This window comes from Tiliqua scincoides, chromosome 4, assembly GCF_035046505.1.
Source record: "Tiliqua scincoides isolate rTilSci1 chromosome 4, rTilSci1.hap2, whole genome shotgun sequence".
Lineage (NCBI taxonomy): Eukaryota > Metazoa > Chordata > Lepidosauria > Squamata > Scincidae > Tiliqua > Tiliqua scincoides.
This window is the reverse complement of record NC_089824.1, coordinates 175,886,250-175,958,338: the sequence shown is the minus strand read 5'-3', so window position 1 is coordinate 175,958,338 and position 72,089 is coordinate 175,886,250. Positions and strand designations below refer to the sequence as shown.

Sequence of the window (72,089 nt, the reverse complement as noted above, 5' to 3'; positions counted from 1 at the left end):
AGACACCATTTTCCAGTATTTAGAAGACTTTCTGGGGCCAGGGAGGCCATGGGCAGGCTCCCTAGCCCTTAAAAAGCCTTCTGCCTCAAAAATGGGTCTGAAAATGGGCCAAAAACAAAGAAATGGCAGGGCAGCAAGGGAAGGGTCACGGCAGCACCACCTGCAGGGTGCTCTCCAGAGCATTTGTCCCCTGACCCTTCCCAGGTATGCCAGACAAGGTGTGAGCCCCAGAACCTCTCTTTCTATTCAATAGCCCAGCAATTTTCAACCTTTTAAAAATCTCACAGCACACTGCCAAGGTGTTAAAATTGTCAAGGCACACTATCAGTTTTTGGACAATTGACAAGGCACAGCATGCTGCTGGTGGGGGGCTCACATCCCCCAAAGGCATTACTAATAAATGACCCTCCCTCAAAGTCCCATGGCACACCTGTGGATCATTCACAGCACACCACTGTGCCATGGCACACTGGTGGAAAATGGCTGCAATAGCCACTGGCCACTTCTTATTTGCCCCTTTACTTTCTCTCCTCCAGTTACCAGAGACAAAAGAAATTCAGCTTTTATTTTGCAAACACAAAACTCCTTCAATCTCACTTGAGAATCAACCTTTTCAGTGTGGAAAAACAGCTAAAGAAATTCTGCTCAGCATGTAATACATTTCTGTGAACCTCATATATGGGAATACAAAGCACCAATCGTATGAGGCACTGAGCCCCTTTTGCACATTTCCTCAACCCCTGCCAAGGTGCATTGGAGCTGGGAGCTCTTAGTACCTTGCAAACAGATGCTCAGCTCTTTGCCAAATCAGACCCTTATCCCATTCATATCTGAATTATTGCTATGCCCTTTCAATTTGCTGTCTAAGGATTTCGGGGGATAATGACCCTCATTCAAGCACTGACTATATTTTCATTTACAGTGGATGGAGGAGACTAGTGAGCCTAAATGGACTCTTGGCTGTGCACAAGCAGTAGGGCAGCTGCAACACAGGGAACAAGCAGCAATTGCTCTCTGAAGCTTAGTCCTAGCAATAGGATCTCTCCCATCAAAAAAGCAAGCAAACAGAATTCTCAGCTAATAATGCCAAGACATGCGCTTTACTTGGCTTGATCACGGACTATGCTTATCCAGGTCTATATTACAGGATGACTAGACAGATGGCAAATACTGAGCAGATTCAGGTCTTTATTTGGTGTGTATGTTACACAGCATAGTAGAGAATTTGGCTTCCAGAATGTGGTTTATACATGCTCGCTCATCACTTGAGGGGTAACTTATCACGACTTGCATATAAGAAAGAGCCCTTACAGACTGAAAACCATGGGTAGTACTTTCATATTATAACATACTGCCAGGCTCAAATACAGTGCTTTTTCAGGGAAAGGCACTCATACATTCAGCTGGAAGTCATCACTGAGTAAAGTGTTGAATAATCTTTAGGAGCAATAATCGGGACAGCATGTGTGAACCAATCAACCCTCTCTTCCTTTAAAAAAAAAAAAAGAAGTCTAGCGTCCTTTAAAAGACATAAGTAGAAATGAAATAAATCATCAAATTTAGAAGCAAATGATGCAAAACATTTTACAGAAAGATTAGCTACATTGAATCAATCCTATTTTCTCCATTTAAAATATCTGTGCTTGTGAAAGTGAGTGACTACAGGAAACATTGGCATTAACATACGCCTAGATTTTGATTATACCTATTGCTTTTTTTCTAAAAATACTGCACAGATATTTGAGCGTCAAGGTTTGGGGATAAGGAGCTGGGGCTGAGAACGAGGGATTAGGAAGTGAGTCTACATTAGTTTTGACTGTCCTTTTATAAACAGTGTGGAGCTGAACTTGGGCTGGGGAGACCAGGGTTCAAATCCTCATCAGTCATGAGATTTGGTGAATGCATGTAGGACAGACCACTCTCAGCCTAACCTATCTCACAGCGTTATTGCCTGAAGGGAAGTGGATAACGCTTTCCTTCAAGGGAGAGTATAAACGATAATCATACTAAAAAGAATTATTCATATTTTGGAAAAAGTGATATGAAAATGATATTTTCTGAACTTCCAGGATAACACAATGCCACATACTGTCATTGACTATATTAACAAATAAGAATGCCACAAAGAAGACCAGAAGAGGGGATAGTGCCTCTATCTCCTGGCACAGATCACCATTAGGGTGACCAGTGCCATACCTCAAGCCAGGCCAGAAGCAAGACTGGAATAGATCAAAATAATCAGCTTCATCCAAGCATACCTGGAGCTGAGACACTATGCATGCTCCAACACCTTGCCCAGGAACGGCAGATTTAATTCAAGGTGATAGTTGCATTGCCACAGTCCAGGTCAAGGTGGAAGTGAACAGATCCGAAGGTTCTGTTTTAAAATGAGAGTTAATTATAGTTAAACAGAGAGAAACTACGGTTGGCTTCAAGAGAAGGGCTGGGCAGCCCTTGTGAATAGCAGTGAGAGAGAACTCTTTGGAGACATTGCAGGATAGGAGCAGATTATAAGAGCTAGCAGAAAAATGACACAATATCTGCTGAATGATTGTGTGTAGGTAAGCAAGGCTGTTGTCTCCCTTTTAGCTAGAGAACTAGCACTGGGAATAGTGGGTAGCAAGACTCAAAGGGAGGAAGCAGGCGAGCGGCATCAAAGGGGAGGAGTCCCCTCTACAGCCCAGAGAAAGAGAGGAAGGATGAGTGGGCAAGTGACAGCTTTGACTCCTCCCTCTCCTCATCACCACCCACATGCTCCAGGGCTGGTAGTGACAGCGGTGAGGCCAGGCAACAGCACTACTGTGATCAACACACTTGACTACTCTCTCCCTCCAATGCAGAGGTAGAGGGCAAGCAATTGATCATGAGCACTCCTTCCCACCCTCTTCACTCTTTTACTTAGTTTCCCAGGGGCGAGCAAGTGGCAGCAAAGAAATGAGTGAAAAGTGGGAGAAAGACTTTTGCAAAACCAGAGGCCATCTTGCCCAGGGCCTCCAAAACCCTGATACCAGCACAGCTGTAGGGGGTGTACTCAGCTCACATAGAGGAATAGTGAGGCAGAAGACTGATTCCTGGCTTGCGGTCCGTGTAGACTGAGAGGTCACTTTAGAACACTTCTTAGAAACCTCTGCATATCACAAGAGGTCTTCAGCAGGCAAGTCAGCATGGAAGGGCTTTTCTTATATCTAGAACATTTTCAAAACACTGGTTTGAATACATCAACCAGTGTTTGCAATACTTCTGAGACAATACAATGCTACAGAACCTAGTGGAGAAGGATTTTATGGGGGGAAATTGACAAGTCTTATTGATCTCCTGTCTATGAGAATGCCAAATTTTGTCAAGCCAAGATTCAGGCTTTTTGGACTTTTCAATGTACTGCTCAGTCACAATCTTGCAACCTTGCCGAACTGACACAGATTCTGAGATATTTCAACTCTCAGGCTGCCCTTGTTCAGAGGTTCAAAAACAAAGTGGAACTTGCCTTGTTTTTCCAGATCAGCTACTGCGTCTATTTTCTGGGGCACTCCTAGCAGATGTACCCAATGCCAGGAGAACCTCAGGTGGCTGGTTCAATGAAGCTTGATTATCCTCTCCCATTGGAGTGATGTACTGCTCAAACTGACATGCATACAGATGGCCCAACGTCTGTGCAGCCGCCAGTTCTGCTCACTGCATTCGAATTGTTAGTTTGTCGTTACTTAGATAGGATCTCTGGAGACAGGTTCCATGGCCCCAGAGGCACTGAGAAGCAGAGATGTTTGCAAATGTTAAGCTGGGTAGGAGTATAAGGGTGCAATCCTTGAAAACCAATTTTCCAGCACTGACATAGCTGTGCCAACATGGTGTGCACTGCATCCTGCAGTGGGGAGGCAGTCTAGGGGGCCACCTCAAGGTAAGGGCATGTTTGTTACCTTACCTTGGGTCTGCATCGCGGCTATGTCAGTGCTGGAAAATTGGTTAGGATTGCGCCCTAAGGTAAGAATTCATAAGCCTTCGGCTTTTGGGATTCTTTATCCAGCTACAGAAGTGGAAGGATGCTTTCTAAAGATGTGTGGAATGGGGCTTGCATGTCCTCTGCCCCTGTTGGAAAACTGCCTGTAGAGAGCAAAGGGCAAAAGGACTAGCAGGGAACAGACAGAAGCAACATATATATGGTCTGTGATTCAGAATGCAAATACCAAAAGCCCAATCCTATCCAGCTTTCCAGTGCTGCTGCAGCTGTGCCAACGGGACGTGTGCTGCATCCTGTGGAGAGGGGCAGTCATGGAGGCCTCCTCAAAGAAAGGGGCTGTTTGTTCCCTTACTTTGGGGCTGGAAAGTTGGATAAAATTGGACGCTCTGTGTTTGTGAGTGGTGCTACCTGAGTGTACATGCAGCAGTGCCCTGTATTGCCAGCTGGGCAGAGCCATCACTACCCTCAGAGTTCCACTGCAACTCCCCAAATTGGAGGGAAAGGTAATGCCCCAGGTACAGCACTTACCCCACACAGAGTACTACTGCATGTGTAGTCAGGTGGCACCATTCCTACAAACACTTCCATGCCCTGCCTGTGTGAGGGCATTATCAACATGCCACCCTATGATTGGTACATGCTGAAGATGTTGCCTTGGGTGCTGGGAAAGTGGTGGACAGGGTTGTACACCCCTCTGGGGATTTTGAAGGTCTTCCTTGTTCCTCCCCCTTTGTACTGAACTAGTACAGTGTACAGACTGCAGTTAAACCAGCATCGCCAGGCTGGTGCGTATAGCATTGCTATGTTTGTTATGCATCAAGCTAACCCTACAGGTAGGGCACATGACTAAGCAACAACAGAGACAGCGGCCCTGCTAAAAGTATGAATAGCTGTTAGAAGCTGATAGAAGGGGGTCTTTCCTGGATAAAAGGCAGAAAACTAAGTCTCTGTTTTTGTTCTGCCTGCTGGTTACATGACCAGCAAATAATGGTCTCGCTGAGGTTCAGTTTCAGCGCAATCCTCACTTGTCTACTCAGATGTGAATGCCATTGTGTTCTGTTGGGCTTATTCCCAGAAAAGTGTGTACAGGATTAGTCATTGACTATGGTTCAGTTGATTGGCTGATACAATTTCTCATAATGTATACAGTAATTGCAAAGGTATGGTGGTGGATAGGTCCTTATGTAACACATCTTAAAAATCCCAAGGAAAAGGTTATTTCAGGGGCTTATAGCCTGGTATGCATTTATCCAGTGAAGTCAGCCATGCAATTATGAATCTGCACAGGGGATACTTGTAACAGGGCATTCTAAAAAGAATGGGTTTGTAGATTGGTTTTGTATATCTTTTAAGTGGAAGTAAGTTTTTTTTGGGGGGGGTGGGGCACATCACTGACTGCTGATGTAGTTTGTATAATGTAGTGTCTATGGTCTTCATGAGTGGCTTGGAGTTGAAAAGTGTCTAGCACCAATTTATATGTGAACTCTGTCAGCCGTACTCCAGGGAGAATCGGCCGTTTGGATAATGAACAAACTTTATATATTAAAAATATTTAGTTCACAAAAATGGTTTACACAGAAAAATCAATCAATCACTGATTGTACCTAAGGGGTGTCTATTTGGTATGCATCTATGTATGGCATTAGCCTTTAAATGCAACTTGTTTATGACAGTCAAGAGCTGCAATGTTTGTTTTTAACAAATCCTTGATTATCTTTTATACCTGGATCTTGTTTGCTCTTCTCACATTTAGAGAACCTGGAGCTCAAGAGGAAACACAGGGAAGCAGATGTTTCTCTTTTGCAATGCTTCAGATGTGCTACTGGACGCAGTCCTTGGGAAACTTGCACATGCTACGTTTATCTTGTGACAAGGCAGCAGGAAGGCACTAACAGGGCTGCCCGTGCTGCAGTGCCAAAGCAGCCACCCTTGTAGCCTGTGGGGCCAGAGAGGCAGCTGGCGGTCTCCTCAAGGTAATGGTTCCCTTACCCTGCCCATATCGGCAGTCAATATCGGTCTACTCGGATCTGGACCAGCTGAATCTCTGGCACAGATCTGCGTAGACCTGTGTAGGGCTTTCAGGCATGGGAGGGGGAATAGAAACTGGTGACATTCTCCTTCGCCATCCCTGTCCTGCCCTCCCCTCCCGGGCCTGAGCCACTCTTCCCCCACCCGGTTTCACCCCATCCCGCCTTCTTTCCACCCTCCCCCACCCCAGAATGCTTCCCACCCAGTCAGGTGGAAACATACTGCTGAGCATTCCTTGGGCTCCAAAGACTGGCATGGAATTTCAGCCCCCACCTGTGCTGGCCTCCCACCAGTTCCTCTGTTGTTCTGGCCTCCACCAAGTGCCTTACAGTACTTTTGCAATGACTGTCTCCCAGGCAGCACACAGGAGACTGGCACTTACCCAGAGTAGAATTGGGCTCTTAGTGATCTTAGTCAATTCTTTGCCACAGTAATTCATTTTTTTAAAAAAACATCCTGAGGATATTTCCACCCATGCAATATTCATGTGCTGAAATGTATGCTGTATTTCTCCTGATAATAAAAAAAAGTGATCAGAAGCAGCTATACATTTCAGAAGCAGATATGGCTGCTTCTATATCTCTAGGCAGGCCAAAAATGGAAAGTGTGGCCCCACAGTGGTTCAAAATGTACCCACACATGTGGGGCTGCTAGTTACTAACAAGTAGAGGAAAGGCTGGCCAAACCTACTATTCTATATATAGCACAGAAAGAGTCAAAGCAATGGCAATAGTAATTGTAACTGTATAGTACAAATACCTGGAGTCCTGAGAGGTAGGCATCAATAGCCTGGGGCTGATATGAGGTTGAAAAGCAGTTGTTCAATTCATGGTCCAGTGATGACAATTGGAACTTCAACAGCCCTTTTTCAGTTCCAGAGTTCTAACTCTGAATACCGTGACTCCGGCATCAGTGAATTCTCAATATTTCTCACAGATCACAAGGGAATGCGGAGGCAGGAGGGCTGGTAAACCAAGAGTAGTCTGCTTGCTGCTTCAAACAGCTGGAATCAAAATTCAGATGGAGTCCAGTTTGCAACCTGCAGATCACTGCTTAGACAGAGGAAGAGTCCTTCTGTGTTATATACTGTATTCCATCTTATTTTCCCTGGGGTCACCATTCAATCTATCGACTTCAAATAGAACTTCAGTTTTGCCCACAGCAGACAGAGGAAAAATACATGAGGGGATCCAGCAAAGAACCGGGCAAGGAGGCACAGTGGGAATTATTTCCTGCTGCATGTGCATCGGTAAAGGTATGATCTCTGAATGGAAGCTCAGAAATACAATGAAAGCAGGGTTCTGTTGTGGCCAACTGCAACTGACAAACCACTCAGAGTTCTAAAATGCTCTAGGAGAAAAATGCTCAGATACTGATGGGGAGAGACAAGGACTGGCCCAAGACATCCTAACACCTGAGGTTGCATGCCAAATCCTGCCCCTGACATCTGGTGATGTCAGTCTCAGGTCTTCCTGCTGGATTGGAAAAGGAAGAGCCCACCACTCAAAACCACCACTTCACCTCTTCTCCACACACCACCTCTTCTGCTGCATCCCCCCTTTTCCCAATCTAGGGAGCAGAGGAAAGTGAAAGAACTATGGCAATGAGCAGACTGATAGAAGTGGGCATTCCCCCGCCAGTGTGCTGCCTGAGGTGACCACCTAAGTTGGTCTCATGGATAAGCCAGCTCTTGGGGGGAGGGAGAATTGGAAGACCAGAATCCATTCCTGCCACATAACACACTTACAGTTCTCTGGCCCGTATTTCATACAACATCCATTCAGAGTATGTACAGCACCTCTGAGATGAGCAGCATATCAGCTTAGCAGCATCAGAGTACAACATCATGTGAAGTATGCCTTCCAGAGAGAACTGGGTTTGGGCTGAGTGAATCTAGAAATCAGGAGTGATGTGATGGAACCATCAAGGGTAACACCAATTGAATCCTCAGGACCTGCACAAAGAAGCAGAAAAGCTAAGCATCCAAACTACAAAGTAAGCTTCACTGAAAGGATTGAAACTTATTTGCAGATAAACATGATTAGGATTAGGCTTCAGACTATAAAAGAGATGGCCAGAGGAGCCTGAGGTGTGTTTTCCTGAAAAAGAAATAACCTCCCCTAGCCCCAGAACCTGTTGCTTAAGTGCCCAGAATTCCAAATTTCTCAGTGATGCTCAACTGCATCTGCCTAGCCAGTGCTATTGATTCAGCTCAGCAACTCTGGGAGAAGTGTTTTTAGTTACCATGGTAATGGTTCCATGCCAAGTTGAATTTGGAGCACCACTTCCACCTACTGGCTGTCTGTGTCCACTCTCTGTTGCTAGGTCACCATTTCTCAACCAGTTCTCCAGGGTCTGATTCATAGCTTGTCACATTGGCCTCTAGAGTGACATTTGAAAGGTTAAAGCATTTCATTTCCACATGGTGTTAGCTGATACGTAGTAGAAAACAGGATAGAATAGATGAGCAATGTTCATAATGGAGGGGACGATTGGGAAGGATAAGTATTGAGAGGTGTACTGCTATTATCTAAAGGGGGTGAATAGGGTGGCAGAGGGCATACAAACATTCTGCATATTAAAACTCCAAGTAAATTGCGAGGAATTTCAAAGGGCTCTTTCCAAACTTGGTATGGGGCAATGGAACAGTAAAGTAGACTCAGGGCACAATCCTATGCCTGTCTACTCAGAACAGTAGACAGTAAATCCTATTGTGTTCAATTGGGTTTACTTCCAGGAAAGCGCGTATAGGATTGCAGCCTACTTTATGTATACAACCACTTTTTTTAATACACATCCCTTCAGCAAATGTGTTCTTAGAGCATATAACAAAGGCAAAAAAAGTTACACATCAACTCAACACAATGAAATATATAACAGTAATGCAGCAGATATAAAAAAGCAAGCAAATTCAATTATGATCAACAAGAGGCCTCTCTGACCCTCAGAAAGCCTTCTAATGTCTTCAGAAGGCACAAAAAGTTACTTCAAGTTTTTTGGGAAAACCAGAAAGTGAAGTTTTTAGGTCTTTAAAAGGCCAGGAAGGTTGTGCACAACCTCCATCCCCACAGCCGGCCCTCAGATCACCCTCCAGATGCGACTGAAGCAAAGTTCCAGTCATGTTCGGTTGAGTGGGCCAAAGACTCTCAGGGGACCAGAGGCTGGCTGCAGGCCTCATCTGGCCCCCAGGCCATGGTTTGAGAATCCCTAATATAAATCATAGCTCATTCAGACTACGGTTTGTAGTGTTCAGCCTAGAGCAGGGGTGCTCAATACGTCAATCGCGAGCTACCGGTCAATCGCGAGGCAAAATGAGTCGATCGCAGGCTTCTCTCCCATCCACGCATCCCTAGGAGTGAGCCCCTGGCAGGCTTGTGAACCCAAGTGAGCCTAGGAGTGAGCCTAGGGAGTGAGCCCAGGGAGTGAGCACCTGGCAGGCTCCTCCCTGGGAGAGCAGCCACTGGCAGGCTTCTCTCCCATCCACGCATCCCTGGGAGTGAGCCCCATTGACTCTACTGGGGCTGACTTACCTTTCCCCTGTTTTTGCACTAGTATGTATGGAGATCTGCCCCCCCAACTTCCATCTGTTGGTTCTGTGTGCAAGGGGTTTTGCACTGGTCTTGCTGTGATGTCTATATAGAGATCTTCCCTCCCCCACACCTTTCCCCTGTTTTTGCACTGGTATCTATGGAGATCTGCCCCACCCCCCAACTTCCATCTGTTGGTTCTGTGTGCAAGGGGTTTTGCACTGGTCTTGCTGTGATGTCTATATAGAGATCTTCCCTCCCCCACACCTTTCCCCTGTTTCTGCACTGGTCTGTATAGAGATCTGCTCCCCGCCCCACTTGTATTGGAATTGAGGAAGATCTGTTGAGGAGGTAGATGTGGTGTCAGCAGTGGCCCCTTTAAGGGTAAGGCCTGGGCATCCAGCAGAGTGTGCTGCACAGCTGCAGCCACTTGAAGGCAATAGGGCCCTCAGGGATATAAGAGGACCTGAGGCAGGAAGGGCTCCACTTATTTATGTGAGTCAGCTTTTTCCTACATGAAGATCATTAAGTCCAAGTACCGTTCCACCATGACTGATGAACATTTGGAAGTGTGCTTGAGGCTGGCTGTCAGCAGCTACTGTCCGACTAGGCATCCTTGGCTGATTCACTTCAGTGCAAGTCATCAAAGTAAACTCAAGTAATTACAAAAAATGTTTATAGTTAATTATGTTGTGTTGTGCAATATTGGCTCATGCGGTTATGCAAGGTACACCAACATACATTGTACACATAAATGTTATATGTTATGATGGCGCGAACATTGTAAAAAAACTCTGGTAGATCTCCAGGCCTTGCTGGTTTTCAAAGTAGCTCTTGAGCCAAAAAAGTGTGAGCACCTCTGGCCTAGAGGATGAACAGCATAGACCAGATAAGACTGTCAAGGCAGTATTTTTTTAGTGGAGAGTAAGACTTTTTGAAATAAAAGAAGCTTAAAAAATTGGAAATCACAGACGCATATATAGATCACCTGATCTGTATAAGGGAGTCAGTTCCTTTCTCTTATGAGCAGCTTTTACAAAACTTCATGAAATTAGACTTCATTGGTTCCACACTTTTCAGATGCAACATTTTACCTCCAACATAATAGTAAGTATTCAAGCTAATTGACTATGGGGCAGAGTTTGAGGCCACATCTCTCTATATGAGTATGCTCATCTGGTCAGGTCATCACAAATAACTCTGTTTTGGGCATTGTCATCTTTAGTTATACAGTAGGTAGGGGCTCCTGATAGAGTGTTTTTTGTGGTGGCACCCAACTTATGGGATTCACTCTCACTTGAGCTAAACCACTTTCTCTTTCTTCTGGCTGCTTTATTCCATGATGAAAAAAAGGCAGGATATAATTGCAACAAGTAAAGAAAGAGGAAAGTTTTCCCACCCTGCAGATGGGAAGGCACTTTTTTTTAAGCAAAAAGATCTCTCTCTGACCTGCAGCTGTAGGGAGAGGAGTCTTCTGCCTCATTATGCTCCTTCATGTCTTAATGTGTCATTACACCTATTTTAGGACTCTTGTGGCCTAAAGTAGAACTTGTTACATAGTTTATGCAACCACTTAGAAACAGTAGAAGAAGCAAATAGCACTGAGGAGTATATAACATCATCAAAGTCAGGGATTATAAAAGTGATTTTTATTCATCCCCTCTAAGAACAGCTTCCTGGTAGGTTTGAGGTAGGTAAGATACATGGGCGACCATGCATCTTATCACCTTTCCTTACAAAACACAACAGGGCTTCTTCTCTAGCTTAGAACATAAGAACATAAGAACAGCCCCACTGGATCAGGCCATAGGCCCATCTAGTCCAGCTTCCTGTATCTCACAGCGGCCCACCAAATGCCCCAGGGAGCACACCAGATAACAAGAGACCTCATCCTGGTGCTCTCCCCTACATCTGGCATTCTGACTTAACCCATTCCTAAAATCAGGAGGTTGCACATACACATCATGGCTTGTACCCCATAATGGATTTTTCCTCCAGAAACTCATCCAATCCCCTTTTAAAGGCGTCTAGGCTAGACGCCAGCACCACATCCTGTGGCAAGGAATTCCACAGACTGACCACGCGCTGAGTAAAGAAATATTTTCTTTTGTCTGTCCTAACCCGCCCAACACTCAATTTTAGTGGATGTCCCCTGGTTCTGGTATTATGTGAGAGTGTAAAGAGCATCTCCCTATCCACTCTGTCCATCCCCTGCATAATTTTGTATGTCTCAATCATGTCCCCCCTCAAGCGTCTCTTTTCTAGGCTGAAGAGGCCCAAACGCCGTAGCCTTTCCTCATAAGGAAGGTGCCCCAGCCCCTTAATCATCTTAGTCGCTCTCTTTTGCACCTTTTCCATTTCCACTATGTCTTTTTTGAGATGCGGCGACCAGAACTGGACACAATACTCCAGGTGTGGCCTTACCATAGATTTGTACAACGGCATTATAATACTAACCGTTTTGTTCTCAATACCCTTCCTAATGATCCCAAGCATAGAATTGGCCTTCTTCACTGCTGCTGCACATTGGGTGGACACTTTCATCGACCTGTCCACCACCACCCCAAGATCTCTCTCCTGATCTGTCACAGACAGCTCAGAACCCATCAGCCTATATCTAAAGTTTTGATTTTTTGCCCCAATGTGCATGACTTTACACTTACTGACATTGAAGCGCATCTGCCATTTTGCTGCCCATTCTGCCAGTCTGGAGAGATCCTTCTGGAGCTCCTCACAATCACTTCTGGTCTTTACCACTCGGAAAAGTTTGGTGTCGTCTGCAAACTTAGCCACTTCACTGCTCAACCCTGTCTCCAGGTCATTTATGAAGAGGTTGAAAAGCACCGGTCCCAGGACAGATCCTTGGGGCACACCGCTTTTCACCTCTCTCCATTGTGAAAATTGCCCATTGACACCCACTCTCTGCTTCCTGGCCTCCAACCAGTTCTCAATCCACGAGAGGACCTGTCCTCTAATTCCCTGACTGTGGAGTTTTTTCAGTAGCCTTTGGTGAGGGACCATGTCAAACGCCTTCTGAAAGTCCAGATATATAATGTCCACGCGTTCTCCCGCATCCACATGCCTGTTGACCTTTTCAAAGAATTCTATAAGGTTGGTGAGGCAAGACTTACCCTTACAGAAGCCATGCTGACTCTCCCTCAGCAAGGCCTGTTCGTCTATGTGTTTTGAGATCCTATCTTTGATGAGGCATTCCACCATCTTACCCGGTATAGATGTTAGGCTGACCGGCCTATAGTTTCCCGGGTCCCCCCTCTTTCCCTTTTTAAAAATAGGCGTGACATTTGCTATCCTCCAATCTTCTGGTACCGTGGCCGTTTTGAGGGACAAGTTGCATACCTTAGTCAAGAGATCTGCAACTTCATTCTTCAATTCCTTAATAACCCTTGGGTGTATGCCATCAGGGCCCGGTGACTTATTGATCTTTAATTTATCAATGAGGTCTGAAACATCTTCTCTTTTAACCTCTATCTGACTTAACTCCTCGGTCAGGAGGGGCCGTTCGGGCAGCGGTATCTGCCCGAGGTCTTCTGCCGTGAAGACAGATGCAAAGAACTCATTTAATTTCTCTGCCATCTCTAAGTCTCCTTTTATCTCCCCTTTCCCTCCCTCACCATCCAGAGGGCCAACCGCTTCTCTGGCGGGTTTCCTGCTTCTAACATATTTGAAGAAGCTTTTATTATTCCCCTTAATGTTGCCGGCCATGCGTTCCTCATAGTCTCGCTTGGCCTCCCCTATCACCTTCTTACATTTCTTTTGCCACAGTTTATGTTCCTTTTTATTCTCTTCATTAGGGCAAGACTTCCATTTACGGAAGGAAGCTTCCTTGCCCTTCACAGCCTCTCTAACTTGGCTGGTTAGCCATGCGGGCACTCTCCTGGATTTAGTGGAACCCTTCTTTCTTTGCGGTATACACCTCTGCTGGGCCTCTATTACTGTTGTTTTAAGCAGCCTCCATGCACTCTGGAGAGACTGGACTCTTTTTACCCTCCCTTTCAACCTCCTTCTAACCAGCCTCCTCATTTGAGGGAAGTCCGCCCGTCGGAAGTCAAGGGTTTTTGTTAGAGATTTGCCTGGTATTCTTCCCCCAACGTGCACATCAAAACGGATCGCAGCATGATCACTGTTCCCCAATGGCTCAGTAACATTTACATCTCTAACCAGGTCCTGCGTACCGCACTAAGAGCTTAAGCTCTTTCGAGTCCATTGTATACTTCCCTGTGAATATTGAGTTTGGAAACACTTCTTGCCTCTTCCAGGGTAGGTCATATCTTCAGCAAAAAAACCAGCATGCCTACTATAATAGACGTATGGTCTTTTCAATGGCACAGACTGATCAAGAGTCTGTAAACATGCATGTTGCTATTTTTCCTCGTATCTAGCTTCAAGTTCATTCTGCCAAGTCTTTTATCATAACATTACTTTTAGAAATGAAATAAAATAAACATCATATGAAACAGCGCCATACAGAAGCACCAATGCTCACCTGCTAAAACTTTCATTAAAAGATAGGAACCGGCAAGGATGAGAACAAGGGTAAGGCAAGTAAATATTTAATCTGGGCACGGTGATTACACTAACAAGATCAGTGGACGAGAGGGATGAGAAGTGGCACCCGCAGAACAGTAAATCCCAATAAAACCACCAAGGAGATAAATAAAACATCCCACTAAGGCAGGAATAAATTGCTGCAAACACCCCAGCCATTGATCACAGCAATATGGACAACAGTTCACAGGAAAAGAATTAAGGCTTTTCTTAATTCTTGCCTCACGAACCTTATAGAATTCTTTGAAAAGGTCAACAGGCATGTGGAAGTGGGAGAACCCGTGGACATTATATATCTGGACTTTCAGAAGGCGTTCGACACGGTCCCTCACCAAAGGCTACTGAAAAAACTCCACAGTCAGGGAATTAGAGGACAGGTCCTCTCGTGGATTGAGAACTGGTTGGAGGCCAGGAAGCAGAGAGTGGGTGTCAATGGGCAATTTTCACAATGGAGAGAGGTGAAAAGCGGTGTGCCCCAAGGATCTGTCCTGGGACCGGTGCTTTTCAACCTCTTCATAAATGAACTGGAGACAGGGTTGAGCAGTGAAGTGGCTAAGTTTGCAGACGACACCAAACTTTTCCGAGTGGTAAAGACCAGAAGTGATTGTGAGGAGCTCCAGAAGGATCTCTCCAAACTGGCAGAATGGGCAGCAAAATGGCAGATGCACTTCAATGTCAGTAAGTGTAAAGTCATGCACATTGGGGCAAAAAATCAAAACTTCACATATAGGCTGATGGGTTCTGAGCTGTCTGTGACAGATCAGGAGAGAGATCTTGGGGTGGTGGTGGACAGGTCGATGAAAGTGTCGACCCAATGTGCAGCAGCAGTGAAGAAGGCCAATTCTATGCTTGGGATCATTAGGAAAGGTATTGAAAACAAAACAGCTAATATTATAATGCCGTTGTACCAATCTATGGTAAGGCCACACCTGGAGTATTGTGTCCAGTTCTGGTCGCCGCATCTCAAAAAAGACATAGTGGAAATGGAAACGGTGCAAAAGAGAGCGACTAAGATGATTACGGGGCTGGGGCACCTTCATTATGAGGAAAGGCTACGGCGTTTGGGCCTCTTCAGCCTAGAAAAGAGACGCCTGAGGGGGGACATGATTGAGACATACAAAATTATGCAGGGGATGGACAGAGTGGATAGGGAGATGCTCTTTACACTCTCACATAACACCAGAACCAGGGGACATCCACTCAAATTGAATGTTGGGAGAGTTAGAACAGACAAAAGAAAATATTTCTTTACTCAGCGTGTGGTCAGTCTGTGGAACTCCTTGCCACAAGATGTGGTGATGACGTCTAGCCTGGATGCCTTTAAAAGGGGATTGGATAAGTTTCTGGAGGAAAAATCCATTATGTACAAGCCATGATGTGTGTGCGCAACCTCCTGATTTTAGAAATGGGTTATGTCAGAATGCCAGATGCAAGGGAGGGCACCAGGATGAGGTCTCTTGTTATCTGGTGTGCTCCCTGGGGCATTTGGTGGGCCGCTGTGAGATACAGGAAGCTGGGCCTATGGCCTGATCCAGTGGGGCTGTTCTTATGTTCTTATGTTCTAGCCAGTTGTTTACACAGAAAAGTGTTTTTGAGTGAGGAATAGCAGGAAAACAGCATGTATGTGTGCACATGTGCATACATGTATCACACACTATAGAATTCTGCTCCAATTACTGACTCGCTAGTACAGATCAATAGATACCAGTGTCCAGTGTATTCCTCTCAACAACTGTATCAGCTTTAATTGTATGAACAATTCTCCAATCAACCAAGTATTGAAGTTCTGACTACTGGAAAATTAGATGTCCCTGGAACAAAAGCACAATGTGATTGAATTGGCTGTTCTCTAGTGATAGTCATGCCTCTCTTGTTCACCAAATGCATCATTTGGTTTGGATAGGTAACATCCTGGACACCTGTCTTCCAAAGATAGGCAGGTAGAGACTTGCTAGCCAGACACATGCTTTGCAGGTAAAAAAGTTCCAGGTTCAATCCCTGGCGGTGATGGGAAAGAACTTTGCCTGAAATTTGAGGAACCTCTGCCAGCAAAGAGAAGACAGTACTGAACTGACTCAATATAAAGCAGCTTCATGGGTTTAGTTGCGGTACCCCTGCTTTAGAATTCTCTTCCTAGGAAGGCTAACCTGACCCTGAACCTGCCATATTTCCATGCCTGACAAAGACCTTTTTAGTTGTTCAAGTGTTTTCAGTTCAGTGTTTTAACCTCTCCATCTAATCTGGCTCTGACCATCAATCTGCTGCTTTTGTCTGTGTGCTGGCTTTTTAATGTGGTGGTAGTGTTTTAAGTTATGCTATTAGTAGTTCTGAGAGGCTTGCACCTGACCAACTAGGCCAGAATGGTTAAAAATAAAGAAAATGTTGCATTTAAGTACTGTATGCTGTCGCTAAAGGCAGCTCACCCTAGGTAAGCAACTGAGCAGCTGACAGTTCCCCTGTTTTAAAGACATTTGGTCAGTTTTGCAGTGAGGTTCAGAGAAGTCACATTAAGCATGCAAAACAATCAGATAAGTAGAGAATACTTATATGAATAAGCAGAGAATAAGTAGAGAATAATTCCTCATTGCTTTTCAATGTATACTAGCAAAAACCAGAGTTGCCTTATCTTTTGAAACCAATAGGAACTTTCCTTGACTAGAGTGGATATTGTCATGCTGAACAAGATGGACAAAGACAGATCATGGCCCACCAGTCAGTTTCTAATGGACCACGTGATGCACAGTTTCCAGAAACAATTTTAATTTGCTGTTATATACAGCGGTTCAGTATATACAGCAACTCTGTACACATAATATCCACCTTCTCTTCCATGGTGAGCCTCAAGGCATTGTACAAGGAGTTACCATACATCCAGGTATTTGCATAGCTTCAGCAAAGAGGGCACATCAGGTAACCTCAAACCACACCTTGTTATTTACAACAGTTATTTTCTTATCAAACCATAACTTACTTTCTGCACATGACAAGTATCATTAGCACTTAAACACTGTATGGCATGTTTATGAACTTTAAGGTACTGATGCCTTCATTTCTTTCAAACAATTTTTTAAAAATACACCTGGCATTAGGAGGTTATGCTGTAAGCAGCTGAGGATCATTTAGTGTCACCTGGGCAGAAGGCATGGTCTGGAGTTTAAAGCTGTGCCTTGCCCACAGAAGCTAAGCTAAGCAACCCTGGCTGTGATTTGGATGGGAGACCACCGTGGCTGATAAGCTGCTGTGAATGAACAGAGCCATGAGGTGTCGCTGTTGATAACTGGGCCATGAGAGGGCAAGGAGTCAACTGCCATAAGCTGCCACGAGGTGGAGAAGTGTGGCAGTCAGCTGCTAAGAACAAACAGTACCTGGCTGACGTGTGGCTGCTCTTGCCAAAAGCTTGGAAGGCATGTGCCCACAAAAGATGGATGACCACACAGGAAGGAAAACATCTGGAATTGGAGAGTTCTATGAGTTTTTCATAGAGAACATTAATTGTAAAAACTCCATTTGTAGACTGGGGCTTGGTGACAGCCTGCCTACATGAACCACCTTGAGTCTGCAAGACTCTCATTGTGAGAAAGGTAGTATAGAAATACTGTGTAATAATTTATAGGCATAGAAACAGTATAAAGATCTCAGCACTATCACACATCTAGAAGAAGCTCATGTGCTTAGAAAGCAAACTCAGAAAATCATCTTAACGTAATTAAGGAGTGGCAAATTTGAATGTTCAGTTATCCTTTTTAATAGTATAGGGTCAATATATGCAGTATTGCAGCAGTTTAATGCTGTTAATCCAAGGAATTTGTTCCCACAACTCAGGGGGATTTGCTTCTGAGTAAACATGCATAGCAGCCACTATAAATGTCATACCCTGAGCCCCCATATAAACTTTATTTACTTCCTGCTCCATCTCAATAAGTTCCATATTTTTTACAATACTAGAGTTTATTCTCTAATCTGCATCCGAGAGATTCATCACTTCTGATTCAAAGTTCTTTCGAGCTTCATGAGTTTCTGAAAAATGGAAGGCTTATGATTTAAGCAATGTCTCACTCTTCCCAAGGTTAGTTTGTTCCTTGATTGCATGCATATGTATTTTCAAGCATTCATCAGTGTATTTCACCATGCAGGAGAGGGAGGAAGCCAAGGCAGTAGACGTCAGACATTGTATGGGAGAGATACATTGCCCGGAGCATGCTAGCACATTCTTTTTGCCACAGGTTCAGTGGAGGCTTTGGGCTTCCATGTTGCTGGCTCCTTTTCAGCTGCCACCAGCTGAAGCAGAAAGGTTTTATTTTCCTTTCTGTAGGGGTAAGAGTTACTGTTTCCTTTCACTTTTTACAATTCATTCCGCCCCTTTTTTCTAGTTTCATTTCCTTTAATTTTTGTATTCCTCCAGTCATTGTGTGTCCCCTTTATCAGCACTTCACAATTCGATTTTCCTACTAATTTATTTTTGTTCCCCCTTTCACTCTCAAAAGTGACCTGTTTCAGATGATAAATTATATGATCACTTTATTATGGAACTTAAGGCAATGGTTCCTAGGTAGTCAGCCAATCAAGCACTGAATAGGGCTATTTTGCTTCAGTACAGTAACCATATCATGCACCCCCAGACCTATCTATATTCAAGAATTGAACCCTTACTATTGAGTTTAACCATATCTCTGCCTGTATGCAGAAGCCCATCCCATTATGTTACATGGGGCTCACTTCCAGAAAAGTGCATAGAGTTGTAGGCTTGAAGATCTGTTGGCACCTTGCAAGTTGATGGACCTATATAAATACTTAGCTGGGAACCCTAAATACACCTGGAAACCCAATAATCTAATAGATCTGACATGTTACAACTTACCACTAGTGGAACATATGAACAATTCATCATCAGCTTTTAGACCAACCAAATTAGAAATTGAATTATCTTTTCTTCTTTCACAATAATTATGTAAATGTTCAGTGGGGTGAGTATTTTAGAACAAATAGACTTTTGAGAATTTCAACTTCTGAATGGATTCAGGGTTGGAATATCTGAATTTAGTTTAACATGAATTCATTTAATCCAGTGTTTTTCAAACTGTGGGTTGGGACCCATTAGGTGGGTTGTGAGCCAATTTCAGGTGGGTCCCCAATCATTCCAATACTTTATTTTTTATATTTTAGACTTGATGCTACCATGGTATGTGACTGCATTTGGAGAACTGTTACAGACTTGTTCTTTTAACAAGCTACTACGTATATTCTTTTAGCAATGACAGTAAATGGGACTTACTCCTGGGTAGGTGAAGGAAGGATTGCAACCCAGGATTGCTAAAAATTTTCCTGCTTGATGATGTAACTTCTGGTCATGACATCACTTCTAGTGGGTCCTGACAGATTCTCATTCTAAAAAGTGGGTCCTGGTGCTAAACGTGTGAGAACCACTGATTAATCAGATCAGCAATTAATTCAAGCAAGTCAACCTACATTAATTTAATTTGAAAATTAATTGATGTACTAAATGAGAACACCAGCACTAATCTACATTAAAATTAACTAGTAATTAAACTGTATTTAAACACACATTTAAATTACCTGCCCCATACATATGAATGTGAAATGTGTTTGGAAAGGTGTATTGGAAATACAGCAAATGAATGTGGGTTAACAAGGAAAGCTTTCTATCAGAGGTGTGAACAACTGAAAAGAGCCCAAATATTGAAACTGAGAACCCTAAGCATTTTCTTAGAGTTTTTAAGAAACAGAGTGGTAAAGTGGGATTAATAGGGAAGGGGGGTTATGTATTTACTGTAACTTTCAGTGGCAATATTGCACGAATATTGCACTGCCTGAATGTAAGAAACATTCAGTGAGTTTTCCAATTATATTTTCCCCTTAGTGACTAAGGAGAAAAGTGGATTCAAGTTTAGAGAACTGAACAGAAAGAATTGACAATGCAAATTTTAAATGTAAATTAATTCTTTTTTTTCCTGGCCCTCAACATACTGTGAGAGAAATTATGTGGTCCTCCTGTCAAAGTTTGGACACCCCTGGATTAATACAAAACTAAATCTCTTGTCCAACTGGGCCATAATGGGGGGGATGGGACTCCACACCATTCCTCTCCCTGCTCCAGGTGTGATTCTGCTACTCATGTGATTACAATTGTAGATGTAGATCAGGGGTACCCCGGCCCAGGGGCCAGTTGTGGCCCTCAGAGACTCCCAATCCAGCCCACAGGGAGCCCCCAGTCTCCAATGAGCCTCTCACATAAGCTGCCTCTCACATAAGCTGTGGGATGAGAGCTCCCTGCACTGCTTGCTGTTTCATGTCTGTGATGCTGCAGCAACAGCGAAGGAAAGGTCAGTCTTGCTTTGTGCAAGATCTTTTGTAGGCCCTGAGTTATTGCAAGACCTTCATTCATTCACATAAGTTCCATCTCTAATATATTCATTTATGTTAATTTATTCAGATTTGATATGTAAATTAATTCTTTTTTTTACTGGCCCCTGACACAGTGTTAGAGAGATGATGTGGCCCTCCTGCCAAAAAGTTTGGACACCCCTGATGTAGATGAACAAGGCTATAAAGGAGGTGTTTTCAGCAATGCCTATAAGAGATGAAGTGAAAAAATGTGTGTGCACCTTCTATCTACCCTTATTTTCCTAATGCCCCATGCACCAATTTTGTTCTGCTGCACCAGCTCCATCACCGATCCAGATTCTTCTCCCAAAGTAGATGAGGAAAGCAAAAGTTGTGCCATAGTATAATTTATAGCCTTAATCTGTGCTTTTGACTGGGCCCAGTGCCACCGGCACAAACAGCAGGGAATAGAAGATAGGAGTTCAGAAGATGAGGATTCAAAGAGCTGTACAGCAGCACAGAAGAATATACATTTACAAATAAAGTTACCACTTGCTATGCCACCTAGCAAACTACTTTGGGAACCTCCCTCTTTCAAAAGCAATTACTGGATAGCAACCCATGGCAATGTCTAAAGTCAAGGTTGGTCCACAGCCACCCAACATCCCCCCAAATGCTACAGCCACATATCAAATGACTAAGAGTGTTTCTAATACAGGTCCAGCCTTGTTATACATGGATTTTTTATACACGGATTTGACTCAACATGAATGGCCACTGTAAATGAGAAGGAATGTGCTGATCCCTGGAGAAGGGGAAAAATCCATCCCTTTAAAATCACAGTTTAAAAAACAGCTTCTTACTGTTGCAGAGACAGTCACACAAGTGATTACAGGTATAACTTAAGTATCTACAGATTTTTCTGTCTCAAAGCTGATGGGAAGGGCCCTTTAAATTAAAGGAAAGCAGTTGTTTATTCATGCCAGAGGGCAGGCAGCTGACAATCCAACAGTCATTCTCTCTGCAGGCTTCCTTCCCCCTGAACATGTGAAAGAAGGCTAAATAGCAGAGATGATCACCTTCTGCATTCTTTCCCCCTTGCTGGGGCTCCTGGTGAAGGGAGGGATTGCTGCTTCCTAGTGAAGCCTAAGCTCCTGGAGAGAGACTGATTGCCTCTGTGTGCATGATAAAGGTCAGCAAGGCTGTTTTTAAGTCACCAGAACATAGAGGCTTTGTTTTTTAAATTGATTTGCTATAGTTTATTTTTTCCCATCCATGTGAGTTCTTGGAAGGGAACCCTCAGGAACAATGAGTCTCAACCTGTATTTGCAAAATAAAACTAAATAAAACCACTTTTAGTCACAAAACAAAAACTTTTTATATATCATGAAATACCACAAATTTCACCCCACACTATGCTGTCTGGCCATTCCTCAGCCTCTTCCATGTGCCTTCTGTTGACTCAGGCAGCACAAGGCCTGCTGGGGCACAACTCCGCAGGCAAGCACAGGTCACAGGGCAGCTTCTAGCTTCAGTCTGAACTGGAAGGCTTTCCTTGCCCCACCAGCAAGAATAGGCCTTGAAGGGTAGCAGAAGGCACAGTTTCCAGTGCCTGGAAGTAAGTGTAGGCCTGGCTCTGCCAGTGCCATAGGAGCAACATCCGACCTCAGCCATACCCAGAAAGTTGTGGACAGGCCTTCCTCACGCCGTCATCACTGAGGTGATCACATCACCCCAGCAAGATTGACCCAGGGCCAGCAAGCTTAGGTGCAACTCTACAGGAACCATCAGGTAGCTCCAGACCTCATCCCGCTACCATGCCAGCAAGGTATAAAAATTATATTGTGTTTCCCAGTTTTGGAACCAAATTACCAACTCTACTGGTTGTGGACTGCATCTGGTTAAAATATGTTACTTTTCCAGTAATCAGTATTTTTTTTAAAAAAATTTTTAAATTAAAATGTAAGTTGCATTTGAACGCACACACACACACACACACACTTTGTATTTTTATTCTACAAATTTTAAAAAAATCCATTTTAAACAACTGTACCAATGACATACCTGCCACTGTCTTTGCTGCTCCCCCTTCTCCCATGGAGTAAAACAAAGAGCAGAAGAGGAAATATGTTTACACTTTCAGTCCAGTTCTTCTCTTCCTTTTTGAATTCAGGGAATGGGAAGAAGAGCAGAGGCAAGCATACAGTGAGCCTCTCTGGATTCATGTCACTCATTCAAGCATCCTGGCCAGAATCACACCACTAGCTTTCAGCTTTCCCACTAAATGTCTGGGTGTACAAAGCTACAAGGAGAGTTGTACCTGTGTCTCTTGCTGATTATGTTTATTGCTGTACAAATTCAGGATCTCTCCACAAACCGTCATTAGGTGAAGTGACAGCACCCCCCCCTTCTCGTATCTTTTAGGAAGTCTCAGAGCCAGCCAACCCACATGCAATATTCATTGACACACAGCAAGTCACTTCAATTTAGAGAGGAACTCTGGTGACATCAGAAGCCATGGAAACACAGAAGATAGAGCATCAACATCAATCACAAAGCCATCAGTGACAGCTGGAAAGCAGGAAATAAAATGGAACATAGTAAAACTTCAACACACATTGCTCAAATAGACTCATACCTCAAAAGATTTTTATCACCAAACAAGATCCTACTGCCTCATTAGCAGTTTGTTCAAACCTGAGATGTCAAGGAGTCAGGCTCCGTTCTACACAGAGCAACCTGTTCCCTTTGCACACAACTCCCTGCAACATCTAAGTCCTTGGGATGATGGGGAGAATCTTCAACACATGATTCCAGTACAGACCTGTCAGATAGCTCCTGAATTTCCAGCCAACTTCACTTAGAGATTAAATTATTCTGCTTTAAACTGAGCCCATTACAGTAGCTGTATGTGTCTGACTTCAGTGCCATTTCAGTTGAAACTGAAACAATTTGCCCAATGCCAATACTGTAACTTCTAGGGTGAAATTGTCTATTTCTGGAATTTGTTCACAAGTGTCAGGTATACTGGGAAGGAATAAGGTGGGGTGTGTGCTTAATCTAGCCATCACCAGTATGCTAACACTCAATTCTGCCATTTCCATCTTCAGGAAGAAGAGTGGATGTTTTTAATATGTGCCTGGAGTTAGTAACAGGTTGCTCTTCAAGGGCAAACAAACTGAAATTAAATCCAGACAAAAGGGCTATTGGGTCGGAACATCTGCTAACTGAGTGATGGAGTATTGATAATTTCTGGATAGGGCAGCACTCCTTTTGAAGGATTAGACCCACAATTTTTGGGTGTACCTAGATGCCTGGGTAGTAGTCAGGACCAGGGATACCATTTCGGGATCACTAAAATCTGACCACGTTATCTAAGCACTGGCAACATGTTAGAAGATTGGATGACTAACACATTCTTCATGGGGACTGCCCATAAGGACTGCTCAGAAACTTCCATTTACAAATGCAGGAGCCAGATGGCAACTGGTGGTGTCACACCCTTGCTGTGTCATCTATAGTGGTTGTTGGCTTGTTTCTGGGCTGGCTAAAACCTTTAAAGGCTTTTAGGGCTTGGGGCCCAGGTACTTCCCAACATTCAAGGTCTTCTGGGTCTTGGGCTGTCTTGCTATGTTTGTATAGAATTTAAACAGTAGGGTTCTTACCAAAGCACTGACTTACAGGGGATGCTGGGCAGGTGGCCTCATCACACACTAGGTCAACAGCAAAATTAGGTGTAAAGGCCAAGATTTTGGCCTATTAAACTAACACTAAAGGTTTTTGTTCTAAAAAGATACCAGCTCTTAAAAATGTACAACAATAGCAACACAGGAAACCAAATATCATTGGATGTATCTGTGCAGAAAACCCATTCCAAAAAATCCATCCTCTCAATACAAAGTAAATGCACTGAAATTGGAACACATTTATTTGACAAGACCTTATTGCCAGGCAGTCAGATGCAGAGGTGAAAAATTTCATCACACTCTAATAAATTCTTGTCTGTTTTTGAGAGAGGAAAGGCTTGTCGTGCCTACAAGGCAATCTAGAAACAGATGGCTCCCATTCGGCCGGAAACAGGTAAAAGGAAGAGCTCGTACCAGTGGAGCAGTCATGCAAGTTCACAGAAATACATTTCTCCAGCCCAGACGTTTGAAAACCTGCAGAACAGGCCGACAAGTAGGAATAGTGCCATTCCATTAGAAACAATAAAGACAGAGAAATTATAAAAGACACTTTTCAAAAGAAAATAATCAGTAAAGTGGACAGATACCGAATGAAAGGCTGAAATCCTAGGCATAGTAATTTAGGATTAAGTCCAATGGAACTCAGCAGGGCTGGCTTTCATGTAAACAGAGCATTGGACTGCACAGCATCATGGACAATGGAAGAAAGTGAACCTAAATCTAACCTTGATTTAGATAGGCAAAGGTTAATTTTAAGCCTTGGTAAGCAGTTTCAAAGCAATGAGAAGTCAGTGGTTGTCCTTTTGGAATATCATGTCTATTTCACCTATCCCCTCACCCACACCACCTCCCACACACACAAAGCCATAGAAGTCCAGAGAAAGTGAAATGGCTATATTGGTGCTCCTACATTTAAAAAACTACCCTGATGTTATATGCACACACACACACCTAAGTTCACATTTGCCAACCCAGTGTGTGGCAATGAAATAGGTGGGCCCATAAATGTGAAGCATATATACAAATTGCAAGACTGAATTTTCAGTTGGGACTGGATTTTCCAAACTCAGCCATGTCACGCTCAGGAGCAGAGCTTAGATTAACAGTTTAAAACCCAGAGGAGCCCCAGAAAACATTAGCTTGGCAGTTTGCATTGGATGTGTCCCCAGTATTACAGCTACTTTTCAACCAAATTAATCTCCAAAAAGTTACCTTGTATGCCTGCAACGTCCAGGTGTCTGCTGAAAACTACAATTCAGACATCACCTTGGTTACAAGTATTTTATGCAGCAGACTGCCTACCAATATCTTCTAAACCAGGGGTGTCCAAACTTTTTGGCAGGAGGGCCACATCATCTCTCTGTCACTAAGTTAGGGGCCAGAGAAAAAAAGAATTTACATTTCAAATTTGAGTAAATTTACATAAATAAAATATTAGAGATGGAACTTATATGAATGAATGAAGGTCTTGCAATAGCTCAAGGCCTATAAAAGGCCTTGCACAAAGCAAGGCTGGTCTTTCCTTTGTTGCCACTGCTGTATCCCAGATGTGAAACAGCAAGCAGTGGTGGAGCCACAGCTCATGCAAGAGGTTGAACTGTTGGCCATCACTCTGAGAGCAGTTGTATCACACCAGTGCAGGCTCCAGCGAGTCTCTGGAGGGCCAGAGATTCATTGGAGACTGGGGCTCCCAGCGGACCGGACTGGGAGTCCTCGAGGGCTGCAAGTGGCCCCAGGGCCGGTGTTCAGGCACTCCTGTTCTAGACTGATGCAATGAAGTTTCCTAGCAAGCCAAAAACTGGCCACACATTACATTCAGTAGCTGATGCCCTCCTACAAATGAGGAGTGCCATCTAGTTGTGACTAAGCAATATTTCAGCTATTTCTATAAAGCAGAACACTTTTTCCTTCCAAGAATCTGACCCCTTCAGCCTTTCCCTCTCCCCATTTACAGATAGAAGATCCTACAGAATTTTGGGGGAAGGAGAGAAATCCTCTTGCCGAGTGACTTCTCAACAGAATGGTGTGATGAACTGCAAAACTAGAAATGTTTACAATTTAATGGGTGCAACAGTGCCAGCATGTGTTCCCCTGCATTTCGGTTGCTGAAGTCCCTTTGCCCCAGGGTAAGCCCCAGCAGCTGCAATGGTTCAACTTGTACCTGCACCAGCTATATAGGTAGCACAGGTCCAAGTGAATATGTCAGGGGCTCAAGTCCAAGAAGGGGGATACAATACAGCTCATGCCAGCACTTCCGATTCCATTCCCTCCGAAGCCCAATTCACCCTCCCTTGCCCTAACCACCTCCCTGTCCTCCTCCTGCCTTGCTCCACTCCCTGCACTAAGCTCACCTGCTCTAACAGGTGTCACGCTGGCTCTGGACTTCACGCTGGCAATGCCTATAAGCACAGTCAAAGTGCTTTACAGCACTTTCACAACAGCATGCACCAGTGGACTGTGCACTGCACTAGTGAAGAAGGTAAGAATACGGTCAAAAGCTTCCTTCAAAAGGGCTTTGGAGCAAGTTCTAACCCAAGGAAGTATGAATTTATCACTGACAAGTTCATTCACAAACTAAATGAAGTGTCCAGGGTACAGGCAGTAGTTGTCTGAATGCCAGTAGCAGGGAAAGGGGGAACAGATGGAAAGCTAGTGTCTTCATGCCAATTGTGAGCTTCCCAGTAGCATCAATTCTGGCCACTGTTGAAAGCAGGATGCTGAACTAGACAGACAATTGGGTTCGATCCAGCAGGGCTCTTATTTGGTATTCTCAACAATGGTGATGCTTCCATCTCCCTCCCCCATAACAAAACAGGGGGAAGCAAGTATCCAAGTTAACAAACCACTAAAAGATAACTTTATTTGCATGAAAAATATCAAGTACAAAGCCATGTCAATTTAATTGGGTAAATGTATTTTAATGATGCAAATGAACACTAATACACTCTGATTAAGTTTAAGGGCCAACTGGCTGGCAACAAATTTTTACTGTCCTAGAAATGTAGTCTGGGTAAAAAATATACAATGAACTTAAAGATTAACAAGTTACCTTTTCTAGAACAGAATGTGCATAAGTGCAAACCAAAATGCTTCCGCCACTCAGTGCTCATAGCCATCGTCATCAGAGCATGGGCAGGTCTCCAGCCCTGTGCACTGAGGTTTTGGAAAGAGCACACTGGGACACAATGATAATGGACTATAGTAAAGGGTAAAAGTCCATCATTAGAAGTCCGTTAACATGGAGATACTTATGTAACTAAGGCACACAGTTTTCAGACTACGTTTCTTGGTCACATTTGAATTTAGATGCAACAATTCCACTTTTAAAAAAATTAGAAGGCACACTGTAGTACCTGCCACAAAGGATTTCTAGGACCAAGGAAGTCTTATGATGAGCAGCACTGATCCAAAGAGCCTCTGGTGAATGTTGGCATACAATCAATGCAGTGAATCACCTTGACCATCTGGATGGTCAAAATCACACCCATCTGCAGGAGCTATTCTAAGACTGCTCTGCCCCATGTGGTTGTGTGATACACGGGCAAGGATTGCTGAAAGGAAGAGTTTTGAATTTTAAGTTAGTTTATGCTTATGAAGTTCCCAACAGAGAAGCAGCAGGGTGCGTGGGTGGGTGCTGCCTCTGAAAGGAACCTGCCACTGCCTGTGTTAATTTTCTGTGATCCTGCAATACCTATCCAACCTGTAAGTATGTAAACAGATTACAATGTATCTCTAGTAGTCTCTTCTGCCCAATGGAAAGTGATCTTGTAAAATGCTACCCTCAACTTTCCATCACTTGGCTAAATGGGAGGCATTTTAAAAATCTTTCTAGAGCTCAGACTTTGGCTGCAATTTAATTTACATTTTCATTTAATCCATATTTGTGCACATTCAGTCAAGGACTCACACCAGAATAGGAATGCAGATTAGTCTATATGCATAGTATATCATTTTAGCACAACAATTTGTTCAAAAACAGAATCCTGTGGAATCTTAAAAATGTAACAAATGCATCATGTCTACAGTCTATCACAGCATGTAATGAATCGACGTATGTTTACAGCTCCTGCTCGAGTCCAATAAATTTTGCAAGGTTTACATCAATACCCTTAAAGTGTAAACATGAGAGGACAGGTGAAGTGGGCAGCTAGCAGCCATTCTTCCCTTGTCCCCACTGCGAGATCTTTGTGTCTCCGAATCTCAGCTTAATGGACAGTAGAGGATGTCATTAGGCAGCATGCTTATAAAAAATATCCATAGCACATTATCACGCTGTAATTGCACTGTATTCTTCTGACCCTGTAATACTAACATGCAAGCAAGGTCTTAGAGATCATTTCACAATTGACATATTATGAAATGCTTGTCAATGCTTGTTAGTACAGCAAGTATAGCAAAGCACCATTTGTTGAACTCAAGCTCTAAATTTAGTTAGGACTGTTTTAAGGTTAAGACTGCTAACAGGTAATTGGGGTTACTGATAATCAGGTACTAAAGTCAGAGGAATAGAGTAGATTCCCTCTCAAGCTTAGCAGCATTTGCTGAGCTGGCTGTTGTGGGTGCATTTAACAGCAAGCATTTACAGATGGGGCTGGAAAAGATGGCAAACAGCATGCCAATTACTTAAAAATTTACTGCTGCTAGGTAATTAAAATTCAAATCTGTGATAGGGATAACCATTTGAACAGCCTCTCCTGAACTGCCACACAATACAATTCTGATATCCAAACAGGGCAACATTGCATTTAAAAAAATACATTTGCAAACTTTTATTGATTTTAAACAAGTTACAGAACACAAAGTAGTGGATCAACTGGGCCTACCAAATTATCCAAAAGGAAGACCATCTCCAGCTCAACCCAAGCCACCCCCCCTGTTCACAGTACCCACCACTATATTGGATACAATTGTCCAATATACAAGAGAACAAAAGAAATGAGGAATCAGTACATATTTCAGGATGGAACTGGACATTAACTTGACACTGGGCTGCTAACAGCATTGATTTCTCCCTTAAGTCTTGGGGCAATTTTGGTACACTTAACATGCCATTTCCACAACCACCAAAAGTGAAATCTGACAACAACGAGCAAAGGAAGAGAAACTCCAAAATGACAGGAAAAACTCTTTGGGTCTTCCATTTTCAGGGTTAGTCCCATGCATAACAAGCCAGGTCTGCCCCTAGAATCTAGTGCTTAGATATTTACTATCTACATAAGTTTAGTTCAAAGCAATTTTGAGGTTTATGTGCTTTCAGCGATTTGGCTAGTTTAACACTTCCAACTATTTTTGAAGATAGCTTAAAAAATGGCTTCCCTACTTCATCTTCAGGTTTCTGTGCTCATATTTTAGTATTTCTGTAGACTCCTTTTTCAGAAACATCAAGCTGTGAGATTGCGGCAATGTGGTCTTGTGAATAAACCATTTTTGGGAGGTTAAAAAGTCGGTCCATTCAGATACTTACACACGAGAGCTCAGTAACCATATTTCTGAAGGGACCTAATTTTAGGTTCCAATTTTAGCTTCAAAAAGTATAAATTAAATACTTGTTTTCCTTTAAATGTGCAGAAAGAGGAACTGAGCATTTGGGCAAAGATTTGCCAGGCAGGAGCAGTAGTGTTCGGGGGGATGGGGACAGTCTGTCCTGGGTGCCATAAAGGGGGTGCCAGTGTTGTGTGTCCCTAGTTGGCACAGAAAATCATAGCACCTCACTGGTGCTTTGAGGTGCCAGCAATAACGAAGGGGGTGCTCGCATTACTTGCCTGTAAATTGATCCTCCTAGCAGCCTGATAGTGCTGCCCCCATCCCTTCTGGCTACAACATGTTTAGGAAGAGAGGCATCCCAGTTGGAAATAGGTATTCAAATGCTGAGTGGACCTAACCTCCCTAACCTAACCTAAGCAGTGAGGATGTTGGGTGGAGAATGGGTCTAGCTGCCATTTTGAATGCCAGGTAGATCTGGCCTCAACTGGGGTATCTTGAAGTAGAGGCCAGGTCTACCCATGACTTCCAGCAAAGGGTGAGGTAGTGGGAGCCGTCCACCCTGGGTAACAGTGGTATAGGTATGCCACTGGGCTGGAGACATTAAGTAAACTCAGATGTTCTGCTGAATAAATAAGCCTTCATAAAATCCATATATCTTGTAACAGCATCTTATAACAGCAGCTATTCTAAGATTTTAAATAACTGGCTCTCAAAAAAATAATTATTCAACACTCTAATCTAATAATCACTCTAAATTATTACCTGCTCTTTCTGTTCAGAAGTGCATCATTGTCATGGAAATACATTCTAGCTACTCTCTACTAACTTAACACCTAGTTCCATTTAGTAGGTATCCAACAGCTGCATACTGCAAGTATACCTAGCATTTCCCCCACAGAATGGTTGCATTTTCAGATGGTGGTAAGTAGACAATAAGTCCCAATGTATGCCCGTAGTTCATAGAGCTGATATTTAGAATCCTTCTGGGTTAGACATGCAGTTCTCATATTTTGAGTCTCAAAACAGCCCTCAAAATACACCTTAAATCACCTGGAACAGTTTCAAAACAAAATATGCTATGCTAGCAATGCAAGTGTCCAATTTCACCTTGTATTGAGATAAACATAGTTCTCCCAATACACACATACAGTGCTGAGATACCTAAAGAGTAAATAACTGTAAAATGCTCATTCAAAAAAAATGCATTTAGGACCCAGGGACAGTTCTTTCAGGGCTGTAATCCAAGGGTTATTCAGGTTAAGCAAAAGACATAAATCAACAAGCTGCTTCCTTCTTTTGCTGTCAGGAGCTACCCTCAGGACACGTATCATAGCATTAGAGGGAAACAGCAACTTAGTACATATTCAGCTTAGGGTGGTGTCTCCTATAGGGAAACATCAGGAGAGGTGCAAATTGCTCTCTTTATGCTTTGAAGATAACATGCTAAGAAGATGTGCAATTATTCCATAAGGAAATAAAAGGAGATTCCCATATTGTGAGCATACATGACTCTTTATGCTGGTGATGCACAACTGCTCACAACTTTTGCAGGATATCCTGGACACACAACTTGCTCTTCTTTCAGAGCTTTCTCAGAGCCACCTTTATCCTAAAAACATGTAACACCAGAAAACTAAAAGCTATAAATTGAAACATCATGCAATTTCAATAGATCTGTAAGATAAGCACAAGTCACTGTGTATTTCCAAGTGGTATTTGATTCCACTGGAAGACAGCATGATTCCCTCAACTAAAAAACACCTTCCCCCAATAAGGTATGCAGCCACAGATAGCAGGATAGCAATTATACTGACTATTCTTCTCCCTGGCCTTGCTTTGCCAAAGCCTATGTTAAATCTAGGGATCAGCACTGCCCAAGCACAATGCATAGTTGAGGAGTTTCTGCCTATCTAATGTTATGCATCATCTTACACACCATTCTTTCAACAATGAAAGAGCAGTAGCTGCAACAGCCTTACAGTGCAACTGGCTTGTATAGGAAACTGGAGAGTCTGGACAGATACTCAAGATTAAAGAGGAATGTAACAGTTCATTCTTTTTCTGAATAGGACATGTCTCCTCACTTACAGTTCAAGGCCAGTTAGACTGCATGTCCTTGGAAATTTCATTTTGCTTTACTTCAAAAGTAAAGTGTTAGATGAGACAAGGGTGTATCCTGGCAGACAACAAGCCTGATAAAGGACAGGTGATCACCCTAAATTATATCTAAAAGCTGCACTAGCAAGTACTGAAGCAATGGAGGTTTTACTGAAGCAATGGAGGTTTCACTGCTAAAGTTACATTTAAGTTTAGCTGAGAACCTTTAAAGCACACATGATCAGGAACAATCCTGCAAAGTTCCCTAAGAGTGAGTAAATTGTGCCTAAGATATGAATTTGGGTTAAAGTTTAAAGTGCAAGATGCCTCGCTCCCCAGGTCAACTGAACTTGCAACAGGAAAAGTTGCTAAGAATAGAGCGTCATTAAGTTACCAGCACATCCTGAATTACAGCCTGCATCTGGTCAGCACAGCAGTAATCATCGGATTCAGCCAAGCTGAAAATTTATTCTACATCCTGAGGTTCATAACAGAAAGAGACTGGCTTGGCTGAGGCAGAAGCAACAGTAAAGCTTAATACACACGATCAAGTTGATGGCTGAAGACCAGAGTGATAGGAGAAAAAAAATACCATCCAGTCATGCTTTCCTGTGTACTCTTGTTTTAGGCAGCTGCAGTTACAAGAACTTGGACAGGATAACCACTGGAGTAATGTACATATGGAGATAGCCAGTTCAGTCATTTTTCCATGAACTCTTAAGTTTGAGAAATGTGCCTATCCTGGCTGAATGCATGGCTGCCTACAATATGCAAAAGTATATGCCCAGTAAAAATATGGTTTGACTACTGATAAAGCTATGGATAGCTATTCTGGAAAAACAAAGTGGGGTTTTCAAGACAGCAATCAAGTCATTGGAAAAAAAGAGCACAGTCCTTTGAACTTCATGCAATTGGGTTGTTATAGTTCAGTTATTAGGGACAAGCTAACTGAACTAATTTTAGTTTAAAAATTTTTTAGATAAATTAAGTGTAACATATTTGTACTTTTATCAGCATCCCAGCAAACAATAGAGAAGCTTTAACAGTTTAAAGTAACAATTAAGTCTGGCTCAAACAGGCACAAATATAATGAACACTAGCTCAGTGAGAGTTTGGGAACTGGGGTAAGTTGTAGCAAGAGCGGATTGTACCCCTGCTTTTGCCCCAGGATCATACCACTGAGAGGACTGATTGGGAGGGGTCTACCTTATGTAGTGCCAGCCTCTGGGGGTTGAGGGAACCCTCTGCAGGTTTGTGAAAAAAGTAATCGGAAATCACTTCCATTTCCTATCACTTTTTTCCACAAACAAAAGCTTGGGGAGCTCTGTGGGGCTCCCCACACAACCACTCCCCCCCCCCATGGCCAGCGCTGCATAAAATCCAAACACCCCTCCCCAATCAGCCCTGGCAGCTGCACAATCCTGGGAATCGCATTGCTGTCTTCCCGTGCACCTTAAGGGCAATGTCGCAGTTTCAGAACCACAGCTTTAGCTGTTGGCTGTGTCATTTTGTCATACTCAGAAATGGCTCGTACTACACAGAGCACACACAAAATGGTGATTGCCTGTTCCCAGGTAGCACTGGATGCTACTTTGAAAGAGATCCCTACATAGTAAAGCCAAATGCACACAGATCCAAACCATGGACTCATAATCCCCATTTCTGAAGGTTAACAACTGCACAGATATGATCCGCACCTTATCCCAGAAAATCTACTGTGCAGATATCAGGTGGAGGTGGCCTGATCTCTGAATGCAAGTAGGTTCTACACGCAATTAAATGTAACTATGGACTGATATTGCAAAACAGGCTTACCAACAAGTCATACCGAGATACAGCTTACTACCTTGAGGTTAGAGAAGTTAGCAATCATTCATACAAACTCCTACGGAGAATTACACTTACAGAAACTAGGCTAGTAAGTATGGAAACCTGGTTCATCAAAATATTTATGCACAACTAAGAAAATATCCACTTCCCCCCATCATAAAACCTCTGGTTTTTTATGGGTGTGCAAAGTGTGCTGTTTAAAGGAACAGTAGAACAAAACTCCAGCTTAAATTATCAACTTTGAAATCCAATGATTTTCCAAAACCGTTCAGGTTGTGCAACAGACTCTTGGACTTCAATGCTAGCAGTATTCTACACACAATAGTGCATTCCTTAACCCAGGGCTAATACATGGTCACTTGCTGTGACATTGATCAAGAGCTCTTTACCATTCAGGTTGCTTTCATTAAAGTAGTTCACATTTTAACACACCTTTATCAATGACAGCTATTTCAACACTACAATCGCCTGGTAATTAAGTTATCCAAATAGTTGGGAAAATTGGCTCTTGTATATTTTTGCTGTTGAGTCACTCAAAAAAATTATTTCCCCTAGATTGTTTAGAATTCACATTTCACCTCTTCGACCTGTATTTGCCTGACTGAATAAAAAGTAGACTCCTGAAAATATAGCACTGCCCTTAGTAATTGCCCACCGATTAGCTATCATTTCCCTGAAACCCCTGACAGCGACACAGTTATGCTATGAAAGTTCTGATCACCATCTGAATTTGCTTCTTGCATACTGGGCAAGGTGATCGTCCCTTTTTTAACATTTTTGCACATGCAAAACAGGTCACTAGATGAGCTGTCTTCCCATGTACAATGTTCCCATTCCGTGGTCTCTTCTGGCACACAAGGCAGGCCTTCAGCAATTCTTTGCTATTATCAAGTGACAGCGCTTCCTCCTCTTCCTTCTCTTTGGACTTGACAAACTGAGATGAAGACGCTTTGCCTTCACACCTCTGCGCAAGATCCAGGGAATCTGTAGAGCTTTTAGGACCTGGGGTGGGTTTGACTTCTGTTCTGTACAAATCTTTGGGCTGCACAATTGGAGCAGATGCCGTCCTTCGGCAGTCTGGCACATCCATCCCTTCTGCATCCTCGTTACTTTGCATTGTGGCAATATTGGATGTGGATTGAGAATGAGCCAATTTGGGGCAGTCAGAGAACCAATCTTTCCGTAAGGCCCAGCAGCGGAAACAGTACCGTTTGATGGGCGAGTTGAACTTCCTGCATTTGGTGCACTGCCAACATTCCTGATGAATCAAAGAGACAGTCTCAAAGGTTAGTTCATTCTCACATACTGCTCTTCTCCATTTGTAAAACAAGAAAATATTTAGGTGCCCCCTTCAATACTGGGGCACTGTTCACAGTCGAAGTGAAGATATGTGATAGTTCCCAAAACTAAAAAGCTGACAGGAGCTGGGCAACATCCCTAAGGGATGAAAATGTAAGTTTCTATGTTAAAAACCAAGCTTGTATGTCATCCTCACAATGATATCCCACAGCTCACCTGCCTTGGTGGTCCCACACATGGGATATGCAGCATTTCCAAAATGATTTGTCCTTAGGTTCACTACATTGAATTTTCAATGCTTTCTACTAAATCCAAGGGCAAATAGCTCCTTGAATCAGTTAGAAGCATATTTTCTCAGACTATTTATATAAAATACACAGAATCTACACAATTGATGGTGGTTTACTTGATGACCCTGCACACCACAGGCAATGGCTTTTTGAGCTTAGCTATAATTCAGTTGTCCTATGCCAGGGACAGCCAAATTTGTCAAGCTGGCATACATGCTAAACTACACTCAAGAAAAAGCAAACTTTGATTTTGAAAGCTATGAGGAACAGTGTCCGTGTTTCTTCTACTGCAAAGCAAAACAAAAATGGAGCAAAAATAATGAAGTTGTGTACACTGGAACTGTCTGGGACAGGAGAGAGTAAAGATGCAATTTTCTGGAAGAGTAGCTAAAATATTGCCATAACAGATATATCTATCAGGGATGGTGAAACCATGGCTCATGAGCCACATATGACTTTGACATACAATGTGTAGCTCTCAGAAGTATGACAGTTGAGTTCCTTTTGCATCACAACTGGTTATAAAGGTAAATAAAATTTTCAAGCTTTATAATTACCCCTGCTAATTGGGTAAGAGGCACTTTTTCAAGTGGGTGCTCCTTTTTTAGCAGGGGGAGAGTAACTGGCCCACCTCACCCCAGCACTGTCTGTTCTAGTAGCTGTCTGCTTGTATTCATTTGCATCTTTTTAGATTGTAAGCCATTTTGGGACAGGGAGCCATTTAGTTAGATTTTTCTCTGTAAACCGCTTTGTGAACTTTTAGTTGGAAAGCGGTATATAAATACTGTTAATAATAATAATAATAATAATAATAATAATTACCAGGTACAAAGTGAGACTCCACTGGATTAAAAGACAAGCTTAATGTTCATGGTGAGTAAATATAATTAAGAATTTAAATGCTTCTTGTATTGCAGCTCTCAAACATCTGAAGTTTATCATACGGGGCACTGACATGAAGTTTGGTCATCCCTGATATATAGCATATCACATAAGATCCTCCGTAAACTTGAAAGGCCAAAACCCAAGGACAGCCATACAGCTCCACAGGGTTGTGAACACATTCAAGAGTGACCAGCAGAGAACAAATTGTGAGGTTGAGAGCCAAATTGTGAGGTTATGTTCACTAAGATTTCTTACCCAGCTGCAGAAACACAGAAACCAAAATTATGACAGATCTGTTTTTTTCTTTTTATGCATCTGCCCTATTTACACAAAAGTGGGGTGCTGGAGTTTAACAACAAAAGGCACACAGAAAGTATGGGGTGCTGAACTCTCCCCCCTTCCCATGCCTTAGCTCCTCTCAAGGTCCAATTCTATCCAACTTTCCAACACCGATGCAGCCCTGAGGCAAGAGAACAAACATTCTCTTACCCTGAGGAGGTCTCTGGGACTGCCCACCCCCACACTGCAGGATGTGGTGCATGCCACGGCTGCATCAGTGCTGGACAGCTGAATAGGACTGGGCCCTCACTCTGCTACTCTACCCACTTCTCCATTCCTGGATCATTTCCAGTATCAGAGCCAAGAAGAGAGAAAAAGTGCATGAAAAATTAACTGCGAGGAGAGTTCCATACCTTTCATACACATGCACTTTACTGTTAAAGCAAGACAAGCCCCCTCCCAAACACACATTTTTTATGTTAACAGGTGAAAATGTGGATGATCCCATCACTTCATATTTGCCCTTCAGTTAACAGCTCTGATAGTTCCTTCACTGGAAGTGAATATGGCTTAGATATGATTATTCAAGTTGATACTAGAAATGCCACAGCAGTTTGCACATCCCCATACTGCTGAGAACTGGCACATGGATTTTAAGGTATAAGGCCGACAACTTAAGAGAAACTGGCCATTCAAGGTGAAACAGATTCTTGACCGTCAAAAGGTACAGATAGATGAGGTAAACAGAAAGCTGAAATCTACAGTTAAGCACAGACACTGCAATTGCTAAACTGTAGAGACCACTGCAGTCAGTTTCTTTCACTAAAACTGGGATTCACTATTTAGCTGCCAACAAGTAACCACCACCAACAGTTCATATGGTCCAATAAAAACACACTCTGCCCTTCCACATGTATTAAGCAAACAAAAGTGATGGTGCATTTAGTTGTTTTAAAAAAGCATTGAGGAATTTTGACTACCTATACAAAATACATTTCTTCATAAACACATATCCAAAGTAGGGATATTAAAGCCTAAATATGCATACCTCAGAGGGAGCCTCTACATCTGTGTCATCACTTAAGGACTGTGAATCTTCAAAGTCATTAGAAGATGCCACTTCACTTGCCTGCAATAGGTACATCAAATTAAGAAGGTGACACATCCAACTCATATGCATCCCTTAAAAAATTAAAGTTGCAGCATTCCTGGGCAATTAATAATAATGTACCCCCACAACTACTGCTTGATTTTGATTTTTCCTGTTCCCATATTTAACCAATTACAAGTTTCTTTCTGCACTGCTATGCTTCAAAGTCGCTTCATGTGACAATTACAGGTGCATCTTTTTCAATGTGCCTATGAACCAACTATACACACTTGACACAGGAGCACTTTCCATTTAGGAAATTAGTGTCTGAGGACTTCCTCAAAAATCTCAACTCAGAAATACTTGGCCCTGAATCAGTACAGCATCAGAAAGATCAATATCTTCTATCCAAAGTTAGTCAGTCATGGCTAGGCACCATAGGTACCAATGAAACAAATCTGTCATGAAGTCCCAAGAATTTTGTGAGTAACTTCCTTTCTAATCTCAAAGTATTTTGATGCCAACTCCCCTCTATTTGAATCATGGTACAACATTATCAAAGGGAGAATCTGCAAAACATCTAACAATTTTATTCTTGTGTTAAAACCTTACTGAATTCATTGGAAAACTAGGCGTACTTCTGCTGATTATTAGAACATAAAGGATTCTTTGCAACATCTTTACATGAGTTAACGTGAGTCAGAGGAGCTATTACATGACATGAACCCCAGTATGCATACTGTTAATCCATAATATAAAACTATCCAATTACTATAATAAAAGTTTTACTAGTGAACATATATGGATGTTCCTCTTATACTTCAGTCCAACAATGCACCAAGCAAGCGTTTTGACTGGACTTGGACTTACTGTTCCGCTACCCTCTTTTTCTCCTCCACTTGCTTGCTCGCAGTCAACTGTTTTAGTTGCGATTCCAACACCTAACTGATCTGAAACAGATTCACTGAGAAACCAGAGGTCATCTGTAGTATCCGAAACAATGGCAGTATCCACATCCTAGAGAGAAGAGTGAATAAGTAAAGATTAACTATTTGCTGATCTGAAAAAGACTCTTGTTATTCAAATCAAGGGTGCTTACATGTATCTATAACATATGCTCACCAAGACTTAGGGCCCAATCCTATCCAATTTTCCAGCACCAGCATAGCCTCAATGCAATCCCGAGAAAAGGGAAAAAATGTTCCCGAGAAAAGGGAAAAAATACCTTGAGGAGGCCTCTGTGACTGCCTCCCCAACACAGGAAGCAGTGCATACCCCATTGGCACAGCAGCACTGGCACTGGAAAATTGGATAGGATTGGGCGCTTAGTCACCTCTAGCTACAGGACAGAACATGTAAAACTGACTTGACAATTTGGTCTTTACACTTCTCAACTCAATTTGATATCCTTACACTCCTCAACTCAATTTCATATCCTGGCAGGTGTTAACAAGATAGAATGGAATAAAATCACTTTGGCCTAAAGCTTCAATACAAGTCATATAATAACTGCGAGGTAAGACATACAGCTAACCAAATTCAAACATTCCACACATTTATATTTTCCTTGGAGTGAAAGTTCCTGAAAGTTTGAGTTTTACCAAAGAAAATGCAATAACAAGCTATTACTAAAATGTACGAATTGTTAAAATATGAGACAGAAGAGGAACAGATTAAGGAATTTACAATACAATAAGCAAAAGTGTTGTTCATCAAGTATCAGTGGAGCAATGGGAGAGCTTGTGAACCAAAAGATTAAAATTTACATTAAATGTAAATCTAAAATAGAATTTTTATAAAATGATGCATAGATGGTATTTGACACCAGCTAGATTAGCAAAAATGTATGAAAATGTACCTAATAGATGTTGGAAAGGTGAAAAGAGGGATAAACATAAGAACATAAGAACATAAGAACAGCCCCACTGGATCAGGCCATAGGCCCATCTAGTCCAGCTTCCTGTATCTCACAGCGGCCCACCAAATGCCCCAGGGAGCACACCAGATAACAAGAGACCTCATCCTGGTGCTCTCCCCTACATCTGGCATTCTGACTTAACCCATTCCTAAAATCAGGAGGTTGCGCATACACATCATGGCTTGTACCCCATAATGGATTTTTCCTCCAGAAACTCATCCAATCCCCTTTTAAAGGGGTCTAGGCTAGACGCCAGCACCACATCCTGTGGCAAGGAGTTCCACAGACCGACCACGCGCTGAGTAAAGAAATATTTTCTTTTGTCTGTCCTAACCCGCCCAACACTCAATTTTAGTGGATGTCCCCTGGTTCTGGTATTATGTGAGAGTGTAAAGAGCATCTCCCTATCCACTCTGTCCATCCCCTGCATAATTTTGTATGTCTCAATCATGTCCCCCCTCAAGCGTCGCTTTTCTAGGCTGAAGAGGCCCAAACGCCGTAGCCTTTCCTCATAAGGAAGGTGCCCCAGCCCCGTAATCATCTTAGTCGCTCTCTTTTGCACCTTTTCCATTTCCACTATGTCTTTTTTGAGATGCGGCGACCAGAACTGGACACAATACTCCAGGTGTGGCCTTACCATAGATTTGTACAACGGCATTATAATACTAACCGTTTTGTTCTCAATACCCTTCCTAATGATCCCAAGCATAGAATTGGCCTTCTTCACTGCCGCCGCACATTGGGTCGACACTTTCATCGACCTGTCCACCACCACCCCAAGATCTCTCTCCTGATCTGTCACAGACAGCTCAGAACCCATCAGCCTATATCTAAAGTTTTGATTTTTTGCCCCAATGTGCATGACTTTACACTTACTGACATTGAAGCGCATCTGCCATTTTGCTGCCCATTCTGCCAGTCTGGAGAGATCCTTCTGGAGCTCCTCACAAGCACTTCTGGTCTTTACCACTCGGAAAAGTTTGGTGTCATCTGCAAACTTAGCCACTTCACTGCTCAATCCTGTCTCCAGGTCATTTATGAAGAGGTTGAAAAGCACCGGTCCCAGGACAGATCCTTGGGGCACACCGCTTTTCACCTCTCTCCATTGTGAAAATTGCCCATTGACACCCACTCTCTGCTTCCTGGCCTCCAACCAGTTCTCAATCCAGGAGAGGACCTGTCCTCTAATTCCCTGACTGTGGAGTTTTTTCAGTAGCCTTTGGTGAGGGACCGTGTCAAACGCCTTCTGAAAGTCCAGATATATAATGTCCACGGGTTCTCCCGCATCCACATGCCTGTTGACCTTTTCAAAGAATTCTATAAGGTTTGTGAGGCAAGACTTACCCTTACAGAAGCCATGCTGACTCTCCCTCAGCAAGGCCTGTTCATCTATGTGTTTTGAAAGCTATTTCATTTTATCATATGTGGTGGACATGTACCAAAGTGAAAAATATTGGACTTTGACACACTAGCAAATGCAATTGATACTTAAGATAAATCTGCAAATGAAACCAGAAGCTTCTCTTTTCGGAATATTTGATGACTGAATTCAGAAAGACTTTGAAACTATATTTTTATATATGACAACTACGGCAAGAATATTGTATGCTAAGTATTGGAAGGTTCCAGAGATACCTTCAGTTGAAGAATGGTGAGAGAAGACACTGGATTTAGCTAAAATGGACAAACTTACAATTTTTCTTAAAGAGAAGTCAGTAAAGACTTTTTTGGACATTTGGAAACCATTCATGAAGTTCCTGCAACACGTGAAGGGAAAAATGGATTTAATGAATTATTGATTCGATGAGTAGATTATATATAAATAATTTTTTTGTTTGGTTTTTGTTGAAAAAATGTATCTTAGAAATAATCAATAGATTCCTTAAGATATGATATCTAATATGTTATGATTTGGTAAAAGAATAAAGAAATGTAGATTGAGAACTCCACACTTGCCAAACAACTTTCAATATCTGCTTTTACTTTTATTTCTATTAATGTTATTTCTACTTCTAATTTTCTGAGTTAATATTTTTGCTGGTTTTAAAATAGAATTTTAAAAAATGAAAGTTTCAAAATGGAAGTGTAAACAACTACAAGCGAAGAGATGACCAATTCTCTCCCACCCTCCCATCATTATCCAAAATTTGTTTATATGTCTTGATGGGATCAAGAATTGGAAGAGGTCCAACTCTCCCTGTTTTTAGTCTAACATGAGCCACTCTCTAAAATAAATCTTCCTTGCTTCATTGTACTGCACTACAAGTCAGGATAAATCACATTTCTTTGCAGGGTTTCTCTCTTTTTCCTTGATGTCTGTCCATCAGGGACCAAAAAAAAAATGAGATCCTCAGCAAGAGAGCCTGAATTGGGGGGGGGGGGGAAGGACTAAGGGAATAGGGTACATGCACACTTTAAAATGGTAATGTTGCTTAATACTTACCTGATTAGTATGTATATCTGTTGAGCCATTACTTCTGGACTTGTAATTGCTTCTCAGGTTCCCTAAAAACCACCATGGAAGACCAGCAACATCCCACTCTTCAAGCACTAGATCTAGTGTGGGCTGTTTTACTGAAAGGTTAGCCATTAAGATGTCATCTGCAGAAGCCGAGCAAAACCCAGATTAGCAAACGTTTATGGTGTTTGTGGATTAAATGAATGAACAAGGTTGCCAAATCTACTGGCCAATTAAAATCCTTTTGCACAAGTTACAATAATGTTCTTATTACACAGAGAAGACACACAAGAATAGCCCTTTGGCTCCCCAGCTGGAGCCTTACTAGGCCTTAAAATATTCTAAGCAGTTATCTGTATATGCAATGTGCCTAAAAAGTACACTTTTATTCACATGCAATATAAGTCCTAGTAAGCAGGATGCTACATCGTCAGCCTGCATCTTACACAAAGGTTAGCTTCTGAAGTAACCCTATAAAGGGAAACATCATACAGTAGGAACTATTGTACTTGCAACTGAAAAATAAGTACTGTCTCTTTATGAACTAAAACCACGCTACAAGAGACATGCAAAAATTGAGATGACCAAGGGAACAGCAGCTTCATTCTCCCATCTCATGCTACCTCCAGGACAGATACACAGTAAGTGGAACAGCGGGGTGAATCACCAGCACTATTTAAATCTGATGTTTTACTTTTTGTTTGCTGAGCACATATACTTGAATTCACACAGGTCAAGTGTGTATAAGATGCAGACTTACTATTTCAAGACCCATTCAGAAATCCAGACACAGTTAAATTATCACTCTTTCAAGAAATCTTGACTGGCTTTTCAACACTGAGAAAGCCAGGCCACACATTCCATGGAGAACAGATGAAAGCAGCTCTTCTTGTTCCATTTAATTTTTGCCCATTTCACACAAAAAATGGACAGTCAACTTCTGTATCTGGATCTGCAGATACCTAATTTAATCTTTATTTGTATAATAATGAAACCTCTTTTGGAGGCATTAGTTTTAAATATCAGTCCATGGGTGTCTAACAGAAAAACAAAATGAAAGCTACAGAAAACCCTGCATGATACTGAACCCTTGCATGATACTGAAAACACAAAGTATGTTCATACTGTTTCGGTGTGGAATTTATTAAACACAAAAAATGTTATCTAGTAATTTTTCATCAGTAATTGCCTTTGAGTTCTGACTATATAAAACCTTATTTTTACATAAACCAAGAACAAACCCTTTAGGAAGATAAACTGATACAACACTACAGGCATGCCCCCATAGCTGCGGGGGTTCCATTTTGGAATCCCCTGCAGTACGTGAATCCATGGAAATGGGGAGTTGCCTCCCCCCATCCTCTGAAGGTGAGGGTAGCTCTGTCCTCCTTGCTTCCAGAGGGTCTTCTGAGCCCAGCAGAGGCCATGTGTGTCCTCCTCTGCTGGGCTCAGAAGACCCTCCAGAGGTGAGGGCCCCACAGATCTCCAATCAACATATAAGTGTAACTGCAGATATAGGATCCATGGATATGGGGCCCCCTGTATTTTACTGTTTAAATATCTTCAGCATAGAATCACGGAGTTGGAAGGGATCCACAGAGTCATCTAGTCCAACCTCCTGATTGTCACAGGAAATTCTTCTAGAGCAGGGGTGCCCAAACCCTGGCCCTGGGGTGCGGCCCTCAGAGAGCCCCCAGACTCCAATGAGCCTCTGGCCCTCCGGAGATTTGTTGGAGCCTGCACTGGCCCGATGCAACTGCTCTTGGCATGAGGGCGACTGTTTGACCTCTCGTGTGACCTGTGGGATGAGGGCTCCCTCCACTGCTTGCTGTTTCACATCTGTGATGCAGTAGCGGCAGCAAAGGAAAGGCTGGCCTGCTTTGTGCAAGGCCTTTTATAGGCCTTGAGCTATTGCAAAACCTTCATTCATTCATACAAGTTCATCTTTAATATATTCATTTATGTAAACTTTGGACACCCCTGTTCTAGAGCAATTCCAGTAGATGCCTGTCAAGCCTCTGCTTAAAGATCACCAGTGAGGGAAGTCCACCACTTCACTGCCTTTACTTTCAAGAATTTCTTCCCAATATCCAACTGGAATCTTCTGTCTTGCAGTTTGTACTCATTGAATCTAGTTCTATTCTCAGAGGCAGTTGAGAACAAATTTGTTCATTCTTCCATATGACAGCCCTTCGGGTATATGAAGAGCACTATCATATCCCTCACAGCCTTCTCTTCTCTCTAAACCTGTGGTTCTCAAACTTGCAGAGTTTGAGGACCGCAGTAAGTCCTTGCAGGGGAGGAGGGAGGCGGCAGGGGAAAGGCAGTGACATGATCCTGGGGATCCTGCAGCTAAGGGGGCTGCAGGGACTGGCATGTATTCACCAGTCCCTGCAGCAGCCTCCCTGGGAAGCGGGGAGCCCTGCGTGACCTTCTGCTGGGCTCCCTGGGGCTTAAAAAGTGAAAGCAAAGCAATCGCACCCCACCTCTGCAAAACCAGAAGTAGAGAGAAATTGCTGTGCTTTCCCTTTTTAAGCTTTGGGATGCCCTGCAGACACTCATGCAGGGCTCCCCGCACCCCAAGGAGGCTACTGCAGGGACTGGTGAGTACATGCCAGTCCCTGCAGTCCCCTTAGCAAAGTGATCCTGGGGATCACATCAACTGCCTCCCCCGCCCCCCTTCCTTAAGGGGGAAAATGCCAGGGACCTCTGGCTAAGGCGTTGCGATGCCCCAGTTTGAAAAGCCCTGTTCAAAACATACCAAGTTCCTCCAACCTCTCCTTGTAAGGCTTGGTTCTAATCCTCTAATCAGCCTTGTTGATTCTCAGAACCTTCTCCAGGTGGGCTGTCTTTCCAGAAGTGAAGAACCCACAGTTGGACACAATACTTCATTCAAGGTCTGATCAGCGGAGCAAAGCGGAACCACTACTTTTTGAGACTTAGAAGCTACAGTTCTACTAAGGCAGACTAAAATTGTGTTAGCCTTCTTTGTAGCTAGATATTCATACTTGTCTGAATCTTCATGCAAAACTATAACTCTGATGGTTTAATTTCCACAACAGGATTTAAAGCATCCTGACTTGCACCCGTGCTACCTGCTCCCAACCCGTCTCTCAAACTCCGCACTATGAAGTTCTAAAAGATGAAGTATTTTCCCTCCAAAATAGCATAAAGGTGCCATTTTTGCTATTATGAGCCAAGAGTACAGTCAGTCTTACCAACAGACATACATTTCTAAAGGATGAGCAGGTGGACTCTAGCAAGAATTAAGGAACTAATCAGCAAGATTCTGGCCTCAAATAACTCTCCATGTGGTGAAAAAATAAAGGAGAATTTGCAACAGAAAGGATTTCTTGGTTTCATATTTTACAATTTGAAAGTTGGATAAAAGAAATAGAAGATGGAAATTGTAGAAAACTGACTAAATTTGAAGAAATAATTGATCAGGAAGAAAAGGAAGATAAAGCAGGATTTAAGGGTATGGTTAGTAAAATAACTAAGATTTAGCAGAAAAGGAGGAACAATATCAAAGTCTCAAAGAAGTCTGGCAAAAGGATTTAGAAGAGGAAATAAATATTGAAGAATGGAAAAATATATGGAAGAATGGAAAAATGTCTATCAGAATAAAAAAATATTTTAAAGTAATTTAAAGATGGTTTGTAATTCCTGTTAATTAAATTTAATTAAACCAGTTATACCAGCTCAATGTTGGAGATGTAAACAAGATTTAGGTACTTATTTGTATATGTGGTGGGGATGTAAAGATGTGAAGGAAATATGGACCAAGGTGTTTAAGGAAATTAGTGAAGTTGTTGGAAAGCAAATTCTAGAATTGTATCTCCAAAACTATTTAATAATGCATGCTTGAGTCAGGGGAGAAAAGAATTGATAATTATAGTGGCAGTAACAAGAATGACAGCAAAAAATTGGAAAGTTATGCTTAAGTTTAGGTGGGAGGATTGGTATGGGAAATACGGGATATTGCAGCGAATGATAAATTAACAAGATGAGATGAAATTGAAGAAAGGGATTTTGAAAATAAATTTAAGGATATTTGGGATGTATTTGTTAGACATGTTTTTGAAAAAGGAAAAGGGAAAATCCCCCAAAAAGGATTCATTATTTTTGGGGGAGGGAAAGGGGATATGTGGACTTGGATGGGTTATTGGTGTAAAAGAAAGGAAAGAAAATATGAATTATTAATGAGTGATATCCCAAAGGTGGTGGAGTGTACCACTGTAAATGTGTATGTTGTAGTTTGTAAAATAAAAATTGAAAAACTCTCCATGTGGAGATCATGCTCTATACTCATTCCACAGTTCAGTACTGACCTCCATCCTTCTTGCAGGCATAGTCTGAGGTAGGCAAGATAGAGGCATGACCTTCATCTTCTTTTTGCCCTGTGCTGAAACTCCTCTCTCTACTATTCTGCTTATAGAAAGAAGGAAACACACCCATTAGTCCATCAGCACTTATAGAGACACAGGGATATAACACTTCCTTTCTGAGTCACCAGCTGCTGAGCAACACCAAGAAGAATAAAGGTTTATTGAGCATACAAAGCACATTATTAAACAGATCGAGACAACTACTAAGGATCAAGTAAAACTTATGTGAGTAAACAGTTCAAGTTGACAAAAGTTGGGAAAAGCTGAAATCTACTAGTGACTTCAAACTCCTTACCTCCATTCTCAAATCAGGCACATCTCTCTCAAGATAAACTATACTAATCCAACCCAACAAAATATCTAGTTAAGTTATGCTTAGATTTTTTATATGTTAGAAACTTCCAAAGAAGGATACTACGAAGCAAACCCAGATTGGTGTTTTTGAAGCACACTTTATTCAAAAAGATCAGGGATCAAAGCAAAAATCCTACTCAGAAATACAACAACAGTGCAAGCTGGTGTGACTGAGGACAGGAAGTACTATACCCCAGAAAACCCGCTCAGAGAATGGAACTCTGTTAGGCAGAGAACAGAGAAGGTCACTCTGTCCCTGGTCTGTAGACTCCCAAGAACTTCTGAGCAAGGCAAAGCCCCACCAACCAAATAAGTCAAAAGTTTCTGGGAGTCCACCATGCACAGGTACAGAGAAGGGGGCACTCTGTACAACAAAAGAAACCACCCAGCAATGGGTTTACCTTCAGATGATCTTGACTTGAATTATCCACGCTCTGATCCTTTGCAAGAGCAAGTGTCTGCGCAGCATCTAGACAGTAGGTAAAGAAAGAAAACACCTTCCCTGGTAATAACCATTCTCACTACACAGAGGGGTCCTTGACAAGCAACCAACAAACCAAGTTTGGCAGCTGTGGGGCTGAAAGTGCTACAAGTGATGTTCATACAGGAATACCTCTCTATTTCCTAGGTTTCTCATCTTGAAGAATGGACCTTATGCCACCCTCAACTCCTCATCCTATGTACTAGTCACATCATGGACTTCTACATGACAACCTGTGTTACTACCTCCTAACAACTCTGAAGACCATGACCAAGTTCACATGATTCAACAAAACCACAGGTGGTTAGAAAACATGGCTGCAAAGTGCTCTGTTCCTGCATGCTCCCTCCTTCCCATTCCTCCTCACCTCTGACACATAACAATCCTAATTTGTTAAACCACAGCTATCTAAATTGCCCAGATCCAGGAGCCAGTATTTAACTATGGTTTACAAACTAGGATATGCAATTGTGATTTTAAGTAACAAGGATTCTCAGATACACAAGGCAAGAAGAAAAGGGGAGAAGGGAGGGAATGCACGGGCTTGCAGATCATTTGAGTCATGTTTAACATGGTTTGTTGAGTCATCTGAATTGGTACAATTACTCAAACTGCTATGGGTTCCATGACATTCTGAAAATGTGACAAGGTGCCGTTATGAAAATACATTAATCAGTTCAACCACCAGCACATGGACCAATGCACATACATTCATTGCATCTTTTGGTGCTCTGCAAGTCAACCAAGTACTCATTCCTGTACAGAAAGCAGTCCTTCCAGCAGTAAGGCCTTCATCCTTGCAAAGAAGAACTATGTTAAGAAAAAAAGTTTACAACAAATCTCCAACAACGGGACATAGCTGCAAGTAATAGCTGCAAGTTGGAGAATATAAGAGTGACAGACATCCAACTGATGCTGTATATGAAGGAACCTTACAGAAGAGGTTTTAAAAAGGAGAAACCAGAGGTTTTTCCAATGCAGGGTCAGATCTTCCGAGTGCATGCAATTAGAGAGGATGTGTGCATTCACCACTTGAGTTTATGAGTACTATACCAAGTTTGTCAAATCCAGTAGCCCAAGAAGATGGCTCCAGTATCATTCATAAAACAGTCCCAGAAACAGAACACTTTGGGAACTGAGCTTGGCCAGAGGAACAGATGGGTCATGCAAAAAAAAATGCATCTTCTTCAAGGTTGGATGAAAATTTACAAAAGGCATCAAGGTTCTAGTTACTTTGCGGGGAAGAGAAGGAGGTCATTTATATAATGTCATCAATACCTGGAAGTTGGTCCTTTACCCCTAACCCACTTGGATACTTTGCCTTCAAGTACCAAGCGCCTGAGCTCCTCACAACTGCCAAGATCACAATTGCTGAGAAGCGTGTAAGTAACTTACACCAAATATTTAAGAGTGAGAAGTTTATTTTTATACCCTAAACACAATGGGGGCAATATCCCATTATACCCTAAACACAATGGGGGCATAATGATGTAAAAGACTTCATCACTGCTCATGGTATCAGTTGGCAATATTCACAAGTTAGGTAACATTATGTTAACACTATACATCTGCTTCTGAATATACAAACATCAGCCATATGTGTATAGGGTCCCCTAGCCAGTGAATCCTCTGTCCTCACAAAAAAACACACACACACACAAAAAGTTCTGAAATTTTACTTCATTGGGTGGCTGGAGATGTACCGTTGCTGTCTTATCTTTTTACAAATGCACAGGCCTGCCAAGTTTGGTTTGTTTTGGCAACACACACACACACACACACACACAAGATCTGCTCATGAAAACTCGTCTTCAATCAGAGGATATCCCCATTGCTGTCCCCTGGCTGTGGGTCAATGTTACAAGAACAAATTCTCAATGTTCATCACAGGGTTTTTTGGGTTGAATTAATAAAAATGAAAGACATTCATAGCCGTTAGAGTGGAGAGAAACTTCATAAAGTCGTTTTCACTCTGGAGATACGACCACCTCTCATTACTTTATGCTTGCTACTTCAGAGGCCACAGAAGCCAATACAATCAAAATAATTGAAAGAATGTGCCATCGACAATATTAAGCAGCTATGCTTAGACTTTCCAGGCCTTAAGGGGGTAAAAAAAGTTCTCAAAAGTAAAACCTAAGAGGTTTCTGTTAAATCACCAGACAGACAAGCAAAACTAAAGACTGAATTAGAACAGTGGTTCTCAAACTTTTTAGAGGCCCTAGAGCAGTGGTTTCCAAACTGAGAGCCATGGAAATCAGCTGGGGAGCCATGGAATCCTTGTGAAAAACCTGCCACCCTATAACAATATAGGATTGTATAACATCCATACTTCCATAACAGGAAGCCATGGCCAATGGCACAAGTCAGTCAAGGGAGCTGCTAGTCAAAGTTTGAGAAGATTTGCCCTAGACTAGAGGCTGCTGCCTGATTTATAAATGCCAAGGGATGTGACTGTAATGGTGGTTAGGCAGCAGTGCTCCCCCTTCAAGTAGCAGCTTGTTTAATCTTTGATGTCCATACCCTAATTGTCTTGTCAGTTTCACGAACCACCAAAAATTGGGTCACAACCCACTGCTGGATCCCAGACCCACAGTTTGAGAATCACTGAATTAGAAATTCCACCTTTCCAATTTCTAGTTTTAAACAAAGTCAGAAAATATGCCAATAATGTATAATCGTACATGAGGACATCCCGTCCCCTTAAATTAGTTCACCCATTTGACAATATCCAGAGAAAAGTTAAATACACTGAAGCCCTCCAGAAATATATAGTGTTTAAAAATAAGCTATTCAATGCTTGGCCCCACTGATTTTACTGGATTTCGTTCCTTTGATGAATTGACAATCTGTCAGAAAAGGATGGGCCAATATGAGGAGATGATTTACAGCTACTGAGAGAAGGTTGCAGTGCCCCAGTCCTCCCAATGCTTTCATCAGCAATTCATGTCAATCCAAAGGCTTCTTACATATTGTTACTTACCAAAATTAATTTTATATAGCAGTGAATAAACTAGACTGTTACTCAAAGAAACCTACCTATAACAGCAACAGAAGTCACATTCCGTTTCAGCATGTCATAAACCGGGCTGTGGAAAGGAAATGACTCATGAGAGCAGAACACAGCATTGCACACAGTATCTTCTTCACTTCGTCTATTTTGCAATACAAACTCTATCCAAAATGCTTGCAGCAGCACATGGTTTGTGTCAAGCTAAGGCCTCTAGTGGCAGACATTCTGTACTTATAGTAGGAACAACAATAAAAAAATGTAAAAGTGCTGGGAGGCAGGCATTTCTTTTTAAAGTAATATTTGCTCAACAGGTAGATTATATAAGCACTGCTCTTATAAAGCTTCTCAGCTTTCCTCTGAATCTTTATAGCAAGTAGGTATGCTATGTATATCAGAGATTTCCTACCTTGGGTCTTTCACAGAGAAGCTTTCACGACCCAGAAGTTCCCCCAATTGGTCTTCTCCGCAATAAACCATATGCTGTTGCTGTTTGTCATATAGCTGCTTCAGCATGATATACTCTCCAAGGTAATGTATGATCTAGATAAATAAGACAACCTTAGTTATACCTGTAGCATAAATTAAATAAAATTTGTTTTCCCTTTCAATTGCTACAGAAATATCATGCTATAATAGCCTATTTGGTAAAAGCCTTTTGTTGTAAATTTCATGTTGTTCTCACCTATATAATACATATATACTCCTTTAAAAAAAAAAAAAGTAGTTCAAAGTGGTTTACATAGCAGAATAAGTAGTACCCAAAAAATGACACTTGACTTAGGACAGACAAAATGCTGTATTTCACTCAGTGTGCTTCTTGGTCAAAAGTGTAAAGAACATACAAGGAGGTAGGGGCATGAAATGCTACACAGCAACTGAGCTCATTAAGGTGAAGAATCAGAAGCAATGAATTGTAAAAGATTGAAAATCAAGCCTCCCACCTCATTTCTCTGAGTCAGGCTAACCCAAATTTAAAGCATTTCTGCTAAGGAGGCTTTTGGAGGGGCAACAACCCCCCAAAATGCTCTCATAGATCTGAATTGTGATACATTTTTTAGCACAAAACCTCCTATATGTTGCCAACATTTTTCTCCTCCATCATAGTTATATGCAGAGTTCATATTGAGCAATACTTAACAGTTATCAAAAGGAGTAATTTACTCTCCCCCTTTATTTGCTAACTTATTTGGGAAAATCTTAACAATTAGCTATTTAGATCTCAGCAAGCAGCCAACCTTCACAGCACCTTCAGTCAATGGTCCTCTCTAAACATCTGCAGAAATATTCACATATCTAGGTACTAAGAATATTGGTGGAGACTTCTCAAGGCAAAGAAACCTGGAGTCATAACAAATCAATGTAGACCCCTGAAGTAAAATGGACAAGTTGTAACATGTTCATTCCAAAAGATTCTTCCCAAGTGGTTCTCTGTCTCCCATTGTATACCCTCTGGCTGCCTTGCTTTGAGATTAAAAAGGGAACAGACATGTCCCAACCTGTCCCAACCTACCCCAACCCACATTATTTCTATGACTTATTTTGGGGTAATACTGAATTGGAACAAGCAGTGTACTTTATTGAGTGAGGTATTACACTATTATTGATTTCTGACTTTGTAAATCATCACTTTGAACAGATAGGAAAGTTGCAGGTAGGGAGTTTACCTAACCATTTGCTGCAGGTCAGCAGAAGAGAAGTCTTGAGACTTCCGGCAACCCACATGGCCTCATACTAAATGGCATGGTGAGTCCAGGGTTTTTAACCCAGGTGCTTATAAAGGGGTTAAATTTTGAATATTCATCTACTGAAATACTATGCAATTAAAGAGTTCCAAGTTTCTCCAACTGAAGCTTAATATGTTCAATTGTATCAAGATCTGAATATGCTTCCAATAGCAAAAGGCTTTGCTATTATTGTTTTACTAAACTGTTTGCCAACAGAGGGCCATTAACTGTTTTCCTAATGGTATTCTTGATTTAAAGATTAGAAACAGAGGCTGAAAGACAGCAAGGTGCTCAAGCTGCCCACCAGGACCAAGACAGAGCTGGTTTTTTAGCTGGTCAGTTCCACAAAAGTTCTGGTGTCACATAGAACTAGTACAGTGGTTTTCAACTTTTTCATGACACAACCCCCATAAAGTATGAGATTGAAGACTTACTGCAGAGTCAGTCCTCCTCCCAGGATCTGATCCTCCCATCCCCGCTCCACCCGTCTGCCCCATTTCCCCCACCTTACAACAACCCTGTGAAGTAGCACACTGAGAAGGGCCAGTTCTAGGAGCTGTGGGGCAAGATAGTGAGAAGAGGTAGTGCAGGATTATATCAAGAACTTAATTTGATACGGCAGTACCATTATCAGACTGGATCCAAGACCTCTCTTGCACAGGCTTTGAAAGGCTGCCGCAACCCTTCCAAATGAGGCTTTGCAACCCCACTGGATCAGTGAATACTGATTTGTGTCTGCTAGAAATACCAAGCTCGTTTTCAACTAGTCTAACAAATGGATAGGGATCACTAGCTACTATTAGAGGGTACCTGCAACTAATGGTTGCTGGGAGTTGGACAACAAAATGTTGTGCATATGCATTGATCACATGTAAAATAACTTTCATTGTAAAAAAAGGGGGTGTGTATGCACATATGTGTATTTTTCTGCTATAGAAATGAATTACTGATTAACAGCCCATTAAAGGGCTGTTATATCTGTTTCTCCTGTAAGAAGTTCAGACCAACTTATCCATGGTTCTCTGGGGGCTTGCCATCCAAGTACTGCCTGTCAGAGCCCCTTATCTTTAGTGGTTGAACTTATATGCCTTCAAGCACATACTGGCAAATAGCACTTGGACTCAATAAGTATCCTCAGTCAAAATTCTCATTTAAAATGCCATTCACTATTAAGCAACTCTACCACAGACAGTGGAACTTATGCATAGGTTTAAACTGCAGACAAAACATGACTGCAGCTTGACTGGCTGAGGTGCAATCCAGATCCAATGGACTCTAAGTGATGCAACCATCTCTCAGTGTATATAACTCATAGGTGCAGGCCAGTTTTCAAGTCATATGCATGTAATATAACAGGTCTCCCTTCTTCAGCAGTGAGAAGGGGTCACCTAGAGATATAAATACAAAATGAAAAGCAGCACCAGTGTTTGTGTATACTATGGGGGGGGGGAGATTCTAACTGCTAAATGTAAGCTGCTATAGCAAACTAACATTTTAACACCAAAACCCATTTCATTTAAAGTATTCAATTTGTGTTTGCAAAAATATTACAAGCTAAATAAGTTATTTAAATGCATAAGTGTTTAAAATAAGTCAAACAACTCTGCAGGAGTATCTGACATATTTCTAATGAAAAACCACTGCATTTAATACCAGCCTGTAAATCAGGGCTAGTGTCATTTTTCTAATCTCATACACACTTTGCATTTTAATCTTAAATGATTTCACACAGTGTCTAGGTTTAGCTGACAAGACATTTCTAATGAGACAAAATAAAAAGTATAATGTGAAAATTCTCAAGCATCAACTGGCAACAAGAAAAAACAAAGCACATCTCCAGGAGCATAATCAACTACTGCAATGTTCTTTACACTTAAAGTCACTTCCAGTACAATTTAAAGTATTACATAGTTACTATGCAATAGTGGAGTTTTAATTCTGATTTTGCAAGAAAGCAGCTGCTGTAGAAGGGTTCAAGACTTTGAGGAACACCACATATATGGGGAATCCTCATTCCCACATTTTTACATAAAAGGCACAGAAAGGAACAAGAGCCAACCCTTATCCTCTTTTTATCAAACTGTGGCTCAAACTCTGCAAGACAGCTGCTTAAGGATAATTAAGAGTAGTCTTAGCGATAAACACCTAGCACTTCACCAATTGTTATCTAGCCAATGCAGCAGCAGCAAGACATGCTGTCTTTTAGTCATCTTGCTATGCTGAATGTTTATAAATTTGCAGGATCATAGGAATCAGTACAGCTTTCAACAGGAAGAGATCAAAAGGTAGCAACAAATTACGAATGTTATCAAGGAAAGACAAACCATTTCAAGCTGCCATACTTTTGTGACAAACAAAACCTTCAGAATGGAAGTTAAAGCTATGAAACATAAAAATCAAACTCAAATGGGAGTGCAAGAGGAGCCCACATTACATGGAAGTTACTGGGGCCAAGAGATTTTTTTCTATTCCACTATCCTAGATGTAGGATTTCCACTCCAGGATCCCAAAGGATCTCCTCTATGGAGAACTCATGCAAGGAAAGCGCCCTACAGGTAGACCACAGCTGCGATACAAGGACATCTGCAAGAGGGATCTGAAGGCCTTAGGGATGGACCTCAACAAGTGGGAAACCCTGGCCTCTGAGCGGCCCGCTTGGAGGCAGGCTGTGCAGCATGGCCTTTCCCAGTTTGAAGAGACACTTTGCCAACAGTCTGAGGCTAAGAGGCAAAGAAGGAAGGCCCATAGCCAGGGAGACAGACCAGGGACAGACTGCACTTGCTCCCGGTGTGGAAGGGATTGTCACTCCCGGATTGGCCTTTTCAGCCACACTAGACGCTGTGCCAGAACCACCTTTCAGAGCGCGATACCATAGTCTTTCGAGACTGAAGGTTGCCAATACAATTCTATAGATCAGTGGTTCTCAAACTTTTAAGCTCAGGACCCTCTTTTTAGAATGATAGTCTATCCGGGACCCACCAGAACTGATGTCATGGCTGGAAGTGGCATCAAGCAAATTAAAATAAATAAATTGTAAATAAATTAAGGTAAAACAATTAAATAAGGGGAGATAAGATGGGGAAGCCAATCCTGTTCCACCAAGTGAATTATCTCTGTAGCCTGCCTGCAATAACCTCAACCTCCTGTCCCTTCAAAAATCAGTAAGATTTTTAGTCCTACCCAATGCCCATTTCAATTTAAATTCTTATATTTAAACCAGTTCAGTGCAATTTGGGATGAAATCAGTTTTAAATTCAGCATGTTTTTTGTTCGGGCTAGATCAGGGATCTCCAAAACCTGGCCCAGGGGCCTCTATCCGGCCCGCAGCAAGCCTCTGGTACCTGCAAGCCTCTGGCCCACTCAACCAAATGTGACCAGAGTTGTGCTCTAGCTGCATCTGGTGGGTGTTCTGAGGGCTAGGGAGGCCATGCACCTCCCCTCAGAATGCCTTCTAAATGCCTAAAAACATCACTTCCTGGTTTTCCTGAAAAACTAGAAGTGACATTTTGGGTAATTTGATGGCCTTAGACTTTCTAATGCATTTATTTAATTTTTATATTTAAAATTTATTTTTCTGGCCCTCTACATGCCAGATAATTGATGTGGTCCTCTTTAGTGACCCCTGGGCTAGATTGTTATTCAAAGCTTCCCTCTAAACAGCATTAAAACCCCAGAGTGATGAAAAAGAGAAATTAGGCTCCTCAGAAGGGGGGGAGAAGACAAGTTTGTACTATCAGGATCCACCTGGCTTTAAACACTAAAAAAGAAAAGAAAATCACCTTACCAGCTGAAGTCTCTATTTTTATCCATTTTAAGGGGAGGGTTGCCTTCTGGAACATTGTTAAGCTACACTTTCATCAGATTGGGTCCCTTCTGGTAGTCTTACATTCCCTTTGCCTGACCTTTAACACCAGCCAAGGCATGTTTGCTTACTCATGAGTAAACACAAACATGAAGCTTCATTTTGCTTTCCATAGGGCTCAATACATTCATCAGCTCGGAGGGAGGGATTTCCTTCTCAGGTGTTTTGACTATGAAGACCAGCTTCCTACCTTCCTAATTCAGGATCATCTACATATGAACTCACCTCCTTTAGAGTGAAAGTTTCTCCCTGAGCACCTGCAGCTTGCAGAATCTTCAAGAGTTGCAGTTTTGGTCGTACCTAAGAAAAATAAGGTGATTTCTTAAAGCCATTTTGCTTTGATTAATATGTAAAGTGACTTGAGTATAACAAAATTAGAAATTTAATACTGTGTGTACCTTACAGTGCAAGAGTTTTTATACCTAGAAAGCTAGGAGGAGAGCATTTTGCACAAAGTACAATACCAGCCTTCCCCTATGTGATGGACAGGGTAATGCCCTGTTCATCTGAAATGCTTAAGGGCCCAATCCAATGCAGTGTGGGGCCAGATTGGGAGTCCCCAAGGGCACCCCAGTACTAGGAGATTACATACTATGAACTTTTATACTACAAACCTGATCACTCAGCAAAACAGAAAGTTTTGTAGAACAAGCAAAAGCACTCAGATACATGTTCCGAGTTGGCTGCTGTCAGCTTTCTTGAACAGTTTGAACACAACTTAAACTTAATACAGTGGTGCCTCGCATAACGAATGCCCTGCGCAGCGAAAAACTCGCATAACGAAAGAGTTTGATTGAGTTTGGTAACTCGCATAACGAAAGTTTCTGGCCATGCTTTGCATAACGAAAAATTTTTAGGTCTGTGCTTCGCATAACGAATTTTTTAAAAAATTAAAAATTTCGTGTATGCTTCAAATTTTAGAAATCCTCTGTACAGTATGTATGCCTTTAAAGAGCACGTAATAAACACTTTGTAAACCAAATTTGACTTCGTTTTGACCTTTTTTGCCCATAAGAATGCATTAATTAAATTTCAATGCATTCCTATGGGAAAACGCAATTCGCAAAACAAAAAATTCGCATAACGAAAGGATTCACGGAACGGATTAATTTTGTTATGCAAGGCACCACTGTACACTGTTTAAGCTTTGAATTTAACAGTAACCATATAAGCCATCTACCACCTTTCTCAGAGAAAACAAACACACTGTTTTTATTCTCTTTAGTGTTTGCCTCCTACACTCTCTTGAGGGAAGGCTAATTTCCCCCAAAAAGTACCTAGTCAGTACTTCACTGCGCTGCAAACTCACAAATTAAAGCTATCAAAGCCACAACCAATATAAAAAACACACGCCTATTCCTCTGAAACAGAATTCCAAGAAGAGAAAGTGCATCTGAATAACTTCATGACCCTGATGCGGCCATACACCAATGCATCTCAACATAAACCCTACATGTACGTACCAAGAGGCAGTGATGATCTGAGCAAATTTCTAGTACTAGCATTCAAGATCTCAACATCATGTATACCCTCCCTGTCTTCTCTCATTGTAGTGTTTGCAAAACCCAACTTAAGGCTCAATGCTACATCAACTGCCAGTGAAGCTTTCTACAACAGCTATGTCAATTCCACACATACGTATCAGAGACAGCTTCATAAAGCCAAATAGGTTTTTAAGATGTTGATAGTGAACAGACCCTTTTAGACTAGGCTAATTATTCTTTTCTACATAAACCGGAAGCAGCCATTTATGCCAGGTTAGCATTATTTTCTTAAGACCTACATATGGATGAAACAAGTTTCATCTTGCTGCACTATACACAGCTGAAGAGCAGGAGGCTATGGTGCCTGTACTACCAAACTTTACTTACCCAGTTTGGTTATCAACCTTGGACTGCAAGATAACATAAGTGGGATTCCACAACTTTTGACTTGGTTGAATAACTATACATTCTTTGGGGTCACTAGCTCATTCCCTCCTGTGAGTTCTATGGCATGTGCAGAGACCTGGGGTTGGTACATGTGATTTTGTCTGTGTTGGGCTTTTACAGAAACCCTACAAGGTTCTTTACAATTCACAGAGAACTCCCTGCGACAGCAACAGGACAGAAACAAATGAACATATGGAACCTGAATCATAGTTTGTTTCAGAGTACAGAGTACAGAAGGTGTTGTGGAAAACACCGTCCCTGCATGTATTCCCAGATGTTTGGGCAAATGGAAGGCATGAATGATCACTAGTCCTCTGGAGTCAAAAGTGGCACAGTCAAAGCAAGATGGGTCATTACCCTGGTTTGAACACAGGAAGAAAAGATTTAAGATATGCAAGTTCAAAGAAGAAAGTTAGTGTCCGAGATGAGTAAGCAGAACTAGGAAGCTGAAAGAGTAGGTTTTTTTTAACAAAAAAAATTGCCTGGGATTTAAAAAAAATGTAGCTGAGCATCAGGCTGCAGCTATTAATGTAGTTTGCTGTTTGAAGTCGTTTTGACTACTACCATTGACTAATACCTCAGACATGAGGGAAAATGTGTTATGCTGCTCTGAGTCATAACACTTCTAGACAGGACACAGGAAGCCACTCACTGCATTTTCCAATTCTGAAGTATTATTAATCTTAACCCAGGGTTGTGTTAGAACCTATTGCCTCCCAGTGCAGTCATCAGAAGTTGTATACCTTACTAGGCAAAAGATCATTTAGGTTGTTTTAAGAAAATGAGCTCTAGGGAAGTATCAAACTGAATGATAATTTTCCAAACAATTTATTGGGAGGAAGCTACAAATTAAACTCAATTAACATTCAGTGCTGGCAGTAGCCTAATACAAGGTTCCTGTGTGATTAACCTGAAAAAGGATAGTTTTAATGATTTCAATGTCATTCATAGTTTTAATGATTCCATGTCAAGGTACACTTGTAAACTGAATGGAAGGTCAGAGACTTAGTTATTAATTAACTAATGCTGGGTAAAACTGCATATGAAATTCAAAGTTTATATAACAACCCATACTTAAAAGTACAGGGTTTATGTCAGATCACACATTTGCCTGAATTGATGAAAGTGTTTTCACACTACAAAAAGGACATTGCAAATCCAAGAAACTGAGCAGACAAAGCTTAGAAAAACATAACTGAAGAAGTCCTTAGTTTGCACTTTTCCACTACTTTATTATGGAAGATGTGCATTACCTGTTTGACTTGTTCAAGCGATGCTCTGCAGGCATTCTCAGACACTGGATATTGTGTAGAGGTGGAAGATGTCATTCTGGCAGTGAAATAGCTATCTATAGTACAAACCTAAAACAGAAATGAGATGCAACAATTGGTCTGAAAGAAAGAACACACAAAATTGACAAGATGAACTATGTGTTTTTCAGAAGCCTTAGGCTATTGTTCCAAAGCAAAGCAGCAACAATTCTGAGCAGAAACTTATGTTAGAGCACCACACCAAGCACATCTTACAACTTTTTAATTTGATAGCATAAAAAAATCTTAACTTCAGTGACTAAGTGGATAATAAATTTTCCAGAAAGTCTTGAAAGCTTGCAACTTCCAGTTCCTTAGAGATCTCAACCTACCCAGAAAGTTCACCTTCTAATATTACAAGATACCTTCTCTAGACTGCAGTCCCAGGTAATCTGTACTGACTGACCCTTTGAGCCCAAAGAGAACTAAGCCCCTGTGACATGTTGAGACAAGACCTGAAAACTTGGAGTTTGCTAAGGTGAGTCACAGGAGTGTTAACCACCAACTCATACACTAGGCATTCTTGTCAGCAATCGTTAACTCAGTCAGCAGGCATGGGTGCGGCAAACTATTCCATGTAGGGGGGGAAACATATCTATGATACAGTTAAATTGATAAATTAGACACAATATTACCAGCATTAAGTAATAAAATACATTATACTTTTGTGCTCTCTCTCATCAACAGGATTCTGATGTTTTAGCTTAATTCCCAAGGGCCGATGAAGCAATGAAAAATCTCTTGTACACACATGGTTTAAATACATTTTTTAAATTACATGTTAACATTTCTTTAAAAGTATCTGTCCACTGTGGGTACTCACTAGCTTCTCTATTCTTAATTGTTGCTGCAATGATGCGCCTATGATGAGATAAAGTGAGGCAATGATGTAGGCCAGTGTTTCTCAAACACTGTGGGTCCGGACCCACTAGATGGGTGGCAAGACAGTTTCAGGTGGGTCCCCATTCATTTCAATATTTTATTTTTAATATATCAGACTTGATGCTAGCATAGTATGTGACTGCATCCGAGGAAATGTGACAGATCTGTACTTTTAACAGACTATTATGTATATGCTTTTAACAATGATAGTAAATGAAACTTACTCCTGGGTAAGTGTGGTTAGGATTGCTAAAGATTTTCCTGCTTGATGTCACTTCCGGTCATGACATCATTTCCGGTGGGTCCTGACAGATTCTCATTCTAAAAAGTGGGTCCCAGTGCTAAAAGTTTGAGAACCACTGGTGTAGGCATCGTGATGTGTTAAGCTATCGACCATCTGACAAAAAGACATCAGAAGGAGGGTAATTTGCTTTGTGTAATCCTGGCACCACAAATGGCAAAACTGAAGAAGATGATACCAATGGCTACATAATGTCAGGCACAGATAATATTGATGGTTGGGGATAGTCAACAGTGGACATAGTTCATTTTTCAACCTTTTGGAAAAACATGATAGGAAGTTGTTTCTTTTTAGTTCAAACATCTGTTGGAGAGGTTCTAATGCTGAACAAGCAACTTTAATGCTGTGTTCCACCATGATTTTTTTTTCTTTAAAATATGTGTAGTACAAAACACCTCAAAGTTTTTCCAATATCTTCATTGCTAGTTCTGTTTCAGTTTCTTCTTCCTCATTTTCATCTGTCAAAGACTTGACAAGTTCTTCTAATTCCTCATTCCTCAACACATCTCAATGTTCTTTGGTATATTCCTCTCTCCCCCCCCCCCCAACTTATCCTGCTACACCAGTAATTCTCACACATTTAGCACCGGGACCCATTTTTTAGAATGAGAATCTATAAGGGTCCACCGGAAGTGATGTCATGACCAGAAGTGACATGATCAAGCTTGAAGATTTTTAACAATCCTAGGCTGCAATCCTATCCACACTTATCCAGGAATAAGTCCCACTTACTATCATTGTTAAAAGAATATACATAATAGTTTGTTAAAAGTACAGGTCTATAACATTACCCCAAATGCAGTCACATACCATGGTAGTATCAAGTCTAATATATTAAAAATAAAATATTGAAATGAATAGGACTCACCTGAAATTGGCTCATGACCCACCTAATGGGTTCCAACCCACAGTTTGAGAAACACTGTGCTACACAAATTTTCTTCATCTCTCCATCAATAGCTGGAAAGCTCTTAAAATAATTTACAACTTCACTCTAAGTTCTTCCAGCAGGCATTTACGGTTTCTCATTTTAATTCATCCATTGCCACTTTGATAAATGTTATTGCATAGGCATCAGTGAATGATTTCCAGCATTCCATAATTTCTAAGTTAAACTCTGCTCAATTGCTGCTTGATTCTTCTCAAATACATGACGGTTGTTTGTGGCCCTGATACACCAGGTGATCCCCTGGTCCAGAAACTGAAGCAGTGAAGTTGTGCTTTGTGGCAAAAACACAATCTTAATATTTTCATTCCCTGTGGCAACAGATGTTGAACAGTAAGGTTCAGTACCTATTAATAATTTAAATGGCAACCAGTATGTCCCTAATATGGGCAGCATGTACCTTATATAAGTCAAGAACTTCATGTCAGACAGCAAACTGGAGGTGGTGACAATGAGGCAGGAGAAGGGCCAAAGGAGGGCACTGCACATCCATCCACCACCACATCCATCCTGCTGCCTCCATGGAGTCCAGCTCCATTCTCTTCTTGCACTGTAATGTGCAAGAGGAAAATGAGCAAAACTCACCTATCTCCCTTGGCCTCCACCACAACCACCATGTTCTCCTCCAATGGGTGACAGAAGGAATACTGACAGCACAGCATTCCCCTTGGTGACACTGAATGAACAAGGAAGAGGGGTAAGTGAAGGGGTAGCTCTTCCTATTACTCAGTGATAATACTAAAGTTGACAATAAAGTAATAATGTCTCTTTAAGCTCTCGGAGAGTGTGAGGCAAAGAAAGAGCACAGAGACTTAGCATGGAAAAAATTTAAATATCAGAGATGCCCCTTTAAGGGCTTGGAGTGGTAAGTAGATCTGCAGGTGGGGCTGCAGCAGTAAAGGATGTAAATGTGGGGACGTTTTACATCTACTTCCTCAAAAAAACTGGACTTAAATGCAGGGAAACTTAGAAAAACTTACGAAACAGAGACCAGTTATATTTGCAGCACAAAGAAGAGGAGAGGGATACAATACTTAAATAAGACACACAACCATTAACTTGGGCAACTTCTGGTAAATACATCTGCTCCCTGAAGCACAAGACAGCCTGATATTTCAAGCAGGTAAGTAAGCATCTCTAACTGCAGACAAAAATTCTACCTTGAGTCTAGCCATGACCCACCTAGCAAATTTTACATCCAATCTTATTATTGTGACCTTGATCTTACTGTGAATTAGAAAATATTCAAATTGCAAACCTCCAAAGGTCTGTCACACAATCAACACTTACCATGAAACTTTTCTTGGTATCTCAAGCTAATTATAAAGATCATATGATCCTACACATACTATTTATAGTTTTTAAAAGTTGGAAACTTTTTAAAACACTATTAAGAGTGTGCATGAACAGGGTGGGCATGCACAATACCAGCAACCATTAAGAGCTAAAGCCCACTATTTCACTGTTAGTTGTGGCAATTTGTGGGGGGGCTCCCTTGTCCAGATTAGAAAGAGATAATAAAAGGACCAAACACACACATTTCTTGTGATGTTTATTTGGTCCTTTAAATGCAGATTAAATGTATAACGGCTCTCCCTTTGCCAAGACAACCTTAATGGAAGAATGAATAATTTTTAATGAATTGTTTCAATTTAAGAGAACTAAAACAAACCAAATCTCCATAAATCACTTGTCAACAACATAATTTACATGTCTGCTACATCCAGAATTCTAGAACTAGCAATCATACTTGCTCTATTTGTAAATGAATAGACTTGATTTGCAGGAAAAGATTCTTCAGTAATTGCAATGATTTGCTTCTTCTACCAATAAGCTACATACTAGGTCCTAGAAAACTAGTTCCATAAATCCTTGTCACCCAGGAATTTACATCCAACTCTAAGTTATGCTGACCATATGAAAGAATCAGACTTTTAAGTTCATATGGTCCAGAAAGACTGCCTGACTAGCTAGCCAAGATGTTTAGAAGCAGTCTCACCCAGCCCTGACACTCAGTAACACTGAGCATACAAGAAATTTAACCTGAGACCTTTTGAGCATGCTCTTAGCACTAATCTATGGTGCATCAGCTTTGCAGTGACTAGTAAACTGGGCTTCTATTTTAAGACCAGTCATATTCTCACCTTGACATTTGTAATATCAGCCTGCTGGAAGGGAAAAACACTGAAACATTTCCACAATTTCCCCCTCAGAAATAATATGAACTAAGCTATGTCCAACCTAGAAAAGGAGTCCAGCAATGGTGCCTGCAGAACTTCTGTGGGAAATTATATTGTTCCACAGTCTAGTCACCAACAGAGATGGCCACCAAGCCCACAGCTTTAGTTGGTGCTCAAGTTTAAGTCACTGAGGTGCAAGACATTGATGATAGGGCTCCAGAAAGTTTTTCTGGAGACTTGGCCAGATGTTTCACCTTCTTTTCACAAGGACCCCGGTACCTGTTCAGAGTGATATTTACCATGTTCCACTAGATGCACTGCCTCAGTCCTGGTTGCTCTCTACAAAGGACATGTGTGACTTGCATGCTTTGAGAAAGTCATTGGCCAACCTGTAGAAGGTGCTGACATCACTGCAGTGGGCTGACTTCCAGAACAACAAGGGGAAGGACCCAGTTTTCTCATCTGATCGTAAATTTTTTTACAACACTCAGATGTCCATAATTTGTCTCCTCTGTTACCATCAGTGGAGAAGAGCTTTGCCCTGTACAGTACCAGCAACAATTTAAATGTGACTTCACTCACAACAGGGCTAACCAACCAACATATATTTATAAATACACATATTCTGTACTGCAAGGTAAAGTATAAAGGAGAAAACTGAAGTTAAAGTCTGTTAATTTTTTCTGAGGGATAAATGGAAGAGTTCTTCACAATGCTGTTCAGGAGTGGACTAAACCGGGAAATCTTCCCACCCCTCAAGGATGCTACATGCACATAGTTTCCCCTACTCAAGGAGGATAGAATGCTCAAAGTAGCTCTGGAAGCTTCCACATTTGGCTCTCCCTAAGTGCAGAACACCACCACATGCAACTGCACAGGGAGGATGAAGAACATTAACATCCTCCGCTTTGCTATGGAACTAATACCTCTGCAATCTTGGAAAATATTACTTCAGTTCTTGAAGTTGGAGTGTATGTTTGCAAATAACCATTTTCAGGACCTTCAGACACCTGCTATTGGGGTCATTTAGTAGTTGCTTTATTGAGCTATCACTGTACAAGGGCCAACACCTCCCAGAATACTAGTTGAAAAACCAGTTACAACTGAAAAAACCATATTTGTTCATTTCAAAATAAAATGTTATTTTTGGAATACATAGATCCCACACAAGTCGCAAATGGTAATCCCACAGCTATTTGGATGTAATTAAAAAAACAGCATCTAAACTGGCAGTGTGAAATCCCCTGAGGTGAAATGAAAAGGGCAATCAATGTAACTTCCAACGGTTTAAATTAAAGGGTGCGCATAAAGGTTGCCAAATTTACGTAAGAGCTGCATCCAATATTCCTCCACTTAGTGAATTATAAAGGGAACTTAAGTGCATTTGTGTCCTAGTTTTAACAAGCACAAATGGTAAGACAGACAAGAAGATTCAAGATTACAAACCACCATAAAAATCAATTCTATCTATCTTCAGGACATGAGTACTTTACATCTGCTGGTCCTCTAATCTGCTGCTGATGTGTACAGAATTTAACCAGCAACAGTAGGTCAGGGGCTAAACTAAAACATCTTTAAAATCACACTACCCTCAAACACTTCCATTAATTTAGTATTGAAAAATAATATACATCACTTTTCAACAAAGTTTAGTTATGTAAATTACTTTATAAATCAATAAAATGGTTCCCTGTCCCAAGGGGACTCAAAATTTTAGAGATAAACACCAGCAAATGCTGGTGGGGAAAAAATGCTATGCTGGTGTCAATGGGGACAGTTGCTCTCCCCCTTTGCAAACTATGAGAGTGTCACCACTTCAAAAGGTACCTATTCTAGTGGTTACCTAGTGGTATTCTAGTGGTTAACCTATTCTCTCTGCAGGAGTGTCATGCAATTTAAAATTTGGTTTCAAATTCAAATCCATCTGTCTCTAAACCCCACAGCCCACACTCAATTATTGCCACCTGCATTCCAGCTCATTTCCCTCACTTACTGAGAAAGGGGGGGAACCAAAGACACACTTGAGAAAGGGCCCAATCCTATTCAACTTGCCAGTGCCAATGCAGCCATAATACAGACCCAAGGTAAGGAAACATTTCCTTACCTTGAGTAGGCCTCCAAGACTTCCTGATCCCCACAGGATGCCAAGCACACCCCATTGGTTCAGCTGCAACAGTTCTAGAAAGTTGGATAGGATTGGGCACTAGGTCCCCTATATATGTACTGGTTCCTTTCTGGAGGTCTTTTTGTAGCTCAGAACAGCTGGCTCTTGTCAGCTCAGCACTATTACACCTGCATGAGACTGGTGATGAGGTCATCCGTAACTTGGATGTCCGTAACTCAGGGAGCTAGTGTGTTTGGCTACAGTCCAATGTATACTCATTCCCAAGGAAATTTGTTCATAAACATAATTCAGAAACATATACAAGACAAGAGGTTCAACACATTCACCAAGAGTTTCCCCAAATTCCACATGCTTGGCTGGTTGATTCTGCAACCAATTGTTGGCACTCTCGAGAGTCTTACACTGTATCGCACTTGTAAGAAAGCACTGCACTATACACTATGTATAGCACTGTTTCTCAACCAGTGGTATGGGTACCACCAGTGGTGGTGTCTTGGGGTACTCGCTGGACACCCTAATACCTGCTGCCCAGCAGTGGGACCAGGAACGCAGATGCCAACCAACAAGAGTTGGCTGCGGCTGTTCACCCTTCTCATGTCCTTGAACTGATGGTGCGAAGATAAGCAGTTTTAAAAAGCCAATCACTTTCAAACTCTTTGATGTTTCAAGTCTGTTCAAAATTTTTAAAAAAATTTTAAGTTATCTTTTTACCAAAAAAAACTTGAAACCAGTTAGTTTCAAGTTCCATTTGGAGAAGCACATACACACATCCCCAATTGCCAGTTGATGAAACGTAAGCAATCCAGGAGTTGATTCTCATTACACTTTAGGCTTCATTGGTCCAGCTTCACCCACCTTGATTCAGAAGAGCTCCAGCCTCTCCTCCCAGCAGCAAAGGCTGAACAAACTTGGGGTCCCAGAGTAGCAGACAGTGATCAACATGAACAACTTGGGGCAGTGACCCCAACATCATCAAGGCAACCTCTTCACCATGGAGAGTTTACAACACCCAAGAAGATGAAGGCAGCCTTGAGGCAGAGATTCCGCATCAGCCTGATTGACAAGATGAAGCTGGGCCGAGCCTCGGCTGACAACTACCCCAATCTGGACCCCAGGCTTCCCTTCCCAGACATAGTGTGTGTGTGTGTGTGTGTGTGTGGTAGCTTCTACTCACTCCTGATCAAGTAGCCTCTTGAGTTCTATCCCTTTCCAAAGCCCCAAGGGGGAAAGAGCACTCTACTACCATCTACTACCTGTAGAACAAGTGGGCTTTCAACAGAATTGTAGCTGTGTTGATCAGGTGATGAGCTTGACAAGCTATATTGAGGCTGGCTTTCAAAGATATAGTTGAAAACTATAGTTTAGTTTTAAAACTACAGTTGTATTTATTATTATTATTTACAGTATTTATATACCGCTTTTCAACTAGAAGTTCACAAAGCGGTTTACAGAGAAATATCAAATAACTAAATGGCTCCCTGTCCCAAAAGGGCTCACAATCTAAAAAGATGCAAATGAATACCAGCAGACAGCCACTAGAACAGACAGTGCTGGGGTGAGATGGGCCAGTTACTCTCCCCCTGCTAAAAAAGGAGCACCCACTTGAAAAGTGCCTCTTACCCAATTAGCAGGGGTAAGAGTATTAAGAGTAAGGGGTATTTATTGACCTAACTGCAGCATATGACACCATGTGGAGGGAGGGTCCGCTATATAAATTGTGTCACATCATCCCATGTAAAAAGCTATCGTTTAGTCAACAATAAGCTAAGTGACAGATCTTTCCAGATCATAATGGGGGATAATGCAAGGTAAGAAGGCTAAACAACAGCCTCCCACAAGGCTCTGTAATGGCACCCACACTATTTAACCTGTACATCACAGACTTGCCAGTAACAAGGGGACGTAAATTTGGATATGCTGACGACTTGGCTCTAGCAGTGCAGGGAAAAAACATGGAGGTGTTAGATGGCCTCCTCTCAAAAGACCTCAAGATCCTGGGAAAATATTTTGCTGACTAGAGGTTAACACCCAGTATCAGCAAAACGGTGACTACATGCTTCCACTTTAACAATAAATTAGCTAATGCAGCCCCGAAGGTCCATCTAAGTAACGAACTACTCCCTTACAATCCTCATCCAAAATATCTTGGAGTAACTTTGGACCACAGTCTCTTAAGTCACACCTCCAGAACACGTCCGCAAAAATCAATAAAAGGAACAACATACTCCAGAAATTAATAGGACCAAGATGGGGAGCTTCAGCCACTACTCTCAGAACATCAGCATTAGGATTGATCTACTCCAAAGTAGAATACTGTGCTCCAGTATGGCTAGCTGTCATACTAGCAAGATTGATGCCAGATTAAATGAAACCATGAGGCTCATAAGCGGCTGTACTCCTGTCTGTTGGCTCCCCATTTTGAGCCACATAACACCACCAGCCCTACGGAGACAAGAGGCTTTAGTGAAAGAATATAGAAAAATCACGAACAACCCACTTTTACCAGTGCATGCAGATCTTCCTCATCTATCAATCAGTAGGCTTAAATCCAGGAAGCCTTCTCTGGCACTCACACAACATCTGCACAATAATTTCAACATCAATGCCCAATGGAAAGCTAAAGGGGCAGTCGAACGCCCAGAAACGGGTAGTTATATAGACTATCCTACACTTAAGGTGCCAGATTTCGATTTACCTCACCAGCATTGGAAAACTTTGAACAGGATCCGTACCCTACATGGTGTTAGGACTCAATGTTTAAATGGGGGCTAGTATCTACCCCTCAGTGTGATTGCGGGTTCTCCCGCCAAACCTTATACGACATTGTGTCTGGCTGCAAACTGAGGGTGTATATTGGCCCATGGTCTGACTTCTGCAATGCAGGTAACTCTGTCCTTGAATGGCTGCATGAACTGGACACTATTTGATCTAGTCTAATTGATATATGTCATTCAATCAATCAATCAATCAATAAATGCTCACTCCCAAGTCATTAGTACAGTGGTTCTGAAACTGGGATGTCATGGTTTGAGAACCACTGCATTTGTTTCACATCAAAACAGTGGGACCAACTGGGGGGGTTCTTTTTCTCCTCCCCAGCCCACCTGCCATCCTAGAAAGCTTTGAATGTCTCCTTAGATTTGGGGGCAGGCAGAGGCAGGTGTGTCAAAGAAAACAGCTGCTTTCCAAGACAGGACCCTTCTCCCTCCAACCTACATCTGCCTGGGTTTCTGTTTGCCACAGTCTCTGGAGCCTGTGCTGGGTGGAGCAGGAGGAATGATTGCAAGGACAAGCGGTTTTGCTGTAATGTGGCACTGTCAACAAGCATGCAATTAAGAGGATGCTAAAAATTTCAAACACACTCTTTAGAATTATACGACTGATTACATATTTAGCTCACATTTTAAAGCATTACTAATGTTTTAAAAGATTCTTTGTTGATTTTAAGTTTTACTTAAAATGGCTAGTTGGGGCATCAAGCATCTTTCATTAACTTTCATTTCAGCATCTTACATAAAAAACACAGCACGGAGTACGACGTAAAGACCTGCGCAGTCTCTCCTCAAAAAACTTTCCCTCTCAAACTTGTTAACACGTTCTCCAACAATTCTGCCATGCTCTCAAAGTCACCTCCAGTTTTAAGTATTCTGAAAGTTATTTTAAAGATCAACTCAATAAAGCCTACTTAGACAAGCCTGCTTTTTTGTGTAGCATCCATACCTGGCGCACAACTGCACACACCTCACAAAATAAAAAGGATTGGACTGGTGTTCTGCCCTTTACAAAAAACAACAAACAAAACCCAGAAATTTGGTGGCCCCAGTGCCTGAGCCTGGTGAGTTCCATTTCAAGGAAGAAGCCCAAGTTTTTAGTTCAGCAGGATGAGAGCTAAACAGGAGTGGCAAGGCAAAGACATTTGAAAGTGCTACCTCTACACTTAGCTTTTCAGCAACACGGTTTCCCCCCCCAGCAATTATTCCAAGGACAGCATTCATTTTACAGCGCCTTTTAGTGACTTAACTGTTGAGAAGGAAGCCAACTGCAGGAGACCAGCCAGTAATCAGCACATGCTATTCCCATTTGACTGGGGCACATGCACTTTCCAAAAACTAGTAGGCCTTGGCTCCCACACCTCTCCTCACTTCCCCCCCCCCGCATCTACAGAACTAAGGTGCAGCCCAATACTATGCAAGTTTACTCAGAAGTAAGCCGAACTAAGTTCAATGGGGCTTACTCCCAGGAGTGCGCGCCGAAGACTGCACACTTACTCCCAGGGAATTATGCCTAGGACTGCAGCCAAAGACAGCCTCAGGCTCCTGTCCCACTGGGCCCAAGGCTGCAATCCTACCCACACTTTCCTGGGAGTAAGCTCCACTGGACCTTGCTTCTGAGGAGACATGCACAGGATTGGGCTACGAAGCTCTAGAAAGCAAAGCCTCTCCTTCAGCGCGGACGGCCCAGCGTGGCACTTTCGGCCAGGCATCCCCACCTCCACACACTCTTCCGGTGCCCCTTCAGCCTCCCCAGGCCCCCCTGCCAGAGGCCTCACGAGGACAGGAGCCCGCCAACGACTCCCAGACCACCGACCAGAGACCAACCAGGCTTGTAGTTCAGCCTCCGCTTGGGGCTTCAGTGAAGCCCGCAAGGACCCCGTGCAAGACCCCTGCGGGCCATAGTAGGCCCACGGAGCGGCCACGCGACGGGCGGCCCCAACGTCCCCCCCCAGGAGCTCCTCACCCGCACCGCCGCCCGAGCAGCCTCTCCCCGCGCAGAGACCCCTTCCTGAAGCGGGGCTCCGTCACCCCACCCCACCCCTCGCCCACGAGGCCTCCGCAGCCACACGCTCACCCTAGAGCCGAGCCATGGTCGCCCAGCAACGGCCGCCGAGGCGGATCCGAGTCTCTCAACGGCCTCCGCGACGCTTCGCCTCCTCCATCTTAGGAAGGGCGGGAGGGCCGCGGGCGCCCATGGCTTTTCGCAAACAACATGGCCGCCACGCTACTTCCGCCCGCACCATAGAGATAAGCCCAGAATGACACGTAAGCCTCAAGTTACTTCCGGTATCGGTCTGAGTTCTTCAACCGGCTGTGAACCATAGAGACCCAGGGAGGGAAAAGCCTAGAGCGGAAGCCGTTTCTATGGAGATAGGGAGGTTGGTGGCAAAGAGGCTACTCGCGGTGAGTCCCAAGCTAGACTTCCGGATCCCCATCGCAGAGAGCAATCGCTCCGCGTGCTGAGCAAGCGCATCCTCTGCAGTGGCTGGGCTCTGCACTCCCGTTTGGAGCACACACAGGAGCAGCTGCCTGGTGCTCCTCAGGGCCACATGGACTGTCGGCACTGAAGGATAAAGAATTGCTCTTCTCATTATCAACTCACAGCCCAATCCTATGCATGTCTGCTCAGGCGCAAGTCCCATTGGTGTCAATGGGCCTACTCCCAGGAAAGTGTGGACAGGACTGGGCTGTCATTAATCAAAGAATTGTTGTTAGGGCTGGAGGAGGAAACAGGGCCTTGCTCTAGTGTGCATTTCACGCTTGGGCTTAGCTACTGTCTGCCTTCCAATGCATCAGCCTGGACCTCACGTTCTCCCCTGAGTAAAGCCCTCGCCATTCTCTCATGGCATGAGAAGAACACACTCAGGACCATAAGAGCCACACTGGATCAGGCCCAGGGCCCATCTTATCCAGCTTCCTGCATCTTACAATGGCCCACCAGGTGCCTTAGAGGCATACAAGACAACCAGAGACCTGCATCCTGGTACCCTCCCTTGCACCCGGCATTCTGAGGTAGCCCACTTCTAAAACCAGGGGGCTGCACATACCCATCACGGTTTGTAAGCTGGGATGGACTTTTTCTCCAGCAATCTGTCCTGTCACCTTTTCAGATGCAATCACCACATCCTGTGGCAAGGAGCTCCACAGACTGATCACACACCAAGAGGAATTCTAACATAGAAGCCTTCCTGCCTGCAGATGCAGCATGGTTACCTGCACACAAGGAGAAAACACCTCACCTATGTAAATCAGGCACCACACATGGATGCCAGTAAACATAAGAGCCCAGCTGGATCAGGGCAAAGGCCCATTTAGTCTAGCTTCCTGCATCTCACAATAGCCCACCTAATGCCTCAGGGAAGACCACAAGACGCCTGCACCCTGGTGCCCTCCCTTGCACCTGGCATTCTGAGGTAATCTTCCAAAATCAAAAGGTTGCACATACCCATCAGGGCTTCTAATCTGTAATGGACTTTTTCTCCAGAAATCTGTCTATTAAAGTCATCTAGGCCAGACAGCCATCTCCACATCCTGTGACAAGGAGTGCCACAGACTAATTACACACTGGCTGAAGAAAACACAAGTATTTGCTGCAGAAGAGGGGGAAGCTTACCTTCCTTTGGAATGCAAGAGATAAAGCTAAAAGGCTTTATCTCAAAGGCCATGGTGCTGTATCTTGCACTTGCTTTCATTTGAAGTTCTTTTTAATTATGCAGATACACTGAATGCTGTGGAGCCCTGTAGAACTGTCTGTAGTTCTCGGAAGCTAAATTGACAAGCATGTTTGTTTTTCTTTAATCCCTTTGTTTGTGTCATGGTATAAGAATAAGTTTGGATCTTCCATAGGAATCAGACTTCCTTGTTCCCTGCAGGACTCTGGCTCAGCACTGTCTCAAACTCAAAACAATTTTTCTATCTCCAGCCTTGTATTGCCTAAGTAATTGCTCCTATAGTACATTATATATTGACACATCCTAGAAACAAACATTAAAGCTCCATGCATGTTTATTAGAAAATAAATCCCACTCTGCTCAATGTGCAACCTTCATAGAAAGGTACAACAGAATTCCAGCCAAAACCAGTC

General features: G+C 42.3%; 1 protein-coding gene across 1 annotated transcript; it reads right to left on the bottom strand.

Moving 5' to 3' along the window:
• Window positions 1-33,185: 33,185 nt before the first annotated feature.
• MDM4 (MDM4 regulator of p53) lies at window positions 33,186-70,220 on the bottom strand. The gene is made up of 11 exons (XM_066623203.1): window positions 70,080-70,220; window positions 58,741-58,848; window positions 55,782-55,856; window positions 50,377-50,510; window positions 49,997-50,046; window positions 46,878-46,945; window positions 46,066-46,162; window positions 41,720-41,877; window positions 38,229-38,375; window positions 37,317-37,397; window positions 33,186-34,773 (listed from the first exon to the last, which is right to left on the bottom strand). The coding sequence occupies exons 2-11, from the start codon at window positions 58,813-58,815 to the stop codon at window positions 34,213-34,215; spliced, it is 1,446 nt and encodes a 481-aa protein (XP_066479300.1). The 5' UTR covers window positions 58,816-58,848; window positions 70,080-70,220; the 3' UTR covers window positions 33,186-34,212.
• Between the last annotated feature and the right edge of the window lie 1,869 nt (window positions 70,221-72,089).

Excerpts from the sequence above, each read along its gene's own strand:
- MDM4 (XM_066623203.1), bottom strand. The coding sequence starts at position 58,815 with ATGACATCTTCCACCTCTACACAATATCCAGTGTCTGAGAATGCCTGC. Across the intron at positions 46,946-49,996 it reads GACTTCTGTTGCTGTTATAG|ATGCTGCGCAGACACTTGCT; the intron begins GTAGGTTTCTTT and ends CCTACTGTCTAG. Across the intron at positions 34,774-37,316 it reads ATGTAGAGGCTCCCTCTGAG|GAATGTTGGCAGTGCACCAA; the intron begins GTATGCATATTT and ends TTGATTCATCAG.